Source organism: Amblyomma maculatum, unplaced genomic scaffold (genome assembly GCF_055883805.1).
Source record: "Amblyomma maculatum isolate TAMU_Amacu unplaced genomic scaffold, ASM5588380v1 scaffold_13, whole genome shotgun sequence".
In the NCBI taxonomy this organism is placed as follows: Eukaryota; Metazoa; Arthropoda; class Arachnida; order Ixodida; family Ixodidae; genus Amblyomma; species Amblyomma maculatum.
Window position 1 is genome coordinate 11,410,199 of NW_028146738.1, and position 71,840 is coordinate 11,482,038.

Consider the following 71,840-nt stretch of genomic DNA (forward strand, 5'->3'; position numbering starts at 1 on the left):
TATATCACCTGTAAAACTTAACACGTCTGGGATTCAATCACTGATTGATAAAATAAAACTTTCATCCTCAGCCGGCTTTTATAATATCAACGATAAATTCCATAAGAGTACTAAATGCATCAGTGCCACAATAATTATATTTACTGTTCCAGCAATCACTTTCTGCAGGCCAACATCCACGTGACAGGAAAGTTGGGAAGGGCATTTCAATTTTGAAATCCGGTAACACCAATTGTGCTTTAAATTATCGGCCCATTTTCTTAACAAGTGTGCCTTATAAGATCATGGAACACGTCTTATTCTCCCATCTCATTGCCTTTCTGGATTCAAACAATTTTTTTCATTCTGCGCAGCACGGGTTCCGGAAAGGCTTTTCTTGTGGTACTCCACTAGCGCTTTTTATACATAACCTGCATGCCAATCTAGATCTTAACCTACAAACTGACGCTATCTTTCTTGATTTTAAAAAGCTGTAAAGTTCCTCACACACGCCTGTTACACAAGTAATCTCATACTAACCTAGATCCAGATGTGGTTACATGGATTACCCAATTTCTAACTAATCGAACTCAATCCATCTTCGTAAATGAATATAATTCCAGCTTCCTTCCTGTAACATCTGGAGTCCCTCAAGGTTTCGTACTAGGTCCCCTTCTGTTTTTATTGTACTGCAATGATTTACCCTTTCAAGTGCCATGTAAAATCCGCATGTTTGCTGATGATTGTTCTTTATCAAACAGTTAGCAGCACTTCTGATCACTTGTACCTTCAAAACGACCTTAACAAGATTCAGGATTGCTGCGAAATTTAGCAAATGAAACTAAATCCTCACAAATGCAATGTACTGTCTTTTCATTGCCGCCGTAACCCGCTCGAATTCCTTTATCAAATTTCCTCCGTTCCCGTGCTACCAGTACAATCATACAAATAATTAGGCGTAACTCTGTGCGCTGAGTTGTCCTAGAAAACTCATATACCTAACACAATTTCTTCAGCTAACAAATCCCATGGTTTTCTAAGACGTGATCTTCGCGATGCTCCTGTGTACGTCAAGTTTCTAGCTTGCGAATCAGTTGTGAAATCAAAACTACAATATGCATCACCCATCTGGCACCCACATCAAGCTTATACCCCAAGTGACAACACACATTACGTGGCCCACCTGGGGCCCGTATACGGGCAAGTTGGGCAAGGGCAACCATGATAAAACCTAATGGGCCCCCTTTGTGGATCAAGCTGGCAAGCCCAAATTAGGCTTGCCCCTGCTTTCAGATAACCGTGGAAGGGGCTAACTGAGTACATATTCCCACATCTTGCCCTCAAGGATCCCGCTTGGGGAGTTTTAGCGCCGACGCAAAGAAAATTTGGGCTTTGTGTAGAAAACGCCAGGTAATCTAATTGAGGCTCCCCGCTCAAAAGCGCAATAGGTCCCGCATGGGCCGCGATGGGGCTAAATACATGTATACCCGCTCATTGCCTACATAGGACCCTTAAGGGGTTCTCGAGGGAAGGTCAAACGGAAATGTAGGTTTCATTCAGAAATTTCCTGAGCTGTCCCAAATGGAGCAGCCCACCAAGAACCTAGATAATTTCCGCATGGCCTGTGGCGGGGCAGGAAAGTGCTCCTTCCCGCTGTGCCCTAAAGCGCGGGGCACTTTAGGGCACATCCGATGAATATGTGGGCCTAAAGTGAATAGTAGACGGGCTAGCCCAAATGGGACTGCCCACTCAGAAACTGAATAGGTCCCGCATAGATTGCATCCGGGCTTAAAAGCGGGCATGCCTCCACGCTGCCCACACGGGTACTTCTTGGGTTAATTGCGGCCAAATGCAACATATATTCGTACTCCATGCGGTTAAAGTAAGATAAGCCCAATTTGCGCTGCCCATGAAAGGCCGCAGGGGCTCCAAATTGGCCGTAGGCGGGCTTACAGCTCTGAAACGCCTTCACTCTATCTTTCAGGCACTATTTATTTATGTAATTTATCTTATACCGGGCCGCTAATGGCATCTTCCTGATTTTTCACATAGCTATTTTATGCATAACCATGCCATGAATAAAGGCTACCTAATTTTACTTTAAGAACTACGTTAAGTATGCAGCATTGGCAGAAAATATGCAGCAGTAACTGTTTCGCTTTACGAGTATGTACTGAACTACCTCAACATTTTTTCTTTGGAGGTGTTGAAGGTTGGGGCAGGAGGTGGTGAACGGTGGCTGATCCTAGCCCTGCGGGTTTGGGACGGTAGGACAACGCCGCTTGCGGCGGGGTCTAACCAGCCACCAAATTTTCTTTGTCGTAGGCCGTCATTGCGCCCTTCACCGCTTAGGTGGTGGACACAGGCTGTTGGGGCGCGTCTATCTCTCCCTCTTCTTTTTCTTTCTTTTCTACTTTCTCTCTTCTGTCCGCACGAGGCAGCGGAGGTGGCTCAGCAACAGACCCAGTAGCAGGCCCGTGCGTTTTCTTTTCCTTCTTTCTACAGGCACAGCAACAACAGGTGGGGAAGAGTCGCTGATCCTGGCCCTGCGGAGCTGGGACGGTAGGACAATGCCGCGCGTGGCGGGGGCTAGCCAGCCACCAATTTTTATCTGTTGTAGGCCGTCATTGCACCCGCCACAGCTTAGGTGGTGGACGACGGCTGTTGCGGCGCGCGCCTTTCTCTACCCTCTTCTTTTTCTTCTCTACTTCCTTCGGTCCGCACGAGGCAGCGGAGGTGGCTCAGCTACAGAGCCAGTAGCAGGCCCGTGCATTTTCTTTTCCTTCTTCCTACAGCCACAACAACAACATTATTATTCAACACACACCACCACAATAAATATTCAGACCAACGTTTGGGGGGTGATGTGGGCCAGCCCACAATATTGTAGTGTTGGGATTAATGTTCTCTTGTGTTACTGAGTACCGAATACAAGGTAAAGAAATAGTGCTAACTGTTTCACACTTGATGATTAATGGGACTTCGGCAGTCCCGAAAATGCTAGATTAACCCATGAGTGCCGCTCGCGGGCCAGCTCGAAATGTACTGGTCTCCGCAAAGCCCGCGCCGGTACAATTCAGGTATTGCAGGGATTATTCGACTTAAAAATTAATACCTTGATCATTTGGGTGGCACTGCCTTCATAAACGTAGGGCCCATTAATGACTCTGGTATACTGCGCACTTTCGGCTATCTGGGCTGAATGCGGACAGTCCTATTTTGGCTGCCCACACGAATGCAGATTGGGGCCAATCGCGAAAAAATGGGCAGCCCACGCGGGGCCCCTCTGGGTACGTATTGCAAATCCCGCATGGGGCCCGTATGAGCTGCCCCCACGGGCCCAACACGGCCCCCATGTCATAGCCCACTATGTGCTACCTGGGACCTCACCAATGCACTAGAACTTTTGCTGAACCGCGCCGCCAGATTTATTCTTTCGCCATACCATTAAAGCACCAGTGTATCATATCCGAAATCCCTTTCAGGTTCACGGCCACTCGAGCTACGCCGCCGCATAGCCAGTCTTTCACTATTTCACAAGTTTTTTTTTACAGCCATCTACAAACTGCACCCTCTATAGTGCCACTGGCACGCATATCTCACCGCACTCTCGACCATCCCCAGATCAGTCGTCCACGTGCAAGAACCGTCTCCTTCTCGAACACTTTTTTTCACGCGCCGCCGAGGACTGGAATGGCCTTCCCGAAGCGATTGCAACAACCTATCCAATAATCTTCGCACGAAAAGCCTACAGCTATTTGTCATCATAAAACATGACTGTTCTATCACACCTTGTACCCACCCCTTATGTAATGCCGCTCAAAAGGGGTCTTGAGAGAAATAAAAATCAAATGAAATGAAATCACGCCCCGTCCCCAGAGCGTGGCTTCCAAAGTAGCGCCCAATGAGGGGCCGGGCGTGTCCTGCAGTCCCTAGTGACGCCGTTACAAGGGAAATTTGCTAGAGTTGTGAACAAAAATGTGTCTTTCCAATCGGTCGCGAGCGGTCGCCGGCAGCCAATTTGAAATTTTTTTTAAAATTATTCGCTCCACGCAGAGCTTTCAAATTTGAATCCAGTAGTCATAAGGACCACATGAGGTTTTCATGCCTTTATATGATTCACTAAGTTCACAAGCTCATCTTGTTTCGTTAGGTATTGAGAGTACTTCCTTAAACGGGCATTGAGGCAACGCCCTATTCACCAGATATAGCATTTCCCTCATCACAGGGGGATTATGTATACCAATCCTATAGTGCATCTAACAAATACTTCATGTTTCTGCAACCGCGTTCGCCCTCACCGCACATGTGGGGCCCCCGCTCAGGCAATTTATTGGGCGCATAAAAAACAAGCGGAACATTATGCCTGCTGGTCACTTTTTGAGATTATGCGACATCTTATAAACATAAGCATGACCTCTTGTTTGGATTTCGCGTGTTCAGAGGCAGCCGCCTTATGAAGGGATCCACATTTCTTTAGGATAGTGCCTGCGACAGCTATGGTGATAGAGCAAGGCAAGCCAACAGCCAAAACTTGCATAGCTGACAGTCAAAGATATCGCCCATTTCGTGCGGAGACGACTTCCGACATGACTTGGCTTTTGCGTCATTTGAAAACTGTTAAAACAGGATTCGCTATCACATCCTCGTTGTCTGCGTTGTGTAAATCTTATAACTATGCAATATTCAAGCCCTTCATCCCGACGACGTTGAGGTATTGGCTGCAAGTGGGCAATAATTTTAAGATGTCGGTGTTGGGGCCTGGTTTAGAATTCAGAAGAAGGGAAGTACTCTGTGAAGTTCGCATTCCTTTCTTATGTACACCGCCTCAAAATGCGGCGAGAAAGAACGACACTGGGGTTCGTTTCTTAACCTCTAAGAAACTTAAAAGTATTTGTTCATTGGGGAAAGAAGTTGAAGAACTAAATTTTTTTAAAACGACCTATTGGGGTCAGCATGAAATAACTTATGTGGGATGATCTGCAGAGGCAGTGTTTGAAATCACTCTTTCATGAAGGCAAGTGTACATCGCACACAAGGTACTGTGCATTAATGCAAGTTTGAAATAACATCCGAAACGTTACACGCGAAACAATTTTCTTACCTGATTGATCATGTCCGTTAGTACAAATCTTGTATTCCTTACTTACACTATAGTTATTACGTGAAGTCATGAAAGCGTACCCCATGAAGCACAAAAAAAAATTTGTGCGTCAGTAAGCCATCTGTATCCCTACATTACAGTGAGGATGCTTGCCTTGATTTTATATACTAACACGTGTGTTTGGCTTTTGTCTGTTTATTTAACTTTTAGTCACGCTTTTTACATATTGTGTCGTTTTAAGGGAGCTTTAGTTGTCACTACAAGAAGTGGAAAGCAAGTGTTATATCAATGCATCCCTTCTTAATAAGGCGCAAGTGTCTTCAGAGGATTCTTATCCCTTATTGTCTCTACAAGTGTCCCATCTATTATTATCTTATTGATTTACCTCTATATTCCTTTAGCCGTAGTTAGAGCAACCGCACATAATTTAGCTTTATGTTGCAAAGGGAGAACAGTGGGTTATTTCTGAGCACTTATACACTTGATTTGACTAACCTGAATGCATGATATGTATCTTAACACGCTATAATTATGATCAGCATCAAATGTAACTTCAAGCAGGCCTGCGTGTCGGAATGCCTACGTCCTTGGCCAGCCTTGTTGCCATGAGCATGCAAGGACGGGGAACAATAGTTGCACGTTTGCAAAGATGTCAACACAAGCTGTGCTCGCGTCTACGACGCATCTCCAGGAATGCAGTCGAGCCAACATTTTTGGCCAACTTTCGCATGGTGTTTTATAACGTAAGGTTGAGTCATTGTTAGCAGAGCAAAACATTTCATGAAATAATAAGAAACACATTTGTTCAGTGTGCCTTCTGTGTACTTTGTGGCGGAAATGCTAAGTATCCTCACTGGGGGACCGTATGTTTGCTGAAGTATAGGCCATGTACAACGTTTGATGAATTTTTGAGGCTGCATATTTTGCTCCTGAATCGTATCGTGATACACTTACGCCTCGCTTTCGGCTATAAATACGCCTGGCGTAAAAGGAGAAGCATTTTCTGCATCTTTCAAGCCACTCCAATATTTGGGTAACTCTTGATAGCTCCCATACACGAGGGAGAAACAAACCATGCACCTGGTCGTCCTTTTGTAAAGATGGCTTAAAGGGTCTCCTAATGGCAGCAGTTTTCGCTCGTGTCTAGCACTCGGTGAAATGTGGCGGTGGTCGTTTTAGAACTGATTTGACACCCATCTCGACGAAAGCAGCGCAAATCGAAAAATGAGAAATCACAGGTGGGCACCCAATCAGCCCACATGTGCGCGACCCTGACACTCCTGTCTTGTCCTTGAAAAAGGGGCTCACCGTACGCTCAAGGAAATTCGAACACCCTCTAGCAGGCTGGGGCGAGAAAGGAACCGAGCTTCGCGCACGCTGCGGCGTTGGAGCTCTTTCCAATCTGTACTATCTTGTAGTAGTTCGGGCACAAATGCCTGAGAGCGCCTGGCGATAAATGTTTGCTTAGGCTTCAGAGATAGAAAGCAGGCAGGCCAGGGCTCAGGAGAAGTCGTTAAAGGTGCGCTTTAAGATCACGTGTTGTTTAGCGCACCACGTCGTCGAGCTGTAAGCTGCTATTGTAGCATGCGCTGACGAACACGCGCAGAGGTGTGGAAGAACGAAATGAGCAAGCTCCGAGTCTGACCATTAGACAGTTTACCATGATGAGAAAACGGTATTTGGAGAAGCCGGTGCAACAGCTGGTACTTAATTTGAGTAGCCAGATCTTTTATCGTTCGGTGCCACCATATTTAGGTACAGCCACAGCTCTGTTTTTAACGGCATTCAAAACGTTTTCATAGAATGAAAACAACGGATTTGAAGTTTTTAATCTGTAAATACAAATCTCAGTGTTCTCCTACTGCCTGCGTCCTTTTTATTTTGATTTTTGATATTTTAATTTCCTTCTTCATTCTCTAGCGATCATTTCTTTGCGATATAACTATACATTTCGGAAACAAATATCTGCACCCCAATTCTTGGCCGATACCCCTGTGTGGGTATGTGCCATCAAATTAGAGAACAACCACAACAACGTTTTGTCTGGAGCCTGAGTTCTGCCTCGGATGCAACTGCAAGGGTGCTCGTGTACGCGACAATATGAGCCTCTCTGTGTTGTAGGAGTCGCCTATCGTTTTGTAAAAATATTTTTCTGCTGTCTGTTCTTACCGTCTATAAAGTAAAGTTTCCTCTCTTGCTCTGTGTGCATCGTTCTTCTTTTCCCTCTCCACTACACATGACCCACCAAATCGGCGGGCCTCTCGCGAAGAACCAAGGTGCAGTAGATGAAAATAGAACATATCGAACCTGATCTCATTCTCCGGAATTGCCCAGCAGGAGCAGGCTGTTGCGCGTAGAGTGCTTTCATCAGTCTCTCCAGTGACCCTGACTGAAACTAAACTTATAACTCAGCAATTAACTGTTATTCAAATCGCAACGTCACAAAACGTGTAGTACAAATAGTAACTGCACAACACTTAAGAACTCCTGCCCTGAGATCTGAAGCCTCTGGTTCGGTAAAGTGCATCAAGAAAATATACAACAGAGTCTGCCTGTTCTTGCAGCAGCATACTATGTCCTCTGTAAGCCACGTTCTTTTGCAAGTTATCACGTTGTGACCCCTTGCTGAGTGGAAGTCAGGCCCCTTTTTTATACTTTTGCCTTTGGACCTTCACGCAAGAGAGGCTGTCTCGATGCGAGCTTCTGTCTTTAGTGTCTACACTTGATTTCCATTCTTTTTCGCGTGTACAATTTGTCACCTTTTCGGTCTCTTCCTCGTTGCAGGAACCGTTATCCGTTCTTCCGCTTCATGAGGAAGAAGAAAAGGACGTCGTGGAAAGTGAGTGAAACTTTAATACTTATACGAAGATATCTATATTGTAACTGGAGCTCTTTCTTTATTTTTTCCAAGTGCAGTGGCGCAACTGTGCCCCTCTTTAAGAGATCAGAATTGGCCCAGTAAAAACAGGATTAGAGTTACAGTGAAATCGACAAATTCTCTGCCAAAACATTGTTTATTAAACTTTAGTTTCACTGTGAAACGCAAACATATCTGGGGTATTATTATTATTATTGATTTCATTGTCTCGCGTAGAATAATGCCTTCATGATGTGCAAGTGAAGTGTTCCATTCATGGTTTGCGGAAACGCGCAGTCCATGACAAGGGCACTCCTGCGCCCTCAGTGAACAAAGGTCCTGGGAATATACCAGCGGTAAGATTCAAAATGTCTCCAAATGGACACTTGAAACAAGCCATCTACGTATAGTTTGACATTTGTCACTATCCAGTTTAATGATTCGTCCGTGGCTACACATACATCCATATTGCGCAGCAACATCTCCATTCGTTGTTGAAAAATTCACTTGCAACACAATTTCAACGCTAGATGTCAACATGGCGAACAAAATTCGGCGTCGGCATACTCCACGATACGAGCGTAAAATGTACTGGCACGCCTCAGACAGGTTGATTGCATTGCCGTGTCTTGACTGGACAGTGGATTGCGCAGCGTAACACGACCACATGATTTGATGTAAGAGAGTGAGTTGAGGATATCGAACCCTCCGGCACTTTTAGATGCCGAGTCGGACATGCAATTCCTCAGCGTCTGCTCCTGAAGCAGACGCTGGATTGAATATGCGCGTTTTAGAAGCTAATTGTTACGTTTATGTCTGTAGTTTTGCTTTATAACATGTGCCAGCATTGTGCGTTTGGATCTTACATTGTTGCCGATGTTGCTGAAGTTCATTTGAGCCCGGTTTAAGCTTCCATTGTCTTTCATTCCGTGACCAAGATGACCTCCAAAGAGTTTGCACTAAACAGTTCGACGAGACGTTGAAGGAATAGAGCGAGCGTTTTATTAGCGCTCATCACCTGCGAAGCTAACGAAGACCTAATGAGGCCAGCATGGAAAAGAGGCTGGCTTTTTTACGGAGCAGTACCCTCCCAAAGCAAGGTAGGATAATGGAAAAACCCTGTCTCAAATTCTTCTGAATGTAGGCGTTGACACGGAAGTTGCTTTGCAGTGAACTAGCTGAATATTCTGCCGCCACGGGCAGCGTTATGCATGAAGAGTTGCTTCAGGCAGCTCTGCTAGAATTGTATTGATTTTAAATCACAGAATACATGAACAAACGAACTCTAGAGCATTGTACATATGTTGTGATGTGCTGAGGTATGGGCCAAAAGTATACCGGTTTACAAATATACACAATATCCGACAAAGAGAGTACCTATTGTGGTAGCCAGTACGCGAGAATTCCCAGCGTGGAAAAGATTTTTTTATAACAGCTATAAAATTAATCCAAGTGTTCCCGACAGTACTAGTCGGCTCTAGTACGTTGAAGGGAGCAGGCGAACGGGACCGGTTCTGCTGGCGTTATTCGAAGGCGCTTCAGAGAGATCTTATTAGCTAGATTCAGTGACCGCTTACTTCTGACCGATTATGTGGCAGCTTTTGTTTCTTTTTTTTTTCATAACAGTAACCGCAATTCTGCAGCTGGTGCGCGTCGTCGTAGTATTTAAAAGTATTTAAAAGTAAAATGACTAGGTATAATACATAAATTTACGCAAAGACATGCTCAGGCCAAAGGTGTATATAAAATAAACAAATTAATTACGCGCAAATAATCCGCGAAGGAAAGCGTCCTACACCAGCAGTTCACGCCCGTTATCCCATTTATTTCGTTACGCGGGCCCTTCCAAGAGATGACGCCACAGGTAGGCCCTGGAGCCCAATAATAAAAACGTCAGAAAAAGCCTGTGTGCCTCCCAGATATTTTTGTTGTTGTTTTTGGTTTCAAACGCTACACATAAAATGGGCTGTGAAGGCTGACACAACTTGTGGAGCCGGCATTTTTGGTAGATACTTCGAATGGTTCCAAATTCTCTTCGAGGGCGACTCGCTGCCATGGGAACCATTATTATAAACCAAAATACTGCTCCTCAAACTAGGAAGCCTAAACGCGGTAAGGCTCAATCGGCATTTCAAGAAAAGAAAATCGGGCTCGCCAGATGATGACGTTGTTTTAACAGAAAACATTGGGTGCAATTTCCACCCCTTTAGGGCACTGCGCTAGGCTTGACCTAGAGCAGCGAGTGCACTCGCGCGATTTCTCTTCAGCGGAACCTCGATAAAATTTGGGGGTTTTAAGGGATAAAAATCGCCTCTTTTTCTGCATATTTATTTGCGAGTACCAACTTGCGTCGCTGCTGGAGTCGCTGCAGTTAATTTAAGCCATTGCTATTGTCGGTTACTGCTCTGTACCTGAATTCCTGACATACGTGACCGATCTCGGCGTAAGCTCTCATTTCTACTCAAAAACTAGGCTCTCAGAATAGCGTTTAATGAGCATGCGAATGCGCAAAGTGAGTGCAAAATTGGATGTACGTGGCAAACATATCAGGGGGAAAGATTTCCTCCGTGTAGTTTGCTTTCAGCTGTTCGATTAGTAGCGGCCGAAGAACCGGAGCGCATGTCTACGTTCTTGCGCCTATCTCCCGAGAAGCAAATGTACTCTAGTAAAGTGGAAAATACGCTACATTCTTCAAATAGCAGTCTTATTCTATACCGAGAATGATGCGGCCAAAATCAGATATCCTATTTGGTTTTCTCAATGAGGTGCGGTTATGTCCGACAGCAAAAGTTGCACACAATAAAACTCAAAGGTTTTGCCACAAAGTGGTATGGGTGATCAGTTCTATTCAGCAATTCTTCAGTAATGGAGAAGTAATTTTAAAGCAACATTGGAAGAAGTAGTGATCTGTTAAAGTAACGGTCAACAAAATCGGTCTGCGCGAGGAAGAATTATCAGCTCTAATGCGAGCGCCTATGATCGGTGTCGGTGCGAAAGAATTCGGTGCGTGAACCCGCCTCAGGGCAGACGCAATAAAAATGTCTTTGCGTCGTCCTTACTGTCCAATTTGCCTGCTTTACAAACATTAGGGCAGCAGCTGAGTGGCGATACGGGAATGCGTGCCGTCGGCAAGGCGTGAAGGGGCTCCGCATCACTGATGCACCCGACAGCTCCGTACCCCTCGCTGGGAAATCTTAATACCGGTATTCAGCGACAGTTTACGTCTGACTGGTTCTGTGACAAGTTCAATTCTTCCTATAACGGCAACAAGAAAGCAGCATCCGTGCGCTTTGGCATCGCAGGGGTTAAAGCTCGCCAGGCTACCCTCGCTTGCTGACTTGGTGAAAAGCCTTCTTGACGAATGAGTGAGCCTAATACTGCAAATTAAGCTTAAATAGGCAAAGACCGAGGTTGAGTTAACGAATTACTAGATGTATTATTAACGCTGAAATAAAACGCCGAGGAAATGACCACACATATGAAGTTCAACGCGCACTTTCCTAATTATAGCTTCCCCCCGCCGCTTGCACCCAATACAGGTGGCCGTTGCTGGAATCTGCGAAAGACTGCGTCAACACTGTACTCTGCATTAGTTCCTGTTTCGTTTCGTTCATTTATCCAGACTTTGGAGGGCATCTGTGGTCTAGGTAATTATATTCAGCTTCTGTGCCATAAGGAAGCTTTGGGTCGTAGGAAACACGTCAACGGCTGGACATATTCCCACAAAAGCCCAAAGGATTGACCTGATTTTGACGGTATCTCACTGTTCAGATCACAGATATAACATGACATCAAAACATTAGCCTGTAATATCGTTGCATACTTTCGTCGACTGTTTAGAACATATTCGCCAATTGTGGAGCAGTTGCCGTCATAGCACTCTGTAAATATTCTCTGAAAATAAACATTTCTGTTAGTTTTGCTTGCAAGATGTTGATGTTCTTTGTACCCTCTCCATAAAGGGCAACTCTGCCTGACATACGTTTGGTTGTGTTTTAAAATGGCCTTATCTAAACGCGCATCCCATCGAGTGGTTTAATTTCCGGTTGCATTGATTAGATTGCATTTTGAAGTCTTTACACAGGGATACACTGGGTGAGCTAGAACAGCTTAACGCCGAATGGATTTGACAGAAATAATCGGTTTTTCGATGCCAAACGCATAATCGTTTTAATGGTTTTCCGTACGTTTGGTATCACAAATAAGATGGTCTAATTCCACCCACTAATGTAGAGCGAATTCAATTCCGTATAGTTCTGTGTGGAAGCTAAGAGTGCGCCAACAGTAAACAGTTCGTGGTGCTACGCGAATAGGAGAAATACCATATAAGTATATGTTTCTCAATTGCTCTGAAAACGTTACTACATTGCAGCGAACGACATGCAGAATTCCTCGGGGGTAATTGCAATAAATATTTTCGCACCTGCGTATTTATGCCAATCGTGATATTCCGCTTCAACTTTCTTGACTGCGAGTCTAGTTACCGTGAAAGTTGAATTCCCGATGCACCTCGCTTGGCTCCCCATATAGCGAAGGTTGAGTGGGGGCGTTCAGGCCGCGCTGACCTTGACACCGCAAATGTTTCAACTTCATGCAACCTAACTATCAGGAGAATTCGAATCTCTAAGCTAGGCGAAGTGACGAGAGTACAGCGGGAAAGAGAAACGACGACGAAGGAACACACGCCAGCACCGGCGGGCTTTACGCCACTTTGCCAAGAACCAACTAGCCAAGGCTAATATCTAGACTCAGCTATAAGCACTCTTCTCATTTCTCCCTAGCCACTTCGTTAACCCACCTGTAACTGTGGCAGTACAACGACGTAGGCATCACATTGATTCGTCATGCCTTTTGTTGGGGCTGTGTTTTGAAATCAGATATTTAAAGAGCGGTATTTTATTAGTGCAATTTGCCGGTAATATTGAGAAAGCTAACTAGGGTTCCGAATTGTGTTCTCAATTGCGAGGTTTGTGTTTCCGGTGCTAAATTATCCTTTCCGGCAAAGCGAGCGGTATGGGCCACAAATTGCAATCAGATCGACCTACAGCTTACTAGACAGCATCTTTACTAAGTGCGAAGGCAGGGTATCTCCGCTGACATTTTACTTTCCATCGCTTGTCAGAATTGGTTCTGCTGCTATACCAGTGTTTGTCGTGCACAGTGGGGCTTTCACTCATCTGTGCCTTTGACTGAGTTCAGAGGTTGTGAAAATTAGAGATAGCGAAAAGAGACGCAGGACAAGACCAAAAAAGGCGTGCACCACCATACGAACCAACACCATTCAAAATGACCGCTGTTTAATTGTCCTCTTTTATAAATGGTGCAGTGAGCTGGGCCAGCAGTAAAGAAAGCTAAAAACGTACAAATTACGCCACTCGATTAGGTGCTGAGACGAAATTTGCGACGTCTGTAGCTACTATAAAGCGTCTTTGCGTTTCATGTGCGCGACCGGCGCCCACTTCTGATTCCAATGATGCAGGGGCGCGTGCGTCACGTATTAACCGAAAGCAAGCGGTTCGAGAAGAGACCGGCGTCAACGGCCACGGGCTCATTGGCTGAAAATAGCCCATACTGGGTCCTTTTCACCGACACCAACAGGTAAGAGTTATCGCTAGTAGGCTGTCGCGGTGGCGACCCGATTTCCGGAGGCTACCTCGAAAGAGCTGCTAGCTTTGTAATGTTTTTTCGTTAAAATAATTTCAATTTTGAGGTTATTATTAGTGAAACATGACTGTAGTACATCCCAAAGACACGTTAGTAAGTGATACGCACAACAAGTTGAATAGGTGCCCCTCTTGCATGCTTGGCACCAACACCCTACGAGGCCGTCTCTCCTGTTGAAGAACCTCTTCAAAATTGCCCCATGCAATACTCATCTGACTCAAGTGACGAAGGTTATCCGGTAAGCGTGAAGCATCGTTGTCGGCACGCGTTGAATGACAAGGGGAAGTGCGGAAGCCCGCGGTCCCGTAGTCGCAGGGAGGTCTGGAGGCGATATCACTTTCTCCGGACCGGCAAATGCAAGCCTAGTTTACATTTCTGTGGTCACCATGGCGGCCTCCGAAGAGCTGCTGTTCGCAGCGCGGAATATACGCGTGGCCTTAGGCCTCACCACAAGGAGGTGCTACTTCGCCGACTTTCAGCAGAAGGCGGCTTTATTTTGTCACCGTCCAGGAAACGAAGATTGAAGTGAGCACGAGACAGATGACCCGGCCCTCTTTGTCTCATTACAATGTTCTCGTCACGCATCCTGTTTGTTTGTCGGTGGGTTGCTTCTTAATTTTACGAAGGCCCTTCATTATACTGCGTTATATTACTATAACTACGCTGAAGGCGTCTAATAAGTTGCGATTTTCTTCTCCACAGTACGTCATGAAACTTGATCAATATTTGTGCGTCAGATAGTGCAAAGGAACATGTCGATATGTTTGAAGGCGCGGCTGCCCTCCTTCATTGTGATAAGAATTTTGTGCTAATAGGCGACTTGGATTGAGAATGTCAATTGAAGTATAGAGCCCTGCATAATTCTCACAGAGACATAAATGATGAAGCGTTCTTGCATGTTACATACGACGCAGGATTTATTAATACAGGGGCGTATGTCACGCATCTACAAAATTCAAGCATATCCACGGGAGGTCCCATGTGCATCGAGATAGGATTTATGTTGCTTTCTCGCTGGTTTCCTGTGGTCTGTTATATGAAACTTTACTGTTTTGATTTTCAGATATTTGTATGATGATTGCTCGGCTTGGGAGAAATTACTGTTCATAGTTGGGGCCGCAATGAGCGCCTTGGAACTTAACTTCTTCACTTTTAAGTGACCGAGAGTTTGCCGTTCGAGTACGCTCACAACTAAAGTTATGCTTGAGAGGCGCCATGTCAACGTTTACTGCTTGGGAGCTGTTTAAACAGGATGTGCGAGTGATATCCATTGAAATTAGGTCTGTTATGACATTTTAAAGGAAGTTTCAGGAGCAGTAATTGCATAAGAGTTTGTATAAGCTCTATGAATTGAATTATGGGACACCTCGATTATATTTATTTAGACGAAATTGGTACTCGTGACGTACTTAAACATGACGCTGAAAAATAGAGGAGTGCCTGAGTACGATCTCTAACGAATCTTCCATTGCACTATGGAAATTTTATACGACAAGCTCTACTTAATAAAAATCGTCCCGCTACTGCCGAGCTTATCCCTGAAATGATGTCCACAGCACCTTTGTAAGCAAAATGAATGATGTGATTTCTGCATTTGTGAGCTGTTGCTGGGCACTGCTCAGTGACAGTGATGATACATTCGGACCTACGAGGTAATGTCACATCTCTTATAACACCTTTATCAGATAGTACGTGTGCTGTTATCAATATGCCTATCACATCAGAAGAACAAGAACAATCGATTGGCCAGTTACCTGTCTCCGAAACGCCTGGTCCTCGAGGTATTTCATGCGAGTTTTATAAAGTTTTGAGGTCTTTGCTGAGCCCTGTCCAGCTTCAGACTTTCTTTTTAGGTTTAGATGTTCAGATAGATCCTTCCTCAGTCATTTACTCGAAATCGCACCGTTTTATACCAAAGAGCATAGATAAAGAATTATTGCGGGCAGAGGACGGCTACAAGCCAATCTCGTTGGAAAATGTGGATTATAATAGTTTGCGAAAGTCCTATCATATCGTCTACAATACGCGATGTCGGTTCTCATTCGCCCTCATCAGACGTGTCGTTTGAGTGGTCGCTCCGTACAAAGCAACGTACATATCGCGCATATAATTCTCAAATCTTGCTCCGGCTCATATGAGCAGCTTTCTCTACTCCAGACATACCTTGTTTAGGCGTCTCATCGAGTCCGGCATTCGTTTCTATTTTTTCTTCTTGACCGTTCAAATGTTCGATCAACAGTATTTTAAGGCGTGCAACTTTTTTATGACAACTGTTTCATTTACATGATTGTTAACTGTCTCTTCTCAGAGCCTGTACCAATTCGGTCATCCGTGAAGCAGGCCTGTCCTATGTTATTGTGTTACCCTTTGCCGACCACCTAGAACCCACGTTAAAGATCCCCAGGTGGTCGAAATTTCCGCAGTCCTCCTCTACGGCGTCTCTCATACCCAGAGTTGGTTTGGGACGTTAAACCCCACAAAACAAACCAAACCAATTTTTTGAGTGTACCGTGAAACAGCATGCTTGGTTTTCTTGTCTTTAGCAAAGAAGTCCAAGTGCTTGCGTAAGACGTTGTATTGGCATTTTTATTCACTGATAAACACAGTACTGATAAAATAATAAGCACTATTTAGCAATCTGGCATTGTCTTTAGGGCTCAAATGAATAGCTCTAAATGTTCGGGTCTGTGATTGAGTTCATGGGGATCAATGCCGAATCATTATTCTGGAATTGAATGTTCTCGTGGGCATCTAAATACCTTGGAGTCTTTCATCATGCATTCAAGTCTAGTGGGCCCCACAGGAACGAGTGGATTAAAGTCCCTTGATAATTTGAAAGTAGCGACACTCTCGTCCGTGCCGCGCTTTCCTCCTCGATTCACCTCGCGCGGCGGCGGCGAGCGCTGCGCACGACACGCTTTTTCTCCTTGTCGCCCTCCGGCCGGCCGCAGCACTGAGCGAAGCGCAAGTTTTTGGGCCATGTCTGCGCTTCAAGAGTGCGCAAAATGTTTGAAAATTGCGAGAAAAGCATTGAGAATGCCGAAAGTAACGTTCATGAAGAGATTGGTTTCTTCTTAGAACTATTTGAATGGGTAATACTGAGCTTTCAGGCGAGTTCTGTGCTGCAGACACTTTTTAGGTCACCTGTGATGGTTTACTTTGTGCACCTAATCTAGTAATGCCTCTGACTTTGTCTGTGTCTGTTTTTTTAGAGCGTGAAATCTGTCACCGCGGTAAAACTTTGGAAAACGATCCAGGCTGGTGCTTTGAACAAGATCAGAGAAGGTCAAAGCAGAACGGACTATTTCGATACTGTCAAGCTATCTGTCTAAGCATAGTATATTTCACGTGATCAACCATGATTTTGGATTATTGGTTAATTGTACATGTAATTTTATCAATTACTGGGCCAAATTATTTGATATTCAGTAGATTACAATTAAAACCAAAGTTTAGCTGCAGCATCGAACCGTATACCGTTGGAAAGCTTAGGCCAAGTGTAATGGCAATGTGCTAGATAGCGATCCGCATTAATCTGCGTTAATTAATTTGTGTAAAACCAAACTTTCATCTGTTCCTTGTCGCATCGGGGCAAGGAACTGGTTCGCCACGGCAGTCTTGATATGATGCTGATGGAGGAATTAAATAATTGTATGAGTACCTGGCCACTCACTGACTTCGCGCGTGGGTAAAAGACAGCAGGGTACACTGGGAGAAGTGGTGGGCCCTATTGCCGACACACTGCAGTTCTGGGCCAAGCATGCTGTGGCCTCATGAGCTATATAAAAGAGCGTAATTTCATTGAACGCAATAATCAAATAAAAAAAGTACTAGGTGCACATAAGTCTCCAACGTGCAGACATGCGACAACATATAACTGCCCAATCATTAACTATCGCTATCCTATCTATCCTTATATCTACTAATACCATCAAGTGACCTATCATAACTGTCAATATCCGTAACGAACACTATCACCTAACTATCTGGGCCTATTACTATCATTTACTGTTAATATCTGTAACAGTCACCATCATTAGCTATCACTAATCATAACCATCACTATTTATTCTGATGCCGTCCCATGACCCATTGATATACCTCAAATTTTATTGACGTTGTCAGTCATATCTCTATTATCTTATAATATCTGACCAGACAACTCTACTTTGACTTTAATTTTTTTATACTTTCTTGTTTTCTCATAAATGGAGGTGGCAAAAGAGCAAGTCACAAAAATAACTGACTACTATCAGCGCGAGCTTCATGTCTCTGTCGAGGAGGCTTCCTTTGCTTCGGGACAGGTCGGTGAGAGAAGATTAACGAAACTGCGTTGGGCCTCAGCTTGTTTTTCGAGTTCGTGTAATATTCGCGGCTCAAAGCGGTCTGCAGTGAAATGTAGCTAGAACATAGAGCGATGAGTTAATCACTCAAGCTAGATGAAAAAAAATTCCTTTTGCATACAATTGAAATGAGTAATATGTTACAGTGCTAAGAATCGTCCTTCGCAAAATATTCCCCTATTTTTACATCATAACTATAATAATCATTGATTGTTCAAGTTTCGTAAAAACACCAAATTCATGAAATGATTCCAGCTGATTTGGCATCGATGGAAAAACTTTTTGCGCAATAAATGAATACGCGGTATTGCTGTTTTAGAGCTCCAGCTTTCAAAGCAAAGGTAACTTGCCAACGCCTAGTAGTCATGATCAAAGTGAAGCGTGTGTGATCATGTGAACACCCCCTGCACATTGGCCGTATCCCTGATAAAACGAAGCCATACTTTTTAACCCACGCACGCAAGGAAGCATAGCAAGCCACATTCAAGAATTGAAAATAAATAAATTGCAGTACGACCTGGCTAGTGCTGATTACCCGCAATACCGCAGGTTTACTTGCCAAGAAGTTTTTTCAGGGCCAGCATTCATTGTTTTTAAGTAACCGACGCAAACTACATATACAAACTGGAAAGACTAGGTCCTCTGCAAGCCCCAAATTTGATTTTTAGTAAAGGAGGCCAGGGATCCAAGAATAATCGCGACAAATGCAATCGAGAGGCTGTACTTTTCCAGTTATCACAGGCAGCAAAAAGCAGAATATAGTGCCGTATTTTTGACCGTACGCAAATTCGACTGTGTATGAAATGATGGAGCCTCACAGAAAATATTGAGGAGCAAGCAGGAAGAATAGAAAACGCAGCGTCAGGTGACGCGTTAATAAGGGGAGTGAGAAAGGCGCCTTACGTCGCAAACAACTCTGTTCTTTCTAGGAATAAACTTCTTTCGACCAATCTTGTGAATCCATTGACTCTTGCACAAGCCGTCACGCTTGCCTTGAGGTATGATTAATACCGCATAACCAACTTCAGGCCGCTTGCTGCAATTGTACGCGCAACAGCACGGCATAGAGCTTGCACGCTGCAATAAAAGCACAGCTCGCAACATTCGCTCTCCGAACCTAGGAGAAAAATAGCGCGAAGGAAAAAGAAAAACACAAGGAAAACGCCGGACGTGCGTTCGTTTCCAGGGCAACGGCAGGGAGACCAATCATCGCTCATGAAATCGGACAGAGAGCCGGCCTTCAGGGAAGGGGCGCGCAAGGGGCGATGAGGAGGTGAGAAGGTAGCGCGGCAGTGGCGAAGTTCAATTTTTGGCGTAACTTTCAAATTATCGAGGGGCTTCAGAGTGGATCCTCGAGCTTCAAAGCTATAGGCTCGTAGCGAACGTCGTTCTCGCGCCGACTAGTGCGCCCCACACGGCGGCGAGCGCGCACTCGGAAGGATACGATCGGCCCGCTGGCGTTCGGAAAGCCTTTTCGGGCACTGTTTCGCGCGTAGCTGTTGCCTTTTCGGAACAATGTCGAAATGCAACACGAACTGCTGCGTCGTGGGCTTCAACAGCACGTACACCAACTCACCAGGAACGAAGTTTTATAGGTTTCCGAGCCGACCGTATGAAATAGAGCGGCGTCACCGCTGGATCACGCTCGTCCGACGGCAGAAGTAAGCTGTTTTATGTTCCGGCAATATTTTAAGTGCGTTAACGATGAATGTGTTGCTTTTACAGCAATGACGGCAGCAACTGGAGACCTGCAATGCATAGCAGGATATGCAGCAAACATTTCGTCGGTGGTGTGAAATCTATTGAAGAAGGCGACCCTGCTTACCACCCGTCAATATTTCCCGCTGAATATAAAGCGACGAGTGGGCTTCTGTCAAGCGACCGCTATACGAGGTTGAGCATATATTTTTTGAATTTGCCCTCAGCTTGAGGTAGCGTGGCTAACGCCACCTCATTTTGTGCATTGACAGTTGATTTGGTTGCGTGATCGCGGTGCTTTAGTGAACCAATATTGTTTCGCTGTGACTACCCACAAATGCGAAGCGACGAAGTCTTTTTTTTTGCCAGAAGAAGAAAGCGCCAGAAGCAAAAGATGCAGGAGGAGCGACAGATATCCAGTTATGACAATCAACAAATAGGGTGTGTCTCAAGCCCCGAACCACAGATTTCAGACTGCCCGCCTTACAGTGACGACGTAGTGGCCTCCGTCGGCGGCCAGTCTGCAGATGACACACATCGTGTGGATGTAAGCAAAAGTTTACTGCATGTAATTTGTGCTTTTCATTGCATTTAATTTGACTGGTGTGCTAAGCTGGTTTTAAAATGCTGGTTTCAGGCCTCAACAATGACTGAAGACGGCAATGTTACTTTCAGCGTGAACTTCACATTTCTATCAGAGTTGTGCGATGGAAATGCTTCATCCTACATAAGTCACAAAGAAGTGTGCAGCACAAGCTTGGGCAGCTCATGCAGTCCGGGCTTTTCGGACAAAAGCACTGGACCAGCGTGCAAAGAGCCTTTCTTCGCGGGGTTCAGATCTCTTCAACACGATGAAAACGCCTTTCATGCGCTGACAGCAATTAATGTTTCATTATTTGCTCTGCTGTTAAGCATACTGCCACCTGCTCCAAGCAAGATGAATGAGCTGTCCACTGAGAACAAGATTCTGTTATTTCTGATCAAACTTAAACATGGGCTGCTATTCTCTGTTCTCGCTGTTCTTTTTGGCGTCCACAAAACAACGGCCTCTCGCATCTTCAAGGGTCTACTTGTAAACATCCATGCTGCAACAAGGAAATGGTTATACTGGCCATCACAAAGAGCCGTTCTGGCCACATTACCTCCATGCTTCAAAGTACACTATCCAAAATGCAGAGTTGTTATAGATTGCACTGAACTTGAAACTGAAGTGCCTCCAGGAATTGAAAAACAAAACCTGTGGTATTCGGACTACAAAGGAAGGCACACCATCAAGTACCTTGTTGGAATAGCTCCGAATGGCCTTATAACTTTTCTTTCAAAGGGGTTTGGAGGTCGAACTAGTGATACTACGCTAACAGTTGAATCAGGTTTTTTGTCTCTTCTTGAACCAGGAGATGTCGTCTTAGCTGATAAAGGTTTTCCAGGCATAAAAACAGGTGTTAGCTCGCAGGATGCAACGTTGGTGATGCCACCTTTTGCTACCAGCCCACAATTCACTGAGTCTGAGGTGGATGCCACATATGAAACTGCCTCCGTGCGCATTCATGTAGAAAGAGTGATTCAGAGGCTGAAAATTTTTGATATCATTACACGGAGAATACCACATGAGCTGACTGGCTATGCTGATGAGATTCTTCATGTACTAGCAGTGCTAACAAACCTGAAGACGCCCACTTTTTCCAAGCCACCCAAATAATGAGGCTGAAAAGGGGAAAAAAATTTATTGCACGTTTTTTATATACACAAGAAGGGTCAAAATGAGTGCCCTTACTGCGACATATATGAGGCTTTACATGTCACTGTATTAAAAGTGTACAAATTAAATAAAGCAGTTCTCATTAATAGGCACTGTTTTCTGGTCTCTGTTGGTGATGGGATGACGACACTTGTAAAAGGATACTGCCTCTACACCCACCTTTTCTTCCTGGGAGGCTGCTTTGCGGACAGCTCAACCTGCCGGTCAGAAATGGCTGGTAGATCGGACTCTATGTGAAGCAAAAGCCCGCGGACTCCTGGACTAGTAGGGGACCACCCTGGAAGACTTTTTTTTTTAATAAATAAAGTTGTTTCCATCCATCCATGAACAATACTAAATTAAGTAAACACATCACATGTCTGTACATTCATGCAATGCCCTGAGAAAGTGCTCAAAATAAAAGTTTCGCAGCTTGGGCACTGCAGACGACAGGAACTCATCATTTCTTTTTACTTGGATTGTGAGTGAGTCCACTTCTGTGTGTACATAAAAGTAGCAGCGCTGCAAGCCTAGCACATGTAAGCAGATTTGTATTTGTGTGAAATACGAATGGCTGCGTCTTAAATCCAGAATGTCTTCACCGCACAGGTATTTCAGCAAGGGTCTCTTCGTCAAGCTCTGTTGTCTTCTTGAGAATGGACACTTGATTTCAAGTAGCACTGCGCTGCCGTCTTCATCCCTGAAAGTTAAACTTTCTATTTGGAAGAACAACCCGATAAAAGTGATTACCTGAAAATGCCGTCGGGGGAGCACGCAAGCCACGGCTCTCCAGGACAAACTACCAGGCCGAATTGGGCGACATTCACGTTGTGCTTCTTTTCAAACGCCTTACGGGCTGATGGCTCCTTTAACAGCCCATACTGCACCTGGTAGCCATTGCACGGCACCTCGGTAACAATGGTCTTTGCACGCTCGTAGAGATTTTCACAGCAGGTCAGAATCCTGTGTGCCTGCAGAAGACAAAAGGCAGGGAAAAGACTACGCCTGTATTAGCGCAACCAGTGTCAGGGTCAGAAAATTGATCAAGCTGCAAGATACTTCTCTTTACCTTTGTAGCAGTTATTCTCGTAAACCTTTCATTGGCCCAAAGAGTACGATCAAGCGCCGTCCTAGCTGATAGGTCAGGCACATCTTCAGGCGGCACAGCGACGTAGCGTTCATAAATTCGTCGCTCCGGGCCCGACAGCCTTTGGGGGAAAGGGGGGGGGGAGGGGGGCATTGCGAGCCAGACACAATAGACACAATAGCAGTTAATACATCTTTGTTTTTCAATTAGGGTCTCTTAGAGAAGAAAAAAATACGAATACTTAAGTACTGTAGACTAGGATACAAACCTCTCTAGGAAGTTAACTCGTTTAAGAAGTATTTTGTTTCCACACTGCATGGCAGTAAAGTAGTGGCACTCTTTCTCGATCCTCTCCCATTCAAAAAGCACCAGGGCTTGCGCAGAGCTATGAGGAGGGGTTGTAGCGGGCTCAGCTGGCATACACTCTTCTGCGCTCAACATATCAATTAAGGGTAGTTGAGGTCACCGAAATATTGTGTGACATGGTTCAGCGGAACCTCCTTTGCACGCACTGAAAAATCGCAACATAAAAAGACTCAAATTTACAGCAACCTGCGCGAAAACGTTTTCCGGAGTAAACACAGCTGGTAGTGTTCCTCACCTTTTTCTTTTTTGGGGACAGCAACGTTAGAGTGCCTCGGGTATGCCTTACGAGACGCCGGTACGCCCCACGATCGTGGATGAGAGGTTTTCGAGTCGCAGTTTCCGTCTTGTACGTACAGGGCAACTTCTGCGGCGTGCTTGCATTTCCCTGCGATACCCGCACGGCAATCGCAGCTCCCTGCGAAGATTCTTCTTCTGCCGTTGACCTGCAAGCATTATGTCATCTATAATTCCGTTCGTCCACACGGTAAAATGAAGGTACTTACGCTGAGCTTCACGCATCTCGCCGGTCCGTTGATTTTCGTCTGTGGAATGCACCTAGCTGTGACCTCCGATCCGTGAGAGTCCAGTATTTCCCTCACGTCGTAAACGTGCCCAGCTTCAAATAGAAGCCTTCCCTTCTCCAAATTCTTTCCCCGAAAAAAGCTGTCAAGTTCTTGTAGCTCCCGAAACCCGGCTAAAATTAATATTGGCACGTTGTTTGCCGCCATCACTGAGTTTCAAACACGCAGTGCGAGCGCCGTTGACTGCGGGAGTAATCCTGCCACATTTGAGCAGCAACTCCCCAGATGGCGCTAGAGGTCCGCGCCATCTAGCACTTGCAACTTGCCTATGCTCCGACTTTTCTTCCGTCCCTTCTATCAATTTTTGGTCGAGCGCAGGTCTGCAACGTGTTTTTGGCATCGAAACTCTATTGTGTTTTCCTTGTATGTATGTTATGAGGCATTATATCCAAAGCATCACTAGCCTTTGCGACGTTCATATGGCCCTCCAGGTTTGAGTCAATGTAGCGCAATAATCGAACAGGCCCGTTTCTTCTCTATGTGAGTCAGATGGTTGCGCGTTTCGTTTGTTGCCGTAATAACTCCCGTCTAGCAACCAGAGCATCCCGGCTAACTGTTTTAGTGAACCTTTTTTCATACTGAGGGGTCAATTTTCAATTTTTCTGATCGGCCCTTATGATTTGGTTTTTTGAAAGAAGTCTACGATTCAGCACGTTTTCTGGCAGTTCGCTTTTCTTATGAGTGCATATTCGCCGTCTCTCGTAAAACTTATGCATAGAGTTGATGTGTATGCGGTTCAAACTTCCATTATATCGTTCTCCCTACTGTTATTTTATGGCACATGATGTGTTGAGAGAGGAGTACGTTAAATGCCGATTCCGCCTTGCACTGAAACATTTTGCTTTAAACTTCATGCTGAAGTTCTACCGTTTTAAATATGGCTGTAACAAATATTTTTCCTTACAGTAATTGTCGACAATACGATGCACCTGAAACCATGGAAGTTGCTGGATTGTCTGATAAGACGCGATATTATTTTTGGATGTTCTACAAAAAGCACTGCTTAAACACTGTCTCGCAATCTCACAGTCTGCGATACCAAATGGCCACACCACTTGACCATGAACCCTTTGACATGAGCTTCCTCGTTGTACTACGTAGTCTGTGGAAATAGAGCATGTTGTACCGAAATGCTGTGCATCTCGTTTCCCCCTGCTTCGTACTTATTTCGGCCAGCTGATGCACCAGCTGAAAACACGACGAGAGTGACTCCCAGCCAGACCGGCTCCCATTATTGATGCGTTGTCTTTGCTTGCAACCGTTTTAGTGGAGGGTTAGACCTGTTTTATTTCTGCGGTGCTGTATATTTCAATTGAACTTATTTGGCTACGGGCTCAATATTTTATAAAAATATGAGTAAAGATAAGACGGGCTTCCCAGCAGTGGATTCGTCCGAGATAAATGACACTTGGTGGAGCAGCTTCTTAATATACCGGAGAACGTTATACAGACTATATACAAGAGGTGATACAAGAATCAAGCCAGAGATGCTTCCCCAAGGGAGCAACAATCAGAGACGAACGGCAACTGGCCGCGCCGGCCGCGCCGGCCGCTAAAGCAGAGCAACCACGGACTCCGCGTCGCCGCAGTCGAGCTGGCGCCTCTTGCACCAGCTCCAAAGCAACCACTACTCCCAGCGCTCGTCAGCGCGAGCGTCCTATCCAAAGAGTAGCTCCAGCAAAAGAACTCGGGCGCAGTCCCGCGCTCCTGAGATGAGCCAAGGGCATACCCCTTTCCACAAGTAAAAAAAATAAATACACATTTACTGCAAACTGTCTCCTCGGCAACCTTCGCAAAGCGCACCAGATGCTCGCTATACATCGCAGTGCAGCGCGACGAAAGCCTGACCCCCCTTCGCGGGTTTTATGGCCTCCGGTCGCTCCCACTCGTGCGACGGCACAGCGGGAGACCGCGCTAATGAGGTCCGAGACGAGGCAAAAGGGGCGCTTCTCCAATCTCCAATAACAAAGGGAAAATAAACTCAGAGGGGGGTCCGAAGGAAGAGCTCACGTTTTGGAGCTAATGCTCTCCTTCTAGGAACTAAAACGCGACACGCAGTTAAACACTAGGCCACCCAGCTGAGAAATACATCAACACGTACACGAGGGTCTGGCATAGAAACTTACACAGACAACGCAACAACCGCTGAGGCCGAACAGAGCACAGGCCTTACACGTCCCCCCTAAGAGGATAATTGGGCTTCCAATGCGCTAAATTAGACGAAAAAAATAAAGACCTGCTCTGTGAGGCTCGCTTTTACACGACCGCAAACGCTTCTGTCCGCCGTGACACAAAAGTACTCTTCTGCCTAAATAGAACCCAGTACCCAAAACAAGAGCATGAAAAAAAAAATAAATAAGGATGCGAAAACATATTTGCTTATGCGCGTACACAGTCACAGGCGCTTGCATAACCAAACAGTTCTCAGACATGCGACTCAGTCACACACACTGTAAAAGATTAAATGTGTCAACGTCAATCAGTTCATCTTGTTCCTCAGTTCTCTGCATGTTGAGAGCCTACACACAGCTTCGACGTGTCTTTCCTCCACTCTCGCCCACTGCCCGCACACATGCTCGAGCCAGAGCACAGGATACGCTTCTATTAACAAGGCGAAGGCGTAGTGTGCACTGAATGAGACAAGTGTCAATCCTAGCCTCCCGGGTCGAACACCTGTACTGCCTTTTACCAGACAGCCCCGCGCTGACCACATTCTACGCTTAGGCTGCGATCTCTCCAATGCAGCGGTGGCGTCAACTCTGGACAACATAATGCCTTCCCTTAGCCCTGCGCGCGCACGAACAGTGGCGTCAGCGTACGTTTCCGATTTTGGCGTCGGCAGCCCTTTTTTCGGATTGGGATCGCCCGTTGGCATTCCTGGCCGCTCATTACTCCTTCGCGCGGCCCTATCCTGGCGCTCGAGGTTTTCTACCTTCTGTGGTATGTCGTGACACTGGGACTAAGTCGACCCGGCCTTCACTTGGTAGCGTGCAGAGACTCCGGGTTGATGAAAGATTGAATCTTCGAAGTTGGTAAATTATTAAAAGCAGGTTTAATGGCACTTTGAGAAAACTTATTTACATGAAAAAAGGGTATATCAGCAAAATGGCAAGCATTAAGAGTTCATAGCGAGAAGCGTATGGATGAGCCGTTTACCCAGGGCTCAGAGCGTCATTTCGTGCTCTGCAACGTCCTTAAATCCCCCTATGTCCAGCCCCTCTCTGAAGATGCTGACCAATCAGTTCCAGGGCACACCCCTTAGATATCGGCAACCAATCGATCACCTCACTGCACTGATGGTCTGATGCACTGACTGGTCCAGTATTGTTTCGTGGGGCGTGGTCACTTGTTGGCGGGTAGAGCTTGGGAACGGCGAAGAGGTAAATTTCGATTCTTCTGCAAAGATCCGATATGGTGGTTCCGGCAAGTGGATTTCCTTCTCAGAAACCCAAGTGTACGTGCGCGCCACGAATACTGCTTCCAGCATTGTCCCTTTCTGGCAAATGCAACTCTTTCCTGCATTCCTGGGAAATCCTCTAATGCCCGTAATCATCATGCTCCTTTCTTCTCCTGTACGTCAGCGGATGTGTCACTCCGATCGTCTCCTTTGGACAATAGGCATTCCTCACTTGACAATAGCGCCTCTCGACGGGAAGGGTGAACAGTTGAACAAAAAGCAGTTCCGGCTATTTCTCACAGGGCGACGTTTCTTTGTATTTTTCTTCACATTCCCTTGACAGGGCCAACTTGGCAGTTGCAGGGTCACGACAAAGCAAAGCATCATCATCATCATCATCAGCCTGATTATACCCACTGCAGGGCGAAGGCCTCTCCCATATTTCTCCACTTAACCCGGTTCTGTGCTAGCTGCATCCACTTGACCCCTGCGAACTTCTTAATCTCATTTGCCCACCTAACTTTCTGCCGCCCCCTGCTACGCTTTCCTTCCCTTGGAATCCAGTTTGTTACCCTCAGCGACCATCGGTTATCCTCTCTTCGCACTACATGTCCTGCCCATGTCCATTTCTTCTTCTTAATTTCTACTAGAATGTCGGTAACTTGAGTTATTTCTCTGACCCTCTCTGCACGCTTTCTATCTCTGTGTGAGCAAAGCAAAGCATGCTCACACAAAAAGATTCATAGAAACAGGCTCACTTAGAGCCCTTGCCCCACCAGCACATATCAATACCATGCCCACAGGCGAAAAATAGTGCGCGCAAGCGCGGACCATGCACGGTCACAACAAGTGGTGGGTCTGCGTCGCTCAATGTACGCGGAATGGAGACGTTGTCACCACTTATCGGCGGCAGCTCATGCAGCAAGGAAATAGACGACGTACTGCTCGCGTTTCCGTAAGCTTCGTGCAAACTGTCTGCTTTCCCCGGCGCTCGCAGTGGCTGCTCAACTTTCCCTTTGTTTGGCATCGCGCCTGGTGCAGTCAACATGCTGATTTCACCTCCGTCGCTTTCGTCGCGGCGGCTCTCAATCCGAAGGACATTGGGGCCTTCTTGAGGGCTCACTTGCTCTGATACCGCTACAACCGGAAGGCAAACTTTCTTTGTGTCCGCTGGCTCTGCTTGGTCATCATCGGGCACATTTTTTTCTCATCCTTCGGATTCCCTGCGGCGGGTATTGAGACCTGCATGTTTGCGACATCAGCAGTGCCTGCTTTCGCGAAAGCTACATCCAACTTTGCAGTGCTAGCTGTGGTTGGGAACGGCACCGCGAGCACCGCATTCGCAGCCGCTTCTGCTAAGCTCTGACGTTGGTCTTGGCGTTGGTCTTGGCGTTGGTCACCTCGTCGCTGCCGGCCTGGTCATTTTCTGAGTCATCTTGTAGGCTCGCATGCGCGGCTTTCTCTTCTGAGACGGGCTCCTTTGTATCCGCTAAGCCTACTAGGGATACGGTAGCCACATCCATTTTCTCAACTGACTCTACAACGGCCTGCGATGCTATATGCATAACGTCGGCAGTTTCATCGGGCTTTCGTGTTAATTCTTCTAGATGTGCACTTACCTCTACGATGCCCGAAGGACGATTGTCTGTTTCTGAAAGCGGAGGCACAACAGCTGTATTAACTGCGCTGTTCTCTCCTACGTAGCCTTCTTTCATCTGGCTACGTTTGCGGCGCTCTCTTTCTAATAAAAGCTCCTGCCGCATCTGTCGTAGCTCGTCAAGCTCTTTCTGCATCTCCTTTAGTATCATTGCTCAAATTTCTGGACCGCAGTCCGCCCCGATATCCCACAGCCACATCTCGAACTCTATAGCTATTCGCCTAGGCTTTTGGCTCGAGCACGGCAGAGACAAGCAAACAAGAATGGGGAAAATCACTCACCGGTGACGCTGCAGTACTGGTTGCAATGATGGAGCGTCCGTTGCGCCATCGTTGTGATACTCCGCATCGTCAGTGCACACACACAAGCAGTCTGCAGTTGGCGTTTCCTCGGTCTTCTGGAGTCGTCGATAGCTGACCTCGCCCTGGCTACGTTGGTCCTGCTGATAGTCTTCCGCGTCTCAGCGACCGATGCGTGCACCTCTTTGCTCTCGCGTCTTCGGCGCCCGGCCGCCCGATGCTTCACGCGCCCTCCTGTACTTCGGCGTCTGGCCGCCCGATGCTCACGCACATTTTTGCAATTGCGTCTTCAGCGTCTTCGCACCCGATGCAGCACGCACTCTCTTGTAGACGGGTCTTCGGCGTCTCGACGCCGATGCTCACGCACCTTTTTCCAGTTGCGTCTTCAGCGTCTTCAGCGTCTCCACACTCTATGCAGCACGCACCCTCTTGTACTTGAGTCTTCGGCGTCTCGGCGCCCGATGCTTCACGCACCTCCGTTCTCTCGGTTCCGCTGCAGCGCACCAATCCTGTAGCGACTGCGCCAGTAAAGATAAGACGGGCTTTCCAGCAGTGGATCCGTCCGAGATAAATGACACTTGGTGGAGCAGCTTCTTAATGAACCGGAAAACTTTATACAGACTATATAGAAGAGGTGACAAAAGAATCAAGCCAGAGATGTTTCCCCAAGGGAGCAACAATCAGAAACGAACGGCAACTGGCCGCGCAGGCCGCGCCGATCGCTATAGCAGAACAACCAGGGACTCCGCGTCCCCGCAGTCGAGCTGGCGCCTCTTGCACCAGCTTCAGAGCAACCACTACTCCCAGCACTCGTCAGCGCGAGCGTCCTATCCAAAGAGTAGCTCCAGCAAAAGAACTCGGGCGCAGTCCCGCGCTCCTGAGATCCTGAGATGAGCCGAGAGCATGCCCCTTTCCACAAGTCAAAAAATAAAAACACATTTACTGCAAACTGTCTCCTCGGCAACCTTCGCAAAGCGCACCAGATGCTGGCCATACATCGCAGTGCAGCGCGACGAAAGCCTGACCCCCCTTCGCGGATTTTATGGCCTCCGGTCGTTCCCACTCGTGCGACGGCACAGCGGGAGACCGCGCTAATGAGGTCCGAGACGAGGCAAAAGGGGCGCTTCTCCAATCTCCAATAACAAAGGGAAAATAAACTCAGAGGGGGGTCCGAAGGAAGAGCTCACGTTTTGGAGCTAATGCTCTCCTTCTAGGAACTAAAACGCGACACGCAGTTCAACACTAGGCCACCCAGCTGAGAAATACTCCCAAAACACAAGTACAGATATACATCAACACGTACACGAGGGTCTGTCATAGAAACTTACACAGACAACCCAACAACCGCTGAGGCCGAACAGAGCACGTGCCTTACAATATGCATATAGGTTTTTCCTGAATTTAAATGCGCGTAATGAATATAATGCTGAAAAAACACCCTTCATGGCCTGAAAAATGCTGGAAATGCTGAAAAATACTGAAAAATATATTTCAGTGAAATATGTTTTATATCTGAAATTCTCTAATTAGCAACATACTCCTTATTTTGCTTGAGTCGAACCGTTGCTCAATTTGTTATATGCCTTTATTTCAAATGCGAGGTCTTCGACATCCCGCACGAGGCCATGTGGCCGTGACGTTATACCCGTGTCGACCAACTAGGACTATCCCGCACGGTAACTTCCGACACGCGGGGCCAACTACTATAGTACCCCGACGGCTTTTAGACACGACGACCTGCATACCCTACACGTAAAGGCATTTCCATACCAATCATTTTCCGCACGCAAGGCACAGGCAGATTTCTGTTTCCCTTTTGTTTTAAGATGGCGTCGACTCGTTCAGGATAGTTTCTGAAACAAGATATCCAATTGGGACATCTTTTATCAAAGCAGTTGTTAAATTCCACATTTGCCGTATTCGAATAGAGGAAAGCAACACCGCAGCAGGGTGTTTGCTTTGGCTGCGGCTTTCCGGATCCACAACGTAATTGTGATAATAATAATAATAATAATAATTGGTTCACAGGAAAGAAAAGGCTCAGTATTTATCACACTTGGTCTTGTGCATTTGACTACGTCATAAGAGAATTAGAGAAGGCAAGAGTAAACGGGGAAGAGAGAAAGAGGAGCCTTAAAAAAGAGATACGGAATTATTTTTCCACCTGAGGATCTTTAACGTGCACTGACATCGGACAGCGCATGTACGCCTCTCCGTTCCGTCGCCAACGAAACGCAGCCGTCGGCGTTCAAGTTCAAACCCAGGTGCCCCGGCAAAGTAATCGGGCATCTTAACCACTGCGCCGTCGCGGCAGGGCAAAATAGTATTTGCCATAGTGGAAAGAAGCACGTGCGAACATTTGTAAGGTAGAAAAGACACACGCTAACCTGTAGATTTCACCCGCGTGTTTTGTCTATAGTATGAGTATATATTGTTTTGAAGAGCTGAAGCGACTCAGCACTGTGCTGAAGAAAATTGACGCTCACCAATGTAACCTACCTCTGGTTCTTGGATCAGGTGTTTCAGAAACTGAACATGAATTGCCCTCTGTTACAATGTCGTGAAGGGTGTCAATGTGACCAGATGCGCAGGACGAGAAAGTGGCCCGTTTACACCTGTGACCGTGTTAGGCGACATTCAAATAAAAAATAACTGTCACACATCTGTCGCAAAGCTAGGACTATATAGAAGCGCACCTACAATTGTCCGATTCTGATAATCAGACCTGGCGAACAATAGCATGAAGAGCTGATCACTAGGTCTGTGTCCAGTCCTTGTGATGTTGGTCTGTGCGTGATTCCGCCCCAGGTTACATATATGAAGTGCCTCAAGTCTCACCAGATGGGCGAGTGACATTTCCCTGCTTTGGATTTCGTATTACACAAAAGGCCAAGGAGAAATAAACGAAAAAATTCTAATATGTATAGCACTATTACCTAAACAGTACGCACGCGATATAAAAAAGGTAATATTGCCAGCGTAGGCAGCGTACTTTCAAAATACTCGTAGTCGTCTTCAGTGAGGTCGACGAGTCCAGAGAAGCGGTGCTAGAGCACTGAGGTGGGGAAGGTGTTCAGAGCAGCCTTTAGTAGCGTTACAAACTATTCCGTGCTATCATCTACGCTCATTTTAGTCTCGCTCCTCATTTCAAATTTCTGGCTGTCTCACGCACTTACAGACCGCCTGAGAGGGACCTGCCCGCCGCATCCCAGTTCCAGCAAGCGGCGGCTATCCACGATTCACAGGATGCTCCTGAGGACGTATCCCCGGCTCTCCATCTGTCACCCAGAACCCAAGAGCCACAGGCGGGTCTCGAGGCTCCTCCCACTACGTCGTCTTCCGTGTGGCCGCAGCAGCTCCACGTGAAGTGTTTTCTTCTCAAACGTCCTTATTTACTTATATTTTGGAATTGAAGATTTGCATTATATTCCATACCCGTGGTTATCTGCGTTGGCTGTGTCACCTTCTGTGCTCTGCTCACGACACAAGTTTTTCTTCACTGACTATCGACTAAGCACCGATTGGTTTCGTATACTTTCTGCACGTTTTTTATAAGAACCATGTACGGAGCCAAGGTCTATATAGCGCGAAGCCCAAATATTTTTCCTACAGTCGAAGCCTCTGAATATTTGGAAAGTTGAGAGTTTACGAACCGTCCACATGCCTTAGAAGCCCGTCCAGGCAGCCTCTTACCTCCCCTGCACGTCCCAGTGCACTCTGAGGTCGGTCTTGTGTGCCACAGTAGAACGATGTAGAATGCTTGGAATAAAGACTTGCAGTGGCCTTCGTACGAAAATGATATCTGGGATCATTATTGTTCGTGGTGGCCACTCCAGAGTAAGGCATGCGGTGCTTTGTCTCTATTTTTGTCTGGTGCTTTAAGCCAGAATTTTGGGTATTCCGATAGCGGGCGCTTAAAAGTTCTGGCGCCACAATTTTTTGGAAGTCATAACGCACATAGTAATTTAGGCGATACTTAAAAGATATGTTCAACTTAAAAAGAATAAAGTGCCTTGAAAGTTTAGCCAAATGGGGTCGTCCTAATTGGCTATGTCGCTAAATTTGCCAGCATTAATTTTTATTGTTTCTGTGCTATTCAGAAGTAAACGCGAGACATCTCGGCCTTCTTATGTACACGTCAAAGTCGATTTTATACACAGTATTCATGAGGAATGAGCAGGCCTGTGCGAAGTAGTGCAGGTCATTGGACGCAACTTGTCTCCTAAGCTGCTGAACCCAATGACGCGATATGGAGTCACAACCACTGCGGTCGCGTTTCGGTGGAGGCGAAATATAATGCGCTTGAGGGCTGTTATATGTGTGTGTGAATGCTGAAAAGCCCATGATAGTAAAATTTCTGGAGCCCTTTAGAAGGGCCCCTCTCACAGTCTGGGTCCTTTCAGGAAATTACATCTCATTCATGTCTCCTAGTTAGAGCTCGCATTTTCATTTCGTTTTGATTCGGATCATGATAATGACTTCGGTCAAGCACCACATAGAGATTGTTGTGCTGTAGCGCATGCTTCCGCATCTACGAGGGGTCACTGAGTGTTCCACCCACGCAGGAACCGGAAGCTGGGCCTAGCAGCAGAATGCCCAGCTACGTCCTTCTCTCCAACGAAGATGATGTAGGAGGCGACGACATAGAGATGACACCGCTTTTTGTGTTTCCATCATTCCAATTGGCTTTGGAAACGGAGCCCAATATTGTCCAGCAGGAGCTTCAGCATCCTGGAGACCATGAAGCGAATCAGGATCAGGCTGGGCGGTTTTCGCCATCAATGTTTCTTAACGAGTACAAGAGGACCCCGGTGACAGAAAGCAGCGGTGAGTGCCCTCGATACGAGTTACTCGCCTGCATGCATTGTTGCTAAAGAAAGGGATCTCGATGACTGATTAGGATTGCCGTTCATCCGCTAATGACAAGGAACGTCTCGGGTCTGATTTGGTTGAAGTAAAGGCAAGTAGAAAATAAAAAGGAGCTTACCGTTCAAATTAATCGTGTTTGATAACTGCTTAACTGTTTAATATAGCTTTCATACCATTTTCTTGGAAATCATGCTGAGTACCAAATATAGAGTTCCTGATTTATGCCGATTACGTCACAATATGGCCAACACATAAGCATCTAAAGCCAAACGTTAAAATACAAGAATTTTTAAACACTTTGGATGGGTACGTGCGGGAAGCAGGACTGGAACTGTCGCCTCAACAATTCAGTTACAATCATGTGAGAATAAGAACGAATGAAAGGATTTGAAAGATAATAACTTCATATTGAGGACTGGTAACCACACATTGCAGCAAGTGGACGAGGTGAGGGTCCTTGGGCTATGCATATACAAGTCAGGCAAAGGAACTCAATGGCTCCATAATACAAAAAGGCAGAAGCGACTACGCTTCATTCCATTCACCGAATCGTGTCTAGAGGAGGAGGGGCCCGAAGAGATACAGCTAGACGTCTTGTGCTTTCAGTACTTCAACCTAGAGTAATGTACCGAGCTCACTTCCGTGGACTAACGAAACAACAGTGGGCGGAGCTGGAAACGATAACAAGAAATGCTATACGCACCATCAGGGGTTTCCCAAAACTTACACCCATCCCTATACTTCATGAATATGCACAGCTGAACACTGTGACGGAAATTAGAGAAGCAACAAGAAATTTAAAGAGAATATATGTTGAGCCTGTTGCAGCTGTATACAATGAGATGACAGCACAGACACCAAAAATAATAGACCCCCTTCCCTGGGCCAACACAACAATTACAACTACCAAGACTACAAAGCCCCATGTAAATCACAGCCGACAACACGTCCAGTGGTTGACATAGGTCTCGGATAAGCACAGATTATTTAGACGCATCAGTGGTTCGAAGTGATGGAGGAATGGCAACCACCAGCCCCACACATGGAGAGTTATTCACACATAGGGAGTACGTAACAGACCACACGGAGTCACATGCAATGAAGCCGTATACTATCCAGGATGCAATGGAGGCTATAAATACCATACCGTCTATAATCGAAGCTCGCAATTACAGCGACTTCCTAGCGGCTATCAAACAGCTCAATATAGTTAAAAACCCCTAATCGTTACCCAGGGCATACATGCTCTAAATAATAAAATAACAAAACGCGTTCATGTGCACTGCAGATGAGAAGACGGTAATAACAGATCATAAAGATAACAGATACGCTTGTACACCAACGCCCTAACATGAGTGCCTCACCCAAAAGCCTTCCATTTATTCCTCGGTCCGCTTTCCCAATCTTGGTATCTGTTGCAAGAAAAAATGCACGTGCCTTACTCTCCCACGCACTTACCCCTCCCTCATAGCCTAACGTGAATGGAGGAGGTGTCCCTTGCAACAATTACTGCTTAGGCTGCCCTTACCACATCAGTGACGTGACGATGGGGCTCTGAAGAAGACGCAGTGCAGAGAACATGCCCTAAGGGTCCAAGGCCAGCTGTCGAGGTGGAGCTTCGCCACTTTTTATGGACATGGCCAGAAAAGCAGCCGTCAAGAATAAGACGACTACAAAACGTTGTACTGTCAGCTAGAACGCAGAAAAATTCCCACTTCTGGCTAATGGACATTATTAAGAGCCGGAGCTTGCTTCGGTTTCTTAAAGAATGTAGACTGCATGACTTCATTGAAGGAAAAAGACAGCCTCAATTTATAGCACATTAACAAGTCTTCAAATTCGTTCTCCGGAAAATTCTTTGTGTGGGACGTGTTGGGAGCCGTCGCGACTTGTTTTCTCCAGTTATTTATATATATTTTTCTGCTCATCGACCTGCAATGGGGCGGGGGCGCAGCGTCTGTTTCATTTGCCCATATCTTCGATATTGTAGAAAAAGGAGTCATGGAATCCCTATTGCTCGTGCCCGCCTTCTAGTAAATAGGTTTTCTTTGTCTCATCAAGTGTCCCCAATCCTTCGTACTCTTTAACGCTTCCCACGATGCAAATCAATCCGAAGCCAGTCAACACGGTGTTGCTCGAGGCTTGTTGGCCGGCTCGGCCCATTGAACACCGCTACCACTACCCCACCATCGCACAAGATGTGATGCCTAGTTTTACTGACTTTTTCACCATAAGAAGCTATCCAATGAGGTGATTTGGACAGCCTGAATTGGGGATACAAAAACACTGTGCACTGACACACTTGCTAAAGTAATTAAGAGGCGGAATACAAAAGTGGTCGAAAACATTGCATCATTCAAACGCAACATTCCCTCTTCCTAATCAGTAGTGAAAAAAGAAGTAGAAAAGCTTGAAAAATGATCTTTTCGTAAGCATACTGTGAACTGCGAAATGGTTGAAATGCTTAAAAAACTACAAAATGTAACTAATGCTATGTACTTATTAAAATATTTTGGTTCTTATGACGAGTTCTTAGTAATGAGCAAGAACGGTATCGCAGAAAGCCCAATGGGAGAGCACGTCAAGCTCAAGGCGCTCACTGCAAGCTGTAAGTATGCTTTGTATTGCTACATCTCTCTAATTATAGACGATGACGCGGTTGGCGACGGCTATTCCATGCCGTGAATCTAGCTATCACCTAAGAGAAAGTGCATGGCACGATCAGTGGAGCAGGCGGTTACGACGGGCCACCGCTGAAATCACTTACCACGAGACATTGAGATTGCACTCGACCTACAGAGCGCAAAGGCTTTTTGAGTGAAACTTTTCATGGCAGCAAGTGCTCTACTTTATCGCACCTCGGGCCTTGGCTTCAGAAATGCAGTTTTGGTTGCGTTCCTTCCAGTCAAGCTGCCCCGCTTGTCGCTACCTCGGAACAGCTTTATATTCGGGATGTGAACACATTATTTACAGTGCTTGTAGCAGGGAGGTTTTTTTTATTGTAAAATCCGATTTTCGGCGTTTCTTGTGGAGCAATGTAGTACATATAACGAAATATGCAACGGCTTAAGATTCACTTGTTTCATATGAGCTGTAACTGATGACAAAGGTTAATTGGAGACGCAGGAAAGTAAATGTACAATATCCTCAAATATTCGACATGTTTGAAGAGTCAGTTGGAGACGCGGAAAAGTCAATGAACAATATCCTCAAAATAATCAATAGTTTAGTTATTTTTCATGAGCCTTTTTTTTTTTTTTTCAAAATACAAAACTGTTTTGAGAACAGAAGGCCAGTGCTTCTCCCTTGATTTTTCTACACATTAATTTTCAAAGCTAGTGGTTTTCCGAAGCTCTGAAGGCTAGTTTCTAAAAGTTTCCATCGAATACATTACCCCTTACATTGAATACTACGAATGTGTGAGCTCAGAAGCAAAACACTGTTGTGCCTTACGAACCCTGTGTGTTCCATGCTCGCAATTTCGGAATGCTTTGACGCTCTTCTGTAAGCTGTGTATGATTGGTGCACTTCGTTTTTTAACAGTCTTATGAGCTGCTGCGGAGGAGGGAAAGCTACAAAAAATTTTGAAAAATTGAAAAAAAGAAGTTAGATGTAATAATACCAGAATTAGAGAGCACGTTGCGGCAATTTCGAAGAACTCGGGGAATAACCTCGCGGTGCACTGCAAAGAATAAGTGATTTGCAAAGGCCAAAAATTCCCTGCTTACCTTTACATTCTGCAGGTTTTGAGAATGAATCAGGATAGGTTGACAAGGGAAATTTTAGAAGCATGTGCGATCAGGAACTCGGGAGATCAATGCGTTAGTAGGCCTTCGGTGGTACTGTTGAAAAAGGAAAGACAATTTTTACGTTTACCGGCAGGACATTAAAGTTAAGGAAGAAGTTAGCTGCAGAGGTGAAGTGAAGGGAGATGAAGATGCTCGGTTTAGGTTAATATAGTTGTCAGTGGAGCATTGTCTTTTTATCTTTGTGTGCTTCTTCTGTCCTTTTGCCGGCTCTGCTGCGTTTTTTTCAAGATGTTCACCAAAACTAGCTCATCGTTCCACTCTATTATTGTTCGCCTCTAATAACATTCTTCAGTTTCCTCCGAATGAGGTCTCCCAGAATCCCGAACGCATTGAAATTAGCGTGCCCGAGTAATGGCCTTACAAGTCTGGCCTCTGTTTCTTTGGATAAATAAGTGTGGTTGGAAAACACTGAGCGGAGCCTAGAGTGAATGGCGTCACCACACAGCTTTCCAGAGCTTTTCTGCCGTGGCCTGTTTTGTTTCGTGCCCGTTCCAAACTGCTATTAGGAGCTTTTTTTTTATGCCGCAAAAGCTTTTACGACTGAGCCTGTGCTTGTTGTCCACGACTGATGAAAGTCCAGCGCATCACATGGGAAATCCCTTTCAATATTTTGACGATCATTTGCTAGCAAAAAAAAAAAAAAACGACCTAGCGACGAATCAGGATTTAAGACTAATTCGTGCGTGCGAAAGGCGATGCTGTGCTGTTTGCTGTATCAGTGATTACAAAAGAAAGACAGGAAGAGAGATACGTGCCCTGGTGCATTACCCCTCTCTCAGGTGAGGTCGCGTGTAGGCCATTTTTAAGGCAAATAAAACGGATGCGGTGTAATAATGTGAGTGAAGACAAAGAGCTGGCCTGCCTCTCAGCTACCGGCGTTGGCAGCGTGGACCGTGGATGCGCAACGGATTGAGCAAGCGTGTCCCCGCATTGCCGAGACGTATATGCGGTTAGGTACATTCCCTTTTAACCTGCTTGTGTGTAGCGTTTAAGGCTTCAAAACTGCCCTGCGATATTCATGAACCATACTACCAAATACAGGATCTTGCGTCCTGATGAGCCGTTCGCGTATTCCCGCCTTGTGTTGCGTTGTAATGCGGGAAATCCGTGAGCGCATTTTCTCCCACCTGTTTGAGAGAGTTGCGCCTAAATGTCGCTGCTGTAATTGAAGCCTGCAAATTAAATGCTACAAGGCAAAAGCTCTTTTAGTTTACGAACGCAGTAGACGGGGGTGTCGGTAAAACGTCTGAAGGCACAAACTGACACAAAAAAATATTTTCACCGCTAAAAGTGAAATAATCGTACTTCGGCTCTTCACCCGAGCGCCCAAATGCCTGCGAAACGGGGACTGCCTGAGAGTGCGTTTTCAATTCCCTATGTCTAGCGTATAGACGCCGGAGGGTGCAGTGCGAAACGACAGTCGGTAACAAGGTGTAAAAAGGTAAAAACTGGCAATAATTCAGCAAATATCTTCCCGATTATGTGAGGCAACGAAAGTAGTTTGAAAATTGCGCGCGTAACAGTCGAAAGAAGACAAAGACGCTGAATCTCCGGTTACAAAGACGCGTAGCGCCATGTAGGGAGGTTGACACAACAGCACAGCAGTCTAGTGCGGCTGGCAGCAGAAAATCTGCTGAAGAGAGAAAGGCTTTGTCATTTCTAGCATTTATAGAATGGGAGCAGTTGGTGATGAGAGTAGATGGAGAACACCTCTGTAATCTGCGATTTGCTGATGACTTTGCCTTGCTAAGTAACTCGGGGGATGAACTGCAAATAATGATTGATGACCTAGACAGGAAAAGTAGAAAAGTGGGCTTGAAAATCATTATGCAGAAGACTAAGGTAATGTTCAACAGCCTCGGGAAGGAACAGCAGTTTACGTTAGGTAGCGAAGCACTGGAAGTAGTAGGCGAATATGCCTACTTAAGACAGGTAGCAACCGCAGATCCGGACCATAAAAAGGAAATAAGAAGAATAAGATTGGGATGGAGCGCATTTGGCAAGCACACGCAGAATATGACTTGCAGCTTACCGGTATCGCTCAAGAGGAAAGTATACAACAGTTGCATCATACCTGTACTCATATATGGGGCTGAACCGTGGAGGCTAACCAAGAGGGTTCTACTTAAGTTGAGGACAACGCAGAGGGCTATAGAACGAAAAATGGTAGGGGTAACATTAAGAGATAGGAAGCGTGCAAACTGGGTCAGAGAAATAACTCAAGTTACTGACACTCTAGTGGAAATCAAGAAGAAATGGGCACGGGCGGGACACGTAGTGCGAAGAGAGGATAACCGATGGTCGCTTAGATATATTTAGATGGATTTATTAAAAGGAAAAGGCAGAGAGGTTGGCCCGAATAATTCAAATCTGGCCTGCTACTCTGCACTGGGGAAGGGGAAGGAGAGAAGAAAGAAGGTCACGATGGGTGACGATGTGGGAGAAGGCATATGAAATATATATACAGACACAGCAGCTTGCTTTACAAGCGCGAGTCAAGTCCACTGGTGCTCAAGTATGGTCGCTTAGGGTAACAAACTGGATTCAATGGAAGGAAAGCGTAGCAGGGGACGACAGAAAGTTAGGTGGCCGGATGAGTTTAAGAAGTTCGCAGGGGTCAAGTGGATGCAGCTAGTACAGAACCGGGTAAATTGGAGAAAGATGGAAGAGGCCTTCGCCCTGCAGTGGATATAGTCAGGCCGATTATTATTATTATTATTATTATTATTATTATTATTATTATTATTATTATTATTATTATTATTATTATTATTATTATTATTATTATTATTATTATTATTATTATTATTATTATTATTATTATTATTATTATTATTATTATTATTATTATTATTATTATTATTATTATTATTATTATTATTATTGTAAAACAGGTATTGCGCTCTGATATGTTCAGCGCCTGTTGCTGAAGAGAACGACGACAAGCATGTTCAACGCGCGTGACGGGCAGGAAAGAAAACCACAACGAAGCTCGCTTCGACGGTCGTACGTGCGCTGATACGTCTCATGACTGATCGCAGAACGTTCCATTGACTGTTGACAACGCATCGCCCTGTTCAAGGTCTTCTACAACAAGTGGTGGAGGTGCCAGCAATCCCCTCAACCTGGAGCTTCGCAGTCGAGTTTTGCCTACCACTTCCGCGATACCTGAGACCGCCAGCCAACCGCCAACCCCATCGCTTGTCATCTGTCTCGGTGCAGCGCGTCAGCGTGACCCAGCCATCTTCAGCGGCACCGATGACACGGATGTAGAAGACTGGTTGGCGTTGTATGAACGCGTAAGTGCATACAACACGTGGGACGACACCGCGAAGCTCACAAACGTCATTTTCTATTTGAGCGACGTTGCCACTCTACGGTTTCGCAACCTTGAGAGTGGCATTTCTACCTGGATGGCTCTCAAAACCAGCCTAACCGAAGTTTTTGGCCGTCCCGCTATACGTAAGCTTCGCGCCGAGCAACGCTTGCAAAGTCGGGCACAACAAACCGGCGAAATCTTCACCAGTTTCATAGAAGATGTCGTACACCTCTGCAAGCGCGTAAACCATACCATGAGCGACGCCGAGAAGATCGGACACTATATGCAAGGCATTGACGATGACGCCTTCCAGATGCTCGTCGACAAAAACCCCCAAACTGTGTCCGACGTTATCAGCTTCTGCCAAAGCTTCGATGAGCTGCGCAAGAGGCGGCTTTCCACACGGCGTGCTGGCCTTCAGCAGGCCACTCTTTCCAGCTTGGCTCTCTCCGGGCACAGTGCCCAGGACCAGCAGTCGCTAATTCAGCACATTCAAGAGTTTGTTCGTGAGGAAGTCGCACGCCAGATTTCCTTGTCCACCTTCACTTGCCCGCCAGCACCTGCGCCTGCGCCGCCGCTCACTCCCACTCTTCAGCGTGTCATACAAGCCACCACCCCCTGTCGCCCCTGTATACAGCCGGCCTCCCCTCCTATACAAGCCTCAAGGACGTCAGCAAACTGAGCAACCTACAATCCGCCCTTATCGTCCGGTTCTCCGCCGTCGACCACAGCCACACCCTTCCAACCCCTGGCGCACACAAGACAACCGACCTATTTGCTACGCCTGTGGAGTCGCCGGCCATGTTGCTCGTTTGTGCCGCAATCGTGGCCCTCGTCCCTACGACTATACACGTGAGCAGATGTACAATCTTCCTCCGTCCCCCTCGCCTGTGTTCCCTGAGCCTCCTCCGCAGTCCTCTTCAAGTTACGATAGCCCTCCCACCGCTCGCCTTCTCCTGGCCGTTGTTCCCGCTCTCCGATGCTCCGCCGCCAATCAGCCGTTAACACGGAAAACTAACGGCCGCAGTTCCGGAGGCACGAACTGCGCCATCAGGGACCAACTCAAGACCTGTTCACGTACCAGCCAACATTATTAACATATTCATCGAGGGAGTTCCAGTCGAAGCACTTGTAGACACTGGCGCAGCCCTTTCTGTTCTTAATTACGCCCTCTGTTGCAAACTAAAAGACGTGATGACGCCGCTTCGTGCAATTTCTCTTCGCACAGCCAGCGCTCAGGACATTCGACCATTAGCCGCCTGCACCGCCCGCCTTGTCATCGACGACGTTCAATACACAATAGAATTCCTCGTCCTCGCCCGCTCATCACACGACGTTATCCTTGGTTGGGACTTCCTCTCCAATCATAACGCCATAATAGACTGCGCCCGTACTCAACTTGAGTTATCACCCCGCAGTGACACTTTTTTCGACACACTCGCTGCTGCTGCCGCTACCGTGCACGTCGCAGTGGACACCGACGTTCCGCCTTTCTCCTCAGTGCTTGTGCCTCTTTATTGTGCTGCTCTTTCCGACGACACTGTTATCTACACACCTTCATTACGATGCGGTCACCAAAAATCCGTGTTGCTGCCCCATGCTGTGCTGACAGTTTTTCGCAACTCAAGTGCTATTTTTGTTTGTAACCCGTGCCCCTGACCTACCACTTTACTTCGTGGCCAGTCACTGGGTAGTGTTGCTTTGCTCCACGCCCACCTATCCCTTCGGCGATACCATCACCGGCCTTCACATCAGCGCCATAACACCTATTCCTGTCGCCACTCCATCATCCCTCGAAGTTTTTCACCGGTCCATCGACGCTGGCCTGACGCCCTTACAACGAGCCTAGCTTGTCGCCATCCTACAACGTTTCGCGGCTTCGTTCGACTCCCAGCAACATTCGTTGCGGTGCACAACTACCGTTACTCACCGTGTTGATACCGGCACCCATTCCCCTTGCGCCAGCGTCGGTACCGTGTTTCAGCCGCCCAGCGCCGCATTATTGACGAGCAGGTGATCGACATGCTCCAGCGCAACGTGATCCAACCGTCGCACAGCCCTTGGGCGTCTCCGGTCGTCCTGGTCAAGAAAAAAGACGGTTCCATCCGATTCTGTATAGATTACCGCCGACTGAACAAGATCACGCGCAAGAACGTCTATCCTCTCCCTCGTATCGACGACGCCCTTGACTGCCTGCAGGGAGCTGAGTTCTTTTCTTCAATAGACCTGCGTTCCGGCTACTGGCAGGTGCCGATGGCAGAGGCCGATCGCCCAAAAACCGCTTTCGTCACACCCGATGGGCTCTATGAGTTTAATGTCATGCCATTCGGACTGTGCAGTGCCCCTGCCACATTCGAACGCATGATGGACAACCTACTCAGAGGGATCAAATGGCACACTTGCCTTTGTTACCTTGACGACGTTGTCATCTTTTCCCCAGATTTTCCATCTCACCTCCAGCGCCTTGAGACAGTTCGGCGATGCCTGACCGACGCTGGCCTCCAATTAAATATAAAGAAGTGCCGTTTCGGAGTACGGCAGCTAACCATACTCGGACATGTCCTCTCCAAGGATGGCGTTCTTCCCGTTCCGGCAAAATTACGCGCTGTGGCAGAATTTCCCAAGCCAACTAATGTCAAAGAACTCCGCAGCTTCGTCGGCCTCTGCTCGTACTTCCGCCGCTTCGTTCGCAATTTCGCCACAATCATCAACCCTCTCACCAAGTTTCTGTCCAGACACGATCTTTCAGCCTGGTCTCCGCGCTGTGATGATGCCTTCGCGACACTCCGCCACCTTCTGACGACTCCGCCAATCCTGCGTCATTTCGAACCTTCTTCTCCCACGGAAATCCACACTGATGCCAGCGGCGCCGGCCTCGGCGCAGTACTCGCTCAGCGGAAGTCTGCCTTTGATGAGTACGTTGTCGCTTACGCAAGTCGGACCCTAACAAAAGCTGAAGCAAACTATTCCGTCACCGAGAAAGAATGTCACGCTATCATCTGCGCAATAGCAAAATTTCGCCCCTACTTGTATGGCCGTTCTTTTGATGTCGTCACCGATCATCATTCCCTCTGCTGGCTGTCTTCTTTGAAAGATCCTTCTGGTCGACTGGCCCGTTGGGCTCTGAGGCTCCAAGATTACGACATTAACGTCATCTATCGCTCTGGCCGTAAACATGCCGATGCTGATGCTCTCTCACGTTCTTCCTTGCCGTCTGAAGCCACTCCTGCTATATCCGTTCTACATCCCACCGACATGCCCACCGATATGACTTCCGAGCAACGCAAAGACGCATGGATCGCTTCACTCCTGGGTGTTTTATCTGGCCGCGCTTCACGAACTCCTTGCCGCGCTCTCCGTCGCCAGTCTCATCATTTCGCCATCAGAGACGAGCTCCTCTACCGCAGGAATTACCTTCCGGATGGTAGAAAATGGCTGCTTGTGATTCCGACCCATCTGCGCTCCGTGATTTGCTCCCATTACCCCGGCGATCCGCAGTGTGCCCACGCCGGCTTATTGAAAACCTTCACTCGCCTACGACAGCGGTACTACTGGCGTGGGATGTACCGTTATGTTCGTCGGTTCGTCCAGTCCTGCCAAGAGTGTCAACGCCGAAAACACCCACCTCGCCAACCCACCGCTCCTCTGCTGCCGCTCACCTGCCCAGCTCAGCCCTTTGAGCGTGTTGGAATAGACCTATACGGCCCGCTTCTTAGAACATCAATAGGCAATCGCTTGATCATCGTTGCAATGGTTCATCTCACACGCTACGCCGAAACGGCGCCTTTGACATCTGCTACAGCCCAAGACATTGCCTCCTTCATCCTCCATCACATAATTCTTCGCCACGGGGCTCCCAAAGAATTGCTGAGTGACAGAGGTCCCGCTTTCCTTTCTGAAGTTGTCGAAGCTGTTCTTAGAGAATGCAAAATCGTTCACCGCGCCACCTCCGCGTACTATCCGCAAACAAATGGAATGGTTGAGCGTTTTAACCGCACCATGGGAGACATGCTAGCAATGTATGTCGCTTCCGACCACTCCAACTGGGACCACTTTCTTCCATCCGTCACATTCGCCTATAACTCTGCCACACAAGCAACCACCGGGTTCTCGCCATACTTCCTCCTGTACGGTCGTGAGCTCTCTTGTACCATGGACACCATTCTCCCTTACCGACCGGATTCTTCCGAATTCACGACTGTTTCGCAAAATGCAACTTATGCCGAAGAATGCCGCCAGCTTGCCCGGTCCTTCACTTCTCACGCCCAGCAACAGCAGACAACCACCCGAGATCAATCTGCGCTTCTTCCTACTTACCGTACAGACTCTTTGGTCTGGCTATTGGTGCCTTCCTCCAGTCCCGGCCTTTCATCCAAACTTCTGAGCAAGTATCAGGGCCCCTACCGTATTGTCAAGCAAACATCCCCCGTCAACTACGTCATCCAACCCCTTACGCCATCCACTAACCACCGTCGCCGAAATCGTGAAATAGTGCACAGTAACCGCCTGAAACCTTACTATGATCCGGCCATTGTGTCACATCGCCATGAGCCGCCAGGATGGCGTCTTTTCGCCCGGGGGAAGTTGTAAAACAGGTATTGGCCTCTGATTTGTTCAGCGCCTGTTGCTGAAGAGAACGACGACAAGCATGTTCAACGCGCGTGACGGGCAGGAAAGAAAACGACAACGAAGCTCGCTTCGACGCTCGTACGTGTGCTGACACATCTCACGACTGATCGCAGAACGTTCCATTGACTGTTGACGACGTATCGCCCTGTTCAAGGTCTTCTACAACGTTATTATTATTATTATTATTATTATTATTATTATTATTATTATTATTATTATTATTATTATTATTATTATTATTATTATTATTATTATTATTATTATTATTATTATTATTATTATTATTATTATTATTATTATTATTATTATTATTTATAGCTTCTAAGTAGACTTACGAGCAACCCTGTAAATTTTACTTCTGTTTTTTCGTTGTTCGCATGTTTTCTTTGTAGTAACGATAATATTCAGAACTGGTAAGATTCCCCTAGGTTCCATTTTGCGGCAGCTCATCTTTAAAGGGGCCTGGTAACGCTTGTTCTCTGCGTTTAAGAACAAATGTTTCCTCATGGACACGATTTGCACTGCATTTGCTATTTATTCAACCATCAAACGCGTGCCTGCTGACGTCATCCGCTGAAAAGAACCACCCCTGTGAGCCGCCACCAATAGTAGCAGGATTTCCTCCTTCGGCAAACTACAATATTAATTACCGAAGTATGCGCGTTACTACCGGTGGTAATAGCATTTTCATACCTCAACAATTGCAACAAACACGCAAAACAATGCTCAGAAATTATATTGCAGGACCCCTTCGATTATAACTGCATTCGGCCGCCGCGTATCTTGCATTAGGCATATCTGCATTAGTGCTTCCTTTGAAACAGCACTGACAGCCCTTATATTAGCTCTGCGATACGCTTCTGTCTGTATCATAAAGGCAATCCGAGTGGCCATGAACGTAATTACTTTCCAAGGTCTTGGTGTAAGCGTGTTTTCTGTAATATTAAAAAGCGGCGGAGCATGGCAAATCTTGTCTATTACGTGTCCTGTCACTGTGTTCTTTTAAGAACAGGAATTATGAATGAGCTGATTTCTCACTTTTAATTTTGCATTAAAAATGTCTGACATGTGGAGTTCATGAGCGTAGAAAATTGGACAGGGTGGGTACATACAACTTCCTTTTTCTTTTGTTTCCTTTTTCATTATTATTGCAGAGAAATCATTATTATTGCAGAGAAAAGATACACAAAGTTTGAATCGATAGAGGCATCTGAATCTATAGCTGTTGGCCAGTTTACAGATCCAGTACATAATCCTTATAGTCTTGGCGGTTCATTTTGGCTGTATACATACACATGGACAATTTAATAGTTGGGAGAGCTATCCTGTCCAGATTGCCGGTACTTTTTTGCAGCAGATGCAATGCCCGAGAAGGACATAATGCTGAATGGAATGACAATCGAAATTTTAGCCCTGACAAATGCCATAATTCGACATGCGTACAAATTGTGTGCTTTAGGCAAATTGAGGTTGCTGCTACCAGCGTGTCTAGTGTTATTTGAAGGAAGCTTCAGAATTGAAGAACTCTAAGGTATATTTGTTTTTATAACAGTGTTCACCAAAAGCGCTATTTTGTAATCGCTAATTATATCGCAACGCATATTTGTAAGGTCTCTGAAGAGTCATTCCGATGTGGAGTGACAAGATACCGATGCTATTATCCTTGACGCTCTTTTCTTGAGAGTAATGAGCGGGGCGAGATAAGAGGAGTAGGTGAAGCCCCGTGACTGAATACATTATGCAAGATGACATGAAATATGCTGATATGAACCACACGCAATGCATCAAGGCTAAATGTTTTTCCCGCTTTAATTAATTTGGCGCATGCAAGGGCTAACTTCTTGCATAGGGCTTTTATGTAAACAGCAACATTTTGGGATTAATCTGAGGTTGTTCCTAACAACGTTTCATTTCCTACCATCCCAAGGGGTATTTCTGAGCTTTAGTGCACATGTAGTAGGCACCTACTTTCTGTTAGAAGTGGAAATTATAAATGCCGTTTCTTTTTTATTTTACGAAAAGCTTGTTGATTCTAAACCGCAGCATTGCAGTCTGCAGTGCATTATTTGCGGTTACCTCTGCTTCCTTTAAGGCGTTGTGCGTTATAATATGGGCTGCGTCATCGGTGTACAAAACTGACCGTGCGCTTTGTAGAAAAGTTATAAATAACAAAAAAATATAGAACCGAGGACCGAGCTCTCCGGCAATCCAGTTTTATTTTCCTAATGTTGTGTGGAAACTTATTTCTACCTACTGAGTACGAGTTGTTCGTTAACTTCTGAGCAAATTAATGACTGTCCCACATAAACCACAGGGTTCTAATTTCAATAAATGTATATTGGGATCTACTGAGCCAAACTTTGTTTTTTATATATCTAGAAATACGCCTATTGTAACATGATTATTGTTTAACACACTCAATTATTTCTGCCACTGAAACTACTGCTGTAGCGAGGGAATAATATTTACGAAATACATGTTCGCTAGGCCTAAATGCGTTATATTTTTCTATGAAATCGGTTATTCTCCAAAATATTAACTTTTAACAGCGTATTTATGCGTGATATCGTAATTGGCCGGTAATTCGCTATGACGTTCGGATCATCCCTTTTGTATACCGGCGTAACCCTTCCATTTGGGAACTATAATAACCTCTTGTTCAGAATGGTTGATCGAAACATATTTTTTTCTAAAAGATTCACAAAACATCTATTTTCTCCTTTAGTATATTGACTGATATTTCATCATAGCAGATAACCTTATTTGGTTTCATCTGGCAAGTGACGTCCACTGTTTCTTGAGTGGTATTCTCTTATATTACAAACGTGTTATATACCACTTTTGGCAGAGTCGTATCGCATGAGACTTGAGGTGTGGACGGAAAATTGTTGCCTATTTGAATAAGGCCGTCGTTGAATATTTCAGCCAGATATGCGTGATCATTGTTAACAAGCGGTAAAACATCATTTTGGGCCGACGCATTAAACATCGAGATTATGGTACGCATTATCCTTTTAGAATTACCTTACGCTTTTAAGATTAGTGTATTTTAGTAGTGCTTTTCGCGCTTGCGCATCATTGAGAGGGATGTTTCGAGTAATTTTGTATTTATCTTTGTATTAGGCGTTATTTCTATTTTCCTTCACCTTACTATGCCAGTGTTCTTTATTTTTATTAACTTGTGCGCATGCGTTACATTGTTGTCAATATCAGATGGAGACATTTGCTGCCAGATTTTTTCACCAATGTTTCACGCGGTTTTCACCAGCGATTCGTTTTGTTCTTGTGAAACATCCTTGATTGTTGTTTCTTCAGCTATACTGCTAAAGCTCTCAGCTCTTTTTTGGATATCAGATACTGTCTGTGCCATTTACTCCTTCTCTTCAAAACTTTAAGGCATCTAATTCTTGCATATAGTTGCGCCAAGTTCTGGAAATGTGCCATTCATGTAAGTCAAGCGGTCTTATAGCTCATCTAGTTCTTTCTTCAAAGTTGCATTTCTGTCTGCTGTTACAAATTTGAAGAGTTCTTTGAGAGAGGACGGTGCTTTATCAGCAACGTCAACCAGCGAGCGATCCAACTTTTCAAAAAGTTGACATTGTGAAAAACTGCGCAGGCTTTTACCCACTTGAAAAGCGGGCAAAAGAGGACTGGGGCAACTGTGGCTCATGCGCTTCTGCCTAGATCACTCGCTCTTCTGGTATACAGCAGCACAGGAGACGCGAGTGGTTGCATGCACAAGCAGGCCAATCACTTCCTGCCGCCGTTTAGTGGAAGCAATAAGAGTTTGGTATTCTTCAATATCAGCTGCGTTAAAGCTAGGGAACATTGTAATTACCGTTTCTTTCTGTGCTCTTCTGTTTAGAAAAATGAGCCTGGTTTTTCGCTTTTGTGACAGGCCCATTTGGCATGCATGTATGCAGTGCATGAGACTGTATGCATCTCTATTCGAGATGTGAAAAATGATTTTCGAGTAACCTATCCTTGCCTTGTGGGTGACCTTCCGCAGAGTGGATGCGTGGAAGGCCTCATTGCTGAATTTCATGTGTTTTTGATGTGTTTTATTTTCTATTGGATGATGCTGGCTGTCATTATCACTATTGAAATGAACAAAGTCCCATTTGTAGACCAGAGCCCTATCCATCATTTATAATGCCTCAAATGTGCGCATCCTGCTGCGCTTTTTCACAACGAAGGCTGTTTTCTCCTTGTGTCTATCAGGGTGATTCACCTGTTAAAAACGTGGCGGTGGAGTCGCATTTTGCGTTGCCGTTCAGCAACTTCAGTGTGTTGAGCGGGCCGGTACAAATGTGCGAGAAACACTAGTTAGTCACGAGTGTCTGAGAGAATTACTGACTGCGGTCTTGCACCCCATCCGACAACGGAACGAGCGTGGTTGCATTTCTTTAGAGCAGCGTTGAGTAATCCTGAAGCAAATGGCATTTAGCATGAGAAAATAAAATAGGCTGATAGTTTCAAGCTTCGCTGCAGATAAACGCTGAATTGCGGCAAGTGTAAACATTTACAAGTAGTACAGCTAGCCTCTGAACCGCCACCACCCCAAATGATCTCTGTCACGCTATAGTATATATATGTAGAGAAGTCATCAACAGGGTTTGCTTTTCTAAGTGGCACTGGTCTGACTCTGAATCTTGGGTTTAAGGAAGATTCTACGGAATCTCTAAACGGAAGTCCGAGTTGGCAGCTCCTGCCACGTCCCGTAATCTCGAGACATTACACAACACACCGAACAATTAGCCCCCAGCCATGTCATGTGTCAGTTACCCCCTACCAGTGCCACGCACTCGGTTTTCTCTTACAAAGCCAGAAAAAAAACTTGAGTAACCGTTTCGCTACACCGTAACGCTTGCTTATTACGCACGCTGTATAATGGGCATTGCGATGTATCTTTTTGCAGTAAAGATAGCCGCAATGGCTCACTTGCGTTTAGGAACTTTGGACACTCCGGACATGCTGGAAACGACCGAGATAAGACATACACATACTTTCCCCCAGCGAGTCCCCCAAGGAACACCAGCACACACCACTGTGGCTTCTGTTTTTTTCTTCTTCTCCCCAGCCTCTTCATCCTTTCTGACGCCCCGAAGCACGTGACATTATTTCTGGCCTTAACGAGGGCGTTAAATATTTCTCAGCACACTTTTGTATGCTCACCTGCCCTATAAGGCAACGTATTCGCCAAGGCTGAAATACACACTCGTAAGTGCTCGGCTGCCCTAGTCCCACTGTCCAGCTTAGCTTTCTATTTTTGAGGCAACCACTCTCGCAGCCTACTACAGCTACACAGATCCGCATATGCATTAGCTCAGTCACAGTGTTAATCTGGGGCACAAATAAGGAAACGATCTACATTCGCATCCACGCACCAGTGTGGGCGAACAGACGGGCGGATAAATAGTAGGAAGAGGTCCAGTAGTCAAATGAATGTCGCGTGCAATAATGCGAAAATTTAAATGTATAAGTCGTTCGGTGTCATGCACTGTAGTAAAAATAATAGAATAAATTGGTTGCTCCTTTAAGTGTTCATTATACACACCGACCAGTACTGTTTGCGCTACATCAATATCAGATATTCCTAACTGCTAATTAATACCAACTTAAAAATTAAGCCGTTGAAGGGAGGACGCACGTCACTGTAATGGAGTATAACAGGATGTTCGAATTCTGCAATACAGGCATAAAAAGTTAGAATTCGATTGCAAAATATCCTTGCTCATTTAACAATATGTTTTCAAGAAACGGTTGTGCATGCGCGCATACTCAGCCGTCAAATGGCTGCTCTGACACCATTCTGACACCAACGAGTTGCGATACTCGAATCTTTCAAGAGTGGTTGTACCTGCAGCCATTGCTACTTGTTACAGTTATCTTCCTTTTTTTTGTCGTATAGGCCACATCGCAGAACCTGATGAGTCGGAAGGTCCCAACCAATCAAACCAATCTGGCAACGAAGACCTCGAAATGGAGGCGGAGGGAGGTGGAGACGTGGAAGACCCAATAGCACCACTGCCTTTCGACTGTTCACCGCTGCTGATGCAGGACCCTGCGGATTCACCACCCGGTGATGGCATGCAGCTGTAATGGGAAAGCAATGTTACCCCGAATGGAAACAGTAATCATTTCACGGCAAAAAGTTACAGGATGAGGGTTATAATAAAAACAAATGACAAAAAGCCTTAAGTTCAGCATAGGTATACATTAGCTTTTAAACAGCAACAGAGGTCGGATACAAAACAAAAAGTTGTGAAACAACATGGTACATTAATTTACATCCACGACACGTATCGTGGAGCTCAATAGCGTAACAGCACGCAGTTTCTTGATGAGTTCAAAGGTAGAGGTTAAAATATTTTTTTTATTATTGGGCTTTTGTTATTTTGAAATGCAAGGCGCATAATGTTTATATTGTACTAGGGTTCCCAAAACATGCAGCATGCATTTTTATTATTTATGATGCCAGTGACTGCACTGCTTAAAGCTTGTTATATAATAAAGTGCATATTGTCTCGTCTGCAAAAATGAAGCGTCGACTCTTTAGCCGAATGCCTTCATAGGCTCATGAGTGTGCTTCCGTCCAAACAAAGTGTCACACTCAATCGTCAATCAAGTTACGACGGCTTTCTGTTTAACTATTGAGAAATATTATTTTGCACAGGAAATTGAACTACTATCCCTGCAATCACCAGCCGAGTGCATTAAGCTACTAAGTAATACCGGGCACGTAACATATCATAGTTCTCCTTGTCTAGAGCACCTGCCATCTCCATGGCAACATGGCATCGCAAACGGGGTGTGCTTGTGGTGACGGCATGCTAACGCGGCTGCCATGGAGACCGCCACCGCTGACGTCATGGCGCATTCTAGCAACAACGTGGAGTCATGGGAGAAGGCGGCGGAACGATGATGTCGTTGGGAGAGAGCGTGGGCGAAATGAAAAAAAAAACTAGGAAGTCCACGCACCTCGACTCCGCTTCATCCGTTTCTTGTTTCAGAATGTCACGCGGCTATGAGAACGCTGCGAGATAGCAGCGACGCCGTAGCGCCAATCTCACACTTGAATATGCACTGCACCGAACGCGCCCCAAGGAACGCTACGAGACAGGAGCGACGGTCTACCATCCAGTCTAACAGTTACTGGAAAAAGTATGACATATACTTCGCGTTTTCTTTCCTGTAAGCGAATTATAGGTATGTATAGAACTAAAACGAGCGCACGCCAAAGAGAGAAAATTTCTATTTCGCGGCACCAGACTAGCAAAAACTATACAAGGGGTGCGAGAAGTACTGTGTGCGGCAACAATGCTCAGGCTTTCGCATTTCCCTCTAATGCAGATTCAGTCGTGCTCTCGGAACGTTTCAGGGGTGCAGGCACTTTTCAGGTTCAAGAACACCTATTTTCACATATTTTAGTCTGAAATCACTACTTCTGGCTTAGTTCTCCACTGCAGCTCAGATGCGATCATTCCTCACTTTTAATCCGTGAAATTAGTGCGTATATAGCCATTCTCTTTGTAATAGGAGAAATACAAGAATTTAGAATGTGTTTAGTGGTATCTTTTATCTAAAAAGAAACCATTTAAAGAACGATCAGTAGTTTACGCAGTACACAGTTATTTACAAAAACGACTTCATTGAAATAATCGGATTATTTGAGACCTGATAGAGTTTGTTTTTCTTCGCGTAACCGTGGCCCTTGCAAAAATACGCCCCTTGTGGCGGCCACTGGCACTAAAGCGCGCCGCCGCCATGTTGAGGGCACGCCGGAATCCGGAGGAAGGTGCGTTTCGGTGACCCCACGGATAAACAACGAAACGCCGCGCTTGGCTGTCGAAATCGCTTGAATTCGCTGGCTTTCACTTCATATCAGAATGGTCAACTCCTGCTGTGTTCCGCAATGTCACCAGCGTGGATATCACGACGAAAATGGTGAAAAGGTACGTACTACGTCTGCGTTTTTCCTGCCGCTGTCAACCGATGTCAGTTTCCGGATATTGTGCTTCGTCGCGGATAACGATGTCCACTCACGTCGCTTTGTTTTCTGATCTACTGCAACGAAAGTTTCTGGATTTGTGTGCCCCGAAAATGAAACAAATGCCCCTGATTCGCGAAAGCAACAAAGATACCGAAAATAAACGGCTGACGCACATTGTCAACTGGCTGTGCAGGACCGTATTAGGAAGCAGCCATGCGGTACTTCACAGAAACATTAATTTGCATTTTAAACATAGCACACCATTGCGGTGCCGATGGAAACGCCGACTGAACGACCCTGTGCTCGTGCGTTCGTGCGCAGCCGAGTATACACACCGATGAAATAGCGCGCGTGACCTCTCGATGCGATAGTGTTTTGTTAAAGCATCCTCCTGTCTCGGGCGTGCCTCATAGCCTGAGTCGCTTTGGGACGTTAAACCCCATAAAAGAAAGAAAAAGAAATGTCTATGGACTCGCATCACATAGCACACTTATTTACGTCTCACTCAAATCGAAATGCGGTAACTGCAGGAAATATTGCTGAGGCTGCCCGGAGATTGCAGCAAGACGCTTTTGCCACACCATCGCCGCATGCTCAAGCGCGTGATTTCGTTTATGGTACTGGTACAAATGTTGATGCAGAATAGTACCTGCGTCAACATTTGTTGTGTGACTAAAACAGCCTCATCTGAGAAGAGTCTCAAAAAATAAAAACTGAGCAACAGAACGGTGAGAAGTAAGGGACGACTGCGCAGGTCGCAGTACTAGCTGCTTCGCGTTCTCGTCATGGTGCCTCTTACACTCGTTTTAATGCACTACCTGCTGCACGGAGCTTACGCTCGTCATACGTTATATAGAACGATCATCAGGACGTCGTAGAGCGCCTGATTTAGAAAGCATAGTGAGCCGATAGCGCTGCGGCGGAGTGTCGGAAAACAAATCAAGTGACATCGCAGCTGTTTCACTAGAGGTGCCGCGCGTGCGCCCGGTTCTCGTGCCCATTCGGCCATGTTTGAACAGATGTATCGGCAAAAGTCAGTCGTACCTGTTTCAGAACGTCGTTATATTTTCTACCCCCAGCGACACTCGATCGCTTTATGGGCAAGCATTACCGGGTCAGTACTCTATGGGGGCATGCTCTCGATAACTGCCCTTCACGGCGGGGCTACACAACGTTAGTACACGGCTCATTCCTCGTTGGCGTAACTTAACCGCGCCCCCAGCGACTCCGCGGTTCGTCGAGCTTTTCGCAGAAAAGAACTCGAAGCTTTCCAGAGCCGCGGTTGGCTTTCGAGAGTCGCAGCGTTTCGCTGGTCGACTTAAGTAGCCGCAACTCCTTGGTGGCCTCCAAATCATGCCGAACATCACACACTACCAGCTTTACGCGCAGCTTGAAAACCCAGAGAATGGGAAAGAAACGCATACGACGCAGGCAAAACAAGTCAGCAACACCGCCAGCTTAATCGTATTCAATCTTGCATGTACTTTTTTTTTCTGTCATTCAAACAAACACGTAGGGAAAAAAAGGCAAACAAAACAGAGTCATACATTGCAACTGGTACAGAAACACGGCACGTGTTTCAGGGCCCCTCATCTGTTCGGTTTTAACAGGCGTTAACGCGCCAAAACAAAAGACAGGTTACTTACGTTGTGCTCGAATAGTTTGCCAACACAGAAGACGTAGCTTTCGGTGAGAAGCTTGCAGGCCCTTCGTTGACATTTCGTCGTCGCCGTCAACCGAGACACATACGCATCAATATGCGCACGGCGAAGCGGCGGCAAGTCCGCGAGGTTTTTTTTCCACGCACACACTGGATAAACGATGTCGCTCATGGTGATGGACACATTCACAAAGTATCTTCTTCGCAGCAGCAGCGGGCGGTGTATTCGACTCGGCAATCAGCAACCGGCGCGCGCAGGGCTAACAAGAGAAATGAGAGGCTGCCCCTAACATGGCGGAAGTCTTCCCGGAGTGCTTTTCGAATCGAAACCGAAACCGAAAATCACGGGTAGGTGACGTATTTTTGCAAGGGGTCTATTGAGACCTGTTAGAGTTTGTTTTTCTCCGCGTAACCGTGGCCGCTCTGCCTCCCGCCTTCATCGCCATATCTATCCTAGCTGTCATCTTAGGCTGACGCTGGTTTGTCCGACTGTGACGCGCAATTACGGTGCATAGGTCAAGCTTGCTGTTCACCGCGCGCGCGCTGATCTATTGCTTCCCTGAGTTCCTTATTCTGCGCAATAGACAACAGCCACCTGTTTCATTTTTTTCGTCATAATAGAACCGCACGCCAGAATAATGCAGTATAAACCAGGTAAAATAACTGTATCGAACTAATAGCTGATATATATTCCGTGACCGCCCAGCAGGGACCGAAAATTAAACGGCGGCCTCGAGCCATTCATCAGCCAGAGTCAAGACTGTCACATTTTACTCGTCCAGTGACTCAGCAGCACTTGAAGGTTGTAATATTTACACAAGCAACACATCGTCGCCGACGGCGGACATCTGAAAGAGGCTAATTCCTGACATCTACCAAATCGGTCATCTGAAAAAGTTATTAAAAATTTGATGCCAACTATTATATCTACCTTCCAACAATTATTGACTAAATCAGGGTCTAGGCTTTATAAAGTCGTTTGTTCGCGCTAACAATAAGTCCCGAGCGCCTAAAGAGCACGTGCAGCCCCGCCTATACATTCGTGGCAATTTCCGCCGCACATTTCCCTCCTCCTCAACAACCAGGATGCTATGGCAGGCTTCAATAAATTTTCCACTCAAGTGGGTATGGTATTCATGCCCCGCCTTGCCTTAACGGAGAATACCCCTTCTACTGTCCCTGGTATGGCCATATTCCAGTTTAAAACTCTGTTCTTAGAGCTGCTACCCTTGCTACTTTTCTGATGGATGGCAATTCTCAGGCGTCATCTGGATAGAGGGAGAGGGCAAAGACACTGAAGGGAAAGAGAGAAGTGACGAGTGCATAGCTAAGGAAAACAAGAAAATAAGGAACTTAGGAACGAGAATCGAAATTTTAAAGGCGATCGAGTCTGCTGCGTTTATGAACCGCGTGCCAAAAAACAACTTCTGCCTTTCAACTCCACCTCTTCAGTGCTTAATAAATGAGCCGTTACCACGTTGTGGATCAACAATGATCTCGCAGAAGCTTGCACACACCTCATCACAGAAGCGTTCGACCATCAAGACGAAAGAATGCGCAGTGCCGGTTATTTTCTACACCTTCTCATCTCGGCCGCTGAAGGCTACCTAAAAAAATGCGCACCGAGGTGAAAAATTATGACGCCCACACATAATGTAGATGAAATGTAGCTGTGATGGTCGAATATTTAAATGGATGTCAATGAGTAATTACTCCCTCATTAGTAGCTGTGACGCTATACATTGTCACACAAAGCGAAAAGGCGACCTGAAGCTCCTCACAAGCTTTTGAAGATGTGCAGAGTGACCAGTCTGACCAGCAACGGAAGGAGGAACATGCGGCCTTTCGCTCAGTGCGCAAGAGGCGTAGAATGTTGTAACGGCCGCAAAGAAGATGAGGCGCTAGGTGCTGCGGAGGAGAGCGATAATCGTTGGTAAGGCGCAGATCCTGAGAGACAAGTAGCTGAAAAGGCGTCTCTGACATCCCGATCTTCGTGAAGGCCTTCGAGCGTAACAACTTGGTGGAGGTGTTGGGTATCGACCTCATCAGCCACGTATCTACAGCTCGGACCTCGCTGCAGTCGACGCCAGTTTACCACCTTCCATGGATGGAGACTCCGCGCCCAGGTAAGCATCGAGCTCCTTCTTACCGTATTACCGCGAGCCCCGCTCATTTTCGGGTACCGCCGGAGAAGACATGGACGAATCGTTGACGCACTACCAACGCGTCAGCCGGTTGGACGGGAGCGCACAGCTCGCCAACGTGGTGTTTGCGCTCACAGATACGGCTCTTACTTGGTATGAGAACCACGAAGATTCTTTCACATCTTAGGCACGCTTTGTAGAAGAGCTTTCGAAGTGCTTTTGTGACTCCGCAGCTAAAAAGAATCGAGCTGAGTAGACACTGGCTCAACGGACACAGCTTCATAGAGAGACCTGCACTCAATACATAGAGGCAATCCTAAAACTCTGCAAAGTTGTCTCTCCTCGCATGTCACCTACTGAAAGATTTTGCCGAAGTTGTCTATACCTACCTTATAAGCAAGAAAAACCTGACATCAATCTCGAACGTTAGTGAGCATTGCCGCACGTTTGATAACCTTAAGAAGCGGCGAATTACTCCGAAATTTGGTCACTTGCCTACTGTACCAAGAGTGGCAGCCATTAACTCCACTTCCGCAGCTATTATTCGTCAGAATATGCGTAACGAGTTAACCCGCTGGCAGGATCTAACTTGCCGCCCCAGCGAGCAGCCATGTGCGTATCCGATGGCTTCCCCTCAACTCTTGTCTGACAACGCAGCGGAATATGATTGTTTCCTGATACCCCAGCTGTCTCGACAGTCCCGACCACACCACACACATAGATCGCTGCCCGGACCACCTGCGCGCTCTAGTGAGTCGCTGCCGGTTAACTACGAGAAAGAAGTACGAGTTGATGCCTTCCCTACAGGCCCCAACACTACCGATTTTTTCCCACAGCCGCTTTCTGTTCATCCGTCTATGGTGTGCTACCGGTGTGGTAATCCTGGTCACATCTCGCGGTTTTGCCATCGCCGATAGCGTTTCACAGAAGCCGATGACTTTTTTAATGTTTTTAATTTTTATATTTTTTTCTTATACCAACTAGGGCGATGACGTCACTAGTAAGATCGGAAGCCGCTTCTACAAAGATGATGCGTCCCATTGCGCATTCAGCGGAAGGCGCTGCTTCCGTTCGATGCAACGCCATGGGACGTTTGTGCTCCTCCTTTAAGGGTATCACGCCTTAGCTTTTCACACACACCGATGTAAGTGTATCGTATTTTTATATTTATTTTTGAAGCAAAAGTTTCACGGGCTAGCTGCGTAGCGTTTCGCGTAGGCCACAGTTTGATCGTCAGGTGAATTTCAGCTGTGTGCCTTGAGGCGCGCGACTTGCTCGCCGCCTGCTTCTTCGCAAGTGTCGTTCACAGAGCAGGAGCACTCCATTCTAATTCTGCTGCTGTTTCTCTTCCTCTACCCCTGTTTCTCTTATTCACACACCTGACAAGTTTTGTTCGCAACGCTACATTGTGCCGTACTCTGCGGAGTGACGTGCATAGCTTCCTCACATAGCGCCTCACTGTGTATGCGTGGTTCTCTTCAGCAGCTGCTCCTCAGCGGGGCATATAAGCCGAGGAGAAGCCGCTCCCTTTCCAAGGCGCATATATACGCTGGGAATTGCGGCGAGTCTGTAGTGCTATACCAAGGATGATGTAATAATGCTCAGTACGAGCAGGCTGGCGTACAAGCCGAATCTACTCATCCTGCCGACATCGCTCGCTATGAAGACGCAGCACGTAGGAAAACTGAAGCTGAGAGAGCTGAAGCAACGATGTAAACTACCGAAGAATAAGAAGAGAGGCTGCAAAACGACGAAGCAAGGCGGCGAAGAAGATAGTGCGACAAGAACAACAACAAAGAAACGATTCGGTTTCATCCACCGCCTCTACTGCTTTTGCATTGCATATTCTGGCTTAGCTCAGTTAAGCCATGCCAATATTTTAAGCGATATCTTATACAGCTCTTTCGCCTGCAACGCTATTGGTGTCGCAGCACTTGTAGGAGTTGTAGGCATCGCGTATCGGTAATAATCTGGGGCTACTTAAAAAGATTGTGTCATGACAATATGTTGTTCTAGTGATTGATAATTGATTCGTATATCATAGCGGAAAGCGCAGTTAGACGCTCAATCTTCGCCTTAATAGTAGACACGATGCCACATTTAACATCACGTTTATCGAACAGGGTTAGATACTGCGCGTCCTTTTCCTCCAGCGGTAACACAAAGAAATCTGTTTTAAAATTTCGGAACTAAATTGTGGAGTTAAATTCAGCATCGCGTCTACTGCTAAGGCGAAGATTGAACGTCTCACTAACGCAAGCCGTGTACAGCGTTGCTAAACTACGAAAAACCATGCTTGACCGATATTTGAAATCAGCGAAGGTATACGAATGTGCACACTCTCTTCCTAGAGCTTAACATGTTTTTCGAACGAATTATTTACCTGCCTCTTTAACGTACATGTATATGAACAGACATATTGTATGCTGTGAGATGATGCTTTTTTTTGAAAGAAATATATTTTATGAATGGTTAATCTACTTTCACGTCCCAAACTGACTCAGACTTTCAACCATGCCGTTGTCGAAGCTGCAGATAATTTCGATTCATTGGGATTTTCTAGCGAGTACCGACATCGCACAGTGCACGGACCTCTTGTGATCCACCTCGAGCTAAGCGCGTGTGCCGTTGCAAGCAATAAGAATTCGCCCGTGTTCTCTTTTATTGCGCACAATTAATTCAATATAGTATTTTATGCGACTACAGCTTAAATAAATTGCCCTCTAAATACCCGTGAAAATGTGCAACTCAATAGTCACCATTTTTGCCTTGCTTAGAATAACCTAAGCCAGTTTGCTATTGCGGAACGAAAGGAAACCTTCACGGAGAAATTAATTTTCTCTTACCTGTCCTTTTTTTGTCTGGCACAAATGTTTAACGAGAATTTAGAAAAAAAAGATGCGCAAACGAAAACACAAAAAATGAGTCCAAGAAAGAGTTTTACTCCATTGGTGAGGTCTAACGTAGGCTGAACCTTTTCAAAGATTTTTTTAGCAAATTACGGTGTCCGCGGGAAATACGGTGTCCGCGTATTATAAGCCATCGTTAACATGGCGCCAAGCACTACTGTCAAATGATGCGATCCAAAAATCTGAACAGGAGACGTTGAACGATTCAGTATTTTCATGGACAACCCCCGGCGTGGTGGTGCGGTGGTTAGGGCGCTCGACTACTCTGCCTAATGATGCGGCATCGAATCCCGGCCAACGCGGCCAGTCTTTGATGGAGAGAGAGAGAGAGAAAGAGAGAGAACGCAGAGAGGTTAACCAGGAAAGCTTCCGGTTTGCTACCCTGCACTGGGGAAAAGTCTTTGATGGAGGCAAAAAGCAAAGCGCCCGGGTGCTGCGCGATGTCAATACACGTTAAAGAACCCCAGGTGGTCGAAATGTTTGGAGCTCACGACTACGGCGTCTGTCATATCTTGAATTGCTTAGGCATGTTAAACCCCAAAAATCGAGCAAAACCTTCATGACCGAACCACATGCGCGCGCCCTGTTTAAAGCAGATGAGACACTTCCTCTCAAGAAGCATACTCAAGAGGTAACGCCAGCTTTCAAGAGAAGCTATAGTAAGCAAGCGTTGATTTGAACGCGACCGGTGAGCCTAAGGCAAAATAAAAGTAATAAGATTGTTTAAGTCTGACTCAAGTAAAAAATAAGCACACGTGGCAAACGACCCAAGTTGCATTCACGTGGATTGGTCGCCATTGTGGCAAACATACCTCAGCAGAACATGACTGTACCATTATTAGTCCCGCGTGCTACTTAAACGCAAACGTATATTCGATGTATAATATATATATATATATATATATACATATTGTCACGTACAAGGTGATTGAGGATATCAAGAATATCAAAGGGTTAGCTCCGATACAACAGCGGTGAGCAGCACACACGCAAAACCCACAAGCGACACTTCGTCGTGCTTCACTCAGTCATGCGCCACCTGGCAACGCTAGGTGGCATTACTCCCTCTTCCGAAAAAAAAAAAGGAAAAAAAGTGAAGACGGGCGGTGAGAATGGTGTGCAAAGTAAGAGAGTCGTCACAGGAGGTGGCCGTGCGTTATCGTTGGTAGTACGGCTTCAGCCGCACAATGTGCACAATGTCCGAGATGGGCTTTCGATGTTTTGAAAGTGCAGCGCCGTCTGGAATAACTTCATAACTGAGATCACTCACACGACGCAACACTTTGTACGGCCCGAAGTAGTGGGACAGGAGTTTCTCTGACAAGCCTGGACGGCGAACTGGTGTCCACACCCGGACTTGGTCCCCAGGTTTGTAGTAAACCTGGCGGTGCCGAAGGTTGTAGCGGTGCGCGTGAGAGGTCTGCTGCCGCCCGATGTGCACACCGGCAAGCTGGCGGGCTTCCTCAGCGCGGATGGCATACTGCTGGGCACCTGGCGGGAGCTGGTCATCATCTGGTCACGGAAGCATGGAATCGAGCATGCTCTGGACTTCACGCCCGTACACAAGTCGAAATGGTGTGGCCATGCCGCAAGACTATGTTATGCATAAAAAATTCGGCTACTTCAGAAGCTGTGGCATGAGGGATTGCCTTTGTCTCAGCGTATCGGGTCAGGTAGTCAGTAGCGACTACTATCCATTTGTTTCCCGCCTGCGACAAAGGGAAAGGGCCAAGGAGGTCCATGCCGATTTGATCGAACGGAATACGTGGTGCTCTAACAGGCTTGAGAAATCCGGCAGGCTTCTGGGGCGGTGTTTTACGGCGCTAGCATTCGCGACAGCTTCTTACATAGCGTTTCACAGTTGCGGAGAGTCCTGGCCAGTAATACATGTTGCGGACGCGAGCAAGCGTCCGTAACCCAAATGACCAGACGTCGGTTACTCCCAGACGGAAATCGGCAATATATATATATATATATATATATATATATATATATATATATATATATATATATATATATATATATATATATATATATATATATATATATATATATATATATATTGCCACTTGGTGTTCTCAGGTGGCGCCTGAAAGAAAAGGACGTTGAAGTGGGTTCACGCGCTGCCGGCGGAACGCTGCTTGTTGATAAAGACTCGCCGGTCTTTTAGTCAAGTGTAGACCTGCTTTCCGTGACATATTTTAGTGTCGACGCTGAGTATCGATTCCAGTATATGTCGCGTACACCTCCGCACGCCCAGGACTCACCTCCTGTGCCAGTCGACACCCCTGTGCACCGTGCTAGCCGGAGGAATCGAGGCCTACCCCCTGAGCACGGGCCGTTGGAGTTCAGCGCCGCAGCCACCCCACGACCTGCCATGCAAGCTCCAGGTTACTACACCTTGCCGAACCCGCTACTGCCTCAGCCCTTCCACGGCAGTCAGAATGAAGATGTTCAAGATTAGCTCGTCCAGTTTGAACGGGTCGCCTCATTTATTCATTGGGACGGCGCCGCCAAGCTTTGAAACATCTTTTTCAGCTTGGAAGATGACGCTCGTAGTTGGTACGAGAACCGAGAAGACGCCTTAACATAATGGGGGGAGTTCTACCGGCGCATCCTTGAGACTTATAGCAGCGCCGATCGGCGAGAACGCGCAGAAAGAGCTTTACAGTCTCTTATGCAGATGCCCAACGAGACTAACCACGCACTTGGAGGACATGACCCGGCTCTTCCGACGATCCGACACGGCCATGCCCGAAGACAAAAAGGTTCGCCACCTCATGTGCGGCATTAAAAAATAACTGTTTGCTGGTCTCAAGCGTAATCCACCGAGAACAGTTGTCGGGGTTCTTGCGGAAGCTGTCGCAATAGAGCGGATGCTCCAGCAGCGGTCTACCACCTATGACAGGCCGGTACTCACCGCTTCGGTTGCGGAGCCGCACTCAGCCTTCGGGCCCACCGAGAATCTACGCGGCATCATTCGTTCTGTTTTAAGCGAAAAGTTGCAAAAGCTTTCTGGTGCTCCCCAGCCGATGGTCGGCTCTATAGCTTGCATTGTCCGCGAAAAGCTTCAAGCATTGAGGCCTTCGGTACCGTCTGCTGACCCGCCACATCTTACCACGGAGTACCATTTTTCAACGTATGTAGATATGTTGCGACGCCCTACGCCTACTACGGCGCCACAACAGCCGCCCGATCAAGGCTAACTCTATTGCGCACAAACTGAGCCGTACAACGACAACCGATGACCACTCCAGAGGAAGGCGGACCTGTGGCCCGTCCCAAATCGCCAGCGCCTGTGTAACCCTTGCGGGGAACCAGGGCATCTGTATCGCCAGTGCCCCTATCGACACCTGGGACTGCACAGATCCCCCTTCAACATGCGTCGCGCTCCATTAGGCCAACGACCACGTGAGATTGAGGACTACTTAGTCCAGCAGCGCACGGCGTCAACTTCCCAGCGGCAGTCACGCTCCCCGTCTCCACTCCGACCATCGCCGAAGCCCAGAACCTTCTGGATGGCGCAGCGACGGTCGCCAAGTCCCCGTCGGGAAAACTACAAACAGCGACTTCGGGGGCGAGGCCGTTTGCAATCGACGTAACGAAGACCCCCCCCCCCCCCCCCCGACAACGAGACCTGTAGGAGACCAAGGTTTTACGGCACCGACGACAGTTCCGACGCTTGAAGATCGGTTCTGGCTGGACATAGCCGTGGTTATCGACGGCTAATAGGTTAGCGCATTGGTGGACCCTGGCGCTGATTTTTTTAATTTTAAGTGGTAAGCTAGCGGCGCTCCTTAAAAAAGTTATGACTACATGGTCTGGCACGCAGATTCGCAGTACTGGTGGACATGTCACTCCGAGCGGCCTGTGCACACGGCAAGAGTTCAAATTTGCAGCTCCACGTTCGTTGTGAGCTGACTAGCTATACCTGACTGCTCCCGTGACTGTATCCTTTGCTTCGATTTTTTCCGGGAATATGGAGCTATTATCGAATTCCGCAAGCGTATAGTGACATTTTCGACCGAGAAAGCTTCTGATACTGACACCGAGAGTACAGCGCTTTTTTCGCGTCCTCATCAAAAGTACAGAAAATCCCTCTGGGTAAACACCGAATCAGTGCTCCCGCCGGCGCCCGCCCTATCCGCCAGCAGTCGTACCGTCTCTCAACGACGGAACGTGAAGCATTCAGACACAGGTTCAGAAAGGGCTTTGTGATGGCGTCATACAACCGTTTAACAGCCCGTGGTCGTCTCCAGTCGTGCTGGTATAGAGAAAGAATAGGACTCTTCGATTTTGTATCAATTATCGAAAGCTGAACGACATCACTAAAAAAGACGTCTACCCGCTGCGCCGTATCGACGATTCGCTCGACAGGCTTCGTCGCGCCCAGTACTTCTCAATTGACTTAAAGAGCGGGTACTGGCAGATTGAGGTCGATGAGCGAGACCGCCAAAAAACAGCTTTTGTCACCCCAGATTGACTGTACGAGTTCAATGTGCTGCCTTTTGGCCTATGTTAAGCGCCAGCTACTTTTCAGCACATGATAGACACGGTTTTCGCCGGCCTGAAATGGCAAATTTATTTAGTTTATCTCGATGATGTCGTGTTCTCTGAAACCTTTGGCGAACGCCTTGAAAGCCTGCGCGGAGTACTAGATGTCCTCCAGTCAGCTGACCTGACGCTCAAGCCCGAGAAGTGCCACTATGGCTATAAAGAGTTGAATTTTCTCGGTCATCTGGTGAGCACCGCTGACGTGTGGCCAGACCCCGACAAGACTTCTGCGGTCGCCATATTTTCCATTCCTGCCACAAAGAGAAGTTTGAAACTACCGCCGCTTTATCGCAGACTTTTCCAAGGCCGCCACCCCCCTGACATGCCTCACGCGCGATGACCCAAGTAGCACGCTGTCAATAGACCTCCATCAGCCTAATATTCGGGGAGACCGGCCCCAATATTGGGGCCAATAATGGCGTTTCATTGGGGCGCTACCCGTGCCAAGATTTAATCCAATCTGCTAGACTGGCTTTCCTACAATGGCCACCAATGGCAGACTAGGTTATTTAATGGCATGCAGCCTCACTCAACGCCTACCCAATATCTTCCACACAGGCATACACACTGGCTCCTATACAATGTATATCCATCCACTCTCACTGGCTATCCAATACTGACAACCAAGGTTACTCACTGGCTTTTAAGAACTGCTATCCAGCTAGGCTCATCGGCTGCCCAACATCGCCCACCCAAGCTTGTCCACTGGCTTTGTATCATTGCCATCCAAGCAATTCTAATACTGTTGAAAGCTGTTTTTTTGTAACTATTTTTTGATCTGATGGATGTTACGCCACAGAGGCAGCTAAGGAAATCATGCGCCAAACACAGGGTTGAGTTTGTTTTTGTAGAGGTATTTTACATCCATCTAATAATATATATACATCATCCTGAAAGTATACATGTATTCACACAAAAAGCCAGAAATGTATGTTTCATGGATATTTATTAGGTGCGCAAGTGATACTAACCAGGCAGAATTCTTTCAGACTTCCAGGAATTCACCTCTGGTTGGGTCCATTGACAATCTGTTGGCAAATCCCAGGTTTTAGGAAGGCACCGCAATAAAAGCAGCTTCAGGTGTCTGCCAAGCCAGCGTCTCTAGCATGCGCATTTTGCTCTCGGTTATAAGGACAGCAGCTTTCAGCAGCCCTTGCCGATGTATGCTCGAGCAGCTTGCTTGTCACCATCTTCCCTTTCGTACAAACATCTTCAAGCGAAAACAAAAATAAGACAATATTGTGCAGAATTGTTTTTTTAGTACAGCTTGAGCCAACTGTTCAGGAGCAGTAAAATTTGCCACTGCTACAAAATTAGTTTGTCCAAGTCCGTGTGCTGAAATTGAAATTCATGAAGAATGCATATTTTTTGTTTGGTGCAATAGAGTTGAAGCAAAAGCTGTTCTTACACTCGCCGTATTATGCGTTGTGGGGCTAGTTGGTTCATACTCAGATAGGTTTTTATGCGCACAAAACGACGACACAAAAAGACAAGGGAGACAGGACAGAGCGCAACTTTCAACTGTCTTCAACTGTCTTCAACTTTCAACTGTTTCAACAGTTGAAAGTTGCGCTCTGTCCTGTCTCCCTTGTCTTTTTGTGTCGTCGTTTTTGTGCGCATAAAAACCTATCTGACTCGCCGTATATAAATAGCAGATAAGCATATTCTGTTAATCTTAATTATCAGGTGCCAATGACCGACAAAATTATTAATTTCCAGTTAATACGCCGCACTGTATAAAAAATGGATATATTACCGGTCGTAAAACACAGCCTTGCATGCAGCATCAACCGAAGCAGCCCAAGAGGAAATTGGCACTAGTGATCCTGAGTCTTTACTCCGGCAGGGAAGTGTAGCAACAAGGCAGGCAAATAAAGCAACAAATTCTCCCCAAAACCTACTCCGTTACAAATATATATTTTAAAATAAAGGGTCAGTGGTACTCACACTGAGTTGCAGATTCTTCCAAGATCCGCGAGACAGGACGAGGCATGTCGCGGTTCTACTGTTTGTTCTCCGAGTACGAGCGGAGCTGCAGCAGTCAACGCGAGCCGCGCACCTGCGCTGCTAGAGAAAAGGAAGAGCGAAGAGACAGTTCATACCGGCCCCAGCGGCGCCAGTCGGGCGAGTGCGGCACTGCTGTCCGCATGGTTTAATATGGCACCACAAGTGGGAATTCCACTTACGTTCACAGCCCGCTGCTGAGGTGTGGGAACGAAGAACGCGTACGCTGGCACGATGAAGGCTCGCGCCGCTACGTTGGCTGCGCCGCAAGTAGCCGCCTTTCTATTACTGGTAGAAAGAACATACGTTTTCTCTAAATTGTTAGTGCGAACAAACGTAATTTCGAAATTGAAATACCTTCGGCCTGGTCGGAATATATTTTGATAATATTCCCATAATAGCATTGAGAATCTTTTCAGAATACTACATAGGAACAAGTCTTTAAACACGTGACGTGAAGCTCACTTTGCAAAAATATTTGAAGGCAGGTCATAAGAGTTATACACACGCAATGCAGCTTTCTGTCAAAAAATAATTTACTTGAAGAGCAGCATGACCAGGCAACAATAATTTATGACATTTATTTCATTGATGAGCATGCATTCATGTTTTTTTTTTGTTTCTGAAAAACCGAAATTTTATTGACACTTATTTCCACTCCTAAATTGTGGTGTTACTATGCTTCAAGCTTCTTCAATATTTCCTCTTTTAAGTCTTTACTAGCAAATGGTAAGTCCGAACTAGTTAAACAGCTGCCACAAATACACAACTTGTAGTAGTTGGGCAGGTTACAATGCTATTGAATTTAAATGCACTTCATTCCAGAATATGTGAAAAAGCTGGAGTTTTTTCTCTGTCAGGCGAAGTTAGAGAACGTATAGAAAATAATGCTTTTATTTTTTTATGTGGGCGGATCTACCTTTTGACTATGAGCATCAACAGCCTAAAGTTGTTGATCATTCGTCTCTTGCTGAAGCACTCGAAGCAGAGCACGCCGGCATATAGAAATCAAGTGCAAGTTTATGGCTGGTGTAAATTACAATACAAAATATGCTGCAGCTAGCCTGTCTTATGCGCTTACAAGACCACCTACGGCGCTATACTCTCGGTGATGGCGCCTCGTTGAGGAGTCAGCTAGTGTACATGACGAATCGGTGCAGCTGTTGCCTTCACTAGCACAATCTCTTCGACCTCTTTTTTCCAGCATTTCATCTTTTCTTTCACCACGCATATGAAGTAGTGCATAAATAAAGCATTTATGTGTCTATTTCTAGTCATGGACAAAAGTTTTCAGGATGCGGATGTAAAACCTTATCGCTACAAACTAACCCGGGCTGACAGCCTATAGTATATATGGTTTTGAATCTTCTTCATCTTACCGGCCCACTGCAAATTGCAAAAGTGTGTATGCTTGTATACTGCGCTGTATTGTGTTTCTATGCATAGGCAGCGACAGTTATAAGCTTAAAAACAACTATGCGTCTGTTTTGTTGCGATTTTATCAAAGAGGGCGACGAAATATTCTTCAAATTTTGATGTATGAGTGGCCTTAGGCATTACGCTGAAGACGTATAGAAGGACTAGTAGGGTCTGTAACTGCGCGCGTTCGACTTTAGTACTAAACTTCAAACTTCTTCACAGTTGAGAACAACGCAACAGTCCGGCATTTCTGTGTGTTTCGTAGATGGCATAAGCCACGCGTCCGACTCGATGACAACATGGCACTTAGCATGCCCTGCTTGCATGCGTAGTGCCACCCAATCATTCATTTCGGGGCTTTTTAAATCTGCCTTTATCTTATGGCATGAGTTTTTCAAGAAAATGAAGCCTCACGACGGAAGGGTTCAGCCATCGGAGCAATGGGGGAGGACCTTATACCATCCGTGCCCTTACAGCTTAAGCCATGTTTCTTGAATAAATGTTCTCTACTACTATCGTTGACGATGTATAAAACAAACTTGCAATTCATCTCGAAAGACACGACAGTATTGTTCGGGACGTTAAAATATATCAGGATATAAAGATTGACAATTGACCGTTAATATCTGCAAGCCAATTCCGGCCAACACATGTCATGATATTCTTGCAACATAGCGCTAAACAGACAGGGACACAGCGAGACACATGGGACGGGCGCCTGTTTAGCGCTATGTTGCAAGAATAACGTCACCAACTCGCCCAAGCTTCCATCCATGTCATGATATGTGCAATGTTTTTCCAGCCGGCAAAACTCAGTGGACAATATTGGCCACTATAACCCAGTCATATTCATTGTTTTAAAGTCCCAAAAACTGGCGGGTTCACATCGACCACTATACGACAAAATGTATCCAATGTAGATAAGCCAGCTATACTAACAGGATCATATCAATCAATGCATTCAATGATGCGTGCAAGGTGTGCAAGCCACCACATCTGCCCATAAAATATCTACCACTATAACTCATGATGAATACAATATTAGGAAATCATTTCAACTTCTAGTAAAATATTTACCATCCTATGTCAGTAAATATTTAGAGTTGAGAGGCCATTAATGATGGCAAGAGAATATTGCTTAACCTATGTAAAGATGTGTGGTTTTTGACAAGACATTACACTTCGTCAGGCAACATCAACCACTGTAATAGCAGATATACAACATCGGGAAGCCATGACGACTGGCGGGAGGATACTGATCAATGTATGCCGAGATACATTCGATGCTGATAAGCATTCAATATTGGCATTGCAATATTCGCCAATATATGCTATGTTAGGTGCAACGCTGGCCAGTCGCCACAGCTCATTGAGCTATACTGCCCATTGGAACCAACAAGTATACATTGTTGGGAAGCCACTAAGACAGGTGGGAAAACAGTAATTAATATATGCCAAGATATAATAAATGTCTACAAGCCAGCTATACTGGAAGAACAATATTTACTATTGTGTGCCATCATCTACCATTTTCTCTGCGGATATACGCAGTGTTGGGAAGCAGTCATGATTGGCAGGAGGACATTGACCAATGTATGCCAAGACATGCCAAGAATGTAGGCCAGTGGCCACAACTCGTTGGGCAATAATGGCCACTGTAACTGAAGATTCATACAATGTTGGCGAGCCACTAAGACTGGCGGAATGATATAGACCAATGAATGCCAAGCTATATTCCATGTCGACAAGCCAGATATACTGGCAGAAAAAATATTTACTAATATATGACATGATTCACGAATTATGGGCAAGGCATTGCCGATAGCTAGGTAATATTAACCATCATATATCATTGCGTATACAATGTTGGCAAGAAAGTTTATATGCAAGGTCATTATTGCCCATTGATAGCCCCATGAATGTTAGTCATAGGGGGAACACGCATATCACTGGTCCAACAGTGGTAGATGTTATCGCATGGCTGTACCACTATTGGTAGCACATTGGCAACGCCGGGCCCCTGGCGGACCAGACGTCGTCAATATATTTCCAATATCGGGCCGGTCGAATGTGCTACCTGGGGACACACAGTTCGTGTGAGGCGCCGAGCAACAAGAGGCTTTTTCGGAGCTGCGCAGGCGGCTGTTCTTACGCACTTTCATGAAGACGCTGACATCGTGGTCCACACCGGCGCCAGCAATATCAGCCTCGGCGCTGTACTCGTTCAACACCAAGCTGGTGCCAAAAAAGGTTATCGCGTATGCCAGCCGCACACTCTCCCGCGCTGAGACAAACTATTCCACTACGGAAAAGGAATTTCTTGCGGTTGTGTGGGCAAGCATGAAATTTAGGCCTTACACCTCTGGCCGCCCGTTTAAACTGGTCGCCGAATATCATTCTTTGTGCTGGCTGGCTACACTCCGCGACCCATTGGGGTGCCTAGCACGATGGAGCCTTCACCTCCAAGAATTTGAGTTCACCATAGTGTATAAATTTGGCCAGATTCATGAAGATTCTGGCGGGTTGTCGCGCCCACCCGTCGGTTTAGCCGATGAGAGCATAGACGACGAAAGCGTTTTTCTTGGACTGGTGAGTGCCTCAGATTTAAAGACTCAACAGCGAGATGACCCGGACCTTCGACCTGTCATTGACCACCTGGAAGGTCGCGCTGCTGATATCACTCGCCAATTTGCTCGGCACCTGTCTGCTTTCTGTCTCCGGAATGGTGTTTTATTCAAGCAGAACTTCAGCACTGTTGACCGAGTGTACCTCCTCTTAGTGCCGGCCGACCTCCCTGGCGATATCCTTTTGCTTGCTATGATGAGCCAACCTCTGGCCATTTGGGCTTTGCGTGCATACTCGCCCGAATTCGTCACGCCTACTATTGGCCTAAACTTGCCGACGCCGTTCATCGCTATGTCAGAGGCTGTCGTGAGCGCCAACGTCGAAAGGCACCGCCTCTCAAGCCAGCGGGTTTGCTCCAACCTATTGCGCCTTCACGGACGCCACTTGACCAAAACGGCAACGACCTTATGGGCCCGCTTCCGCTGACATCGGCGTGCAACAAGTGGTTATAGTCGCGACCGACATATCTCACACGATATGCGGAAACCAAAGCGGAGCAGCGCAGCACATTATCTGAGCTTGCCCAGTTATTTATGCAACAAATTGTTTTGCGCCGTGGCGCACCGTCCCAAGTAATCACCGATCGAGGCACGGCGTTTACAGCACAACTTACGCACGACGTATTTGAGCTGGGTCACACGAGCCACCGCAAAACCACTGACTATCATTCAAAGACGAATCGCCTCACCGAGAGCTTGAATAAAACGATCGCCGACATGATTGAAATGTACATAGACTCGCAGCACAAAACTAGGGATGATATTCTCCCGTACGTCACATATGCCTACAACACTGCCATCCAAGAGACGACGCGTTTTACGCCATTTCTCCTGCTCTACGGGCGCGACATTCAGACGATGTTGGATACCATACTTCCGCGCTGCACTAATGGTCATCCGCTCACGCCAGACGCCGAACAATTTGCTCAGCGCGCCGAGGAAGCACGTCAACTTGCCCGCATTCTCATTCAACAACAGCAGGGCAAGGATACGCGCCGCTACAACCTCCGCCATCGACACGTCACATACCAACATGGAGAGAAATTTTGGGTGTATACACCGGTGCGCCGGCCCGGCTTGTCTGAAAAACTGCTGTCGCATTACTTTGGATCTTACGAAGTTCTGCGCCGTGTCAAT

General features: G+C 46.4%; 3 protein-coding genes across 4 annotated transcripts; 2 read left to right on the forward strand and 1 right to left on the reverse strand.

Moving 5' to 3' along the window:
- The first annotated feature begins 19,462 nt into the window (after window positions 1-19,462).
- LOC146172195 (uncharacterized) lies at window positions 19,463-21,344 on the forward strand. Its single transcript, XM_084585752.1, has 4 exons — window positions 19,463-19,608; window positions 19,673-19,840; window positions 20,015-20,192; window positions 20,283-21,344. Exons 1-4 carry the CDS (start codon window positions 19,463-19,465, stop codon window positions 21,342-21,344), a joined length of 1,554 nt encoding a protein of 517 aa, XP_084441878.1.
- A 36-nt stretch (window positions 21,345-21,380) lies between these two features.
- On the reverse strand, window positions 21,381-29,783 carry LOC146172196 (uncharacterized). Of its 2 annotated transcripts, XM_084586012.1 has the most exons (6): window positions 28,753-29,783; window positions 23,072-23,279; window positions 22,739-22,981; window positions 22,453-22,591; window positions 22,134-22,354; window positions 21,381-22,083 (listed from the first exon to the last, which is right to left on the reverse strand). In XM_084586012.1, exons 3-6 carry the CDS (start codon window positions 22,909-22,911, stop codon window positions 21,756-21,758), a joined length of 861 nt encoding a protein of 286 aa, XP_084442138.1. In that variant the 5' UTR covers window positions 22,912-22,981; window positions 23,072-23,279; window positions 28,753-29,783; the 3' UTR covers window positions 21,381-21,755. The 2 variants fall into 2 exon arrangements, with proteins under 2 accessions (XP_084442138.1, XP_084442139.1); XM_084586013.1 differs by lacking the exons at window positions 21,381-22,083; window positions 22,134-22,354; window positions 22,453-22,591; window positions 22,739-22,981; window positions 23,072-23,279 and adding an exon at window positions 25,566-28,465.
- Window positions 29,784-33,362: 3,579 nt separating this feature from the next.
- On the forward strand, window positions 33,363-51,751 carry LOC146172197 (uncharacterized). The gene is made up of 2 exons (XM_084585996.1): window positions 33,363-33,597; window positions 51,308-51,751. The coding sequence occupies exons 1-2, from the start codon at window positions 33,363-33,365 to the stop codon at window positions 51,496-51,498; spliced, it is 426 nt and encodes a 141-aa protein (XP_084442122.1). The 3' UTR covers window positions 51,499-51,751.
- Window positions 51,752-71,840: the final 20,089 nt, after the last annotated feature.

Coding starts and splice junctions, on each gene's coding strand:
- LOC146172195 (XM_084585752.1), top strand. CDS start 19,463: ATGTCGAAATGCAACACGAACTGCTGCGTCGTGGGCTTCAACAGCACG. Junction 19,609..19,672: donor ACGCTCGTCCGACGGCAGAA/GTAAGCTGTTTT, acceptor TTGCTTTTACAG/CAATGACGGCAGCAACTGGA. Junction 19,841..20,014: donor TCAAGCGACCGCTATACGAG/GTTGAGCATATA, acceptor TTTTTTTGCCAG/AAGAAGAAAGCGCCAGAAGC.
- LOC146172196 (XM_084586012.1), bottom strand. CDS start 22,911: ATGTTGAGCGCAGAAGAGTGTATGCCAGCTGAGCCCGCTACAACCCCT. Junction 22,355..22,452: donor CGAGAATAACTGCTACAAAG/GTAAAGAGAAGT, acceptor TGTCTTCTGCAG/GCACACAGGATTCTGACCTG. Junction 22,084..22,133: donor TCCCCCGACGGCATTTTCAG/GTAATCACTTTT, acceptor TTTAACTTTCAG/GGATGAAGACGGCAGCGCAG.
- LOC146172197 (XM_084585996.1), top strand. CDS start 33,363: ATGCCCAGCTACGTCCTTCTCTCCAACGAAGATGATGTAGGAGGCGAC. Junction 33,598..51,307: donor CCCGGTGACAGAAAGCAGCG/GTGAGTGCCCTC, acceptor TTTGTCGTATAG/GCCACATCGCAGAACCTGAT.